Here is a 72089-nt window from a genome sequence, read left to right on the forward strand (position 1 = left end):
CATACAGCATAGTCATATTTGTGCAGACTGTGTAATGTGCAGGCCTGCCGGATACTGAGCTAAGACATCTCTAAATATATATCCACATATCTGGAGCAAACTCCCTGAAAGCTGTAGGTCTGCTCCAACTCTCACCTCTTTTAAATCAAAGATTAAGACTTTTTTATTTGCCACTGCCTTCCTACCTTAGCTTATTTTAACTCACTTTAAATGCAAATTTTAATTAATATTATTTTTTAATATATTTATAATTCTCCTTTTCTTTTCTATGTTTTATTATATTTGTAATTTTAATTGTGCTCTTTATGGTTGTCTGAATGTTACCAATGCTTTTAATCTTTTAATGTAAAGCACATTAAGTTGCCTTTGTGTATGAAATGCGCTATACAAATAAAGCTGCCTTGCCTTGCCTAAATAGTGGTCAAATTCTATTATACAGACTTTGATGCAGATGTTTATTCATGTTTCTAAAAGGTTTAAGCATCAACCTTTAACACAGTTAGTCTCAGTTCTTCATCACAGACAGCAGCCTGATAACAACATCTGATACAATATGGTGCCAAGGAAATGTAGTGTGTTGTGTAAAATGCAGACCGCGTCCTTACAGTGGTCTCAAAACGGATGAGGACCTTCTCTGCTATAAAGTCTATGGTTAATGACGCCTGTGAAGCTCGTGTGGTAGCCGTGCCGCACCGAATTCCCGTTCCCAGGGGTAAACGTAATCACGTGGGCAGTCATTAAGGTCCAGGCTCTGTTGTGATCAAAACTGTGGCGTACACACAAAAAGCTCCCCCTACTCTTATAAAGCATATTTAGACCATTAGATAAGCCACAACTCACAATTAAGCTGTTGGCTGGCTCTCCCACACTCATTTTCCTGAGCCTGGTTCAAATCTCAAACACACTCTTTGCACGGATTGAGCCGGGGGCCGCCTGATCAAACTTCAGTTCTTTAATAGCTGTGAAACTGTGATTCTGTGTAGAACCATGAAAGTCATTAATCCTTCAACATCCTGAATTGTGCAACTGTTAATACGTTTCTTTATGAGCTGTGATTCGTGTGTGTAGTTCATCTTATCTCAGGCAGATGTTTCCAGGTTGAGCCCATATTAGTTCATGTGACTTAAAGGGTGTTAAGTAAAGGAAATTACATCAGCTGTCTCCAGTTCCACAGACAGACTACTGTCATGTGAAGGCTTTTCTCACATCCAGTCCGATAAACAGGAAATAGTCAACAAATCATTTGAATTAGCTCCACGAGCTGCAGAAACTAAACTTAAGGTTATTCTTCTATTACTACGTAACTCACTGGATGAGAGGAACTATTTGATCAAGTTCTTTCCAAAGAAAATCACTGCAAATATGTTTCTGTGTTTGTGCTTTCATTCGTGCATCTGTGATTTCTGTTACTTGTTGAGATCTTTCATGGCTTTGAGACATTAGATGGCATTTTCCCAGAATTCTCCTCTCCTGGAAGCTGCAGTTCACCTGGTGTCCAGTAGCCACCTGCCATTCGCCACAGAGCAGCAAAACATCTGGGACCTGCAGAGACCTGGCAGCAGAGTGTAAGCCTAGTGAGCAGACACCAAATCATAGAGAGGAGGGAGAAAAATATGGAGAAGTAAAGAGGCTTTTACAGATGCTGCACTGCAGATGAATGCAAAAAATCCGAGAGCAGGGACAAGAAAGAAATGTGCCCGGTGAGCCAGATGTGTGCAGGAAGCGATTCCCGGGGGGAGACTCCTGTCTCCTCCAGACAGAGAGGAATAATTTATCCTCACATGAATGCTGCAGACGCTGCTTGTGTTGCTAAAGGGCCAAAGGGTCGCTGCAGATACACCTAACTTCACATTTATTCAGCCACTGACACCCTATCAAAATTGATAGAGAGGAAACTGTCTTTCCACCGTTTTCCTTTTTTTATTTCTCTCCCACAAAAAGGATGTAAAAGTTTGAACAATGGTTTTAACTACTACATTCCTGCTGTAATGTAGCCTTAGCTAAAAGCGCTTGCATGCCTTGCTGAGTGGTTTACATCAGCAAACAAATCGTACGTCCATGAGTGAAGATGTCATTTGTTTCTAACTTTGCTTTTGGGGGTAAAAGATATTTACAAGAATAATGCAACATACTCTCTGTCCAGTGTCTTCTTCATGGATCCTCAGCTGGTGAGGATGCAAACTTTTTGTAAGAGACATGTCGCCCCAGCTTCTGTTTATAAAATATTAATCAGCCTTAACATATTTCTAACTGGAGCCAGACTCTGGGTAGAGATAAATACTTACAGGTAATGTTTGATAATGTTTTATATTCCTTTCCAGTTATATGTTTTTTCCAGTGATACAACTGTGATATAGTCGATGGTTTATAAGGTTGTGTCAGTTATTGTACCACAGGACAAAATCTCCGGGACATCCATGAGATCAGGTGCTGAGGATATAAGGACTTCTTGGTAAAAATGCAAAAATAATGCCTGAGAAGTGACTTTTGTTTTCCTTTAAATTTCAAAGCCAATATTGACATGTGTATTATTTATCTGCTGTCACGGGCTCTTCTAGATGTTCGGTTTAAGTTGGTCTTCCTTATTTAAGGTTACTTTGCTGTGTATGCAGCCGTTGTTTATGCTAGGATGGCATCCTTTCCTGCTAGGACCTCTGCCTTTTTATTGGACCTTCACCATCTGAGAGGGTGTGAATGTGTGTCTTACTTAACCGTAAGACAGCCAATGGGAACACTCTCTTTCTGAAATGAGACATGATTGGTTGAAAGTGTACATCCCCGTCTACAATTTCAAAGCCTGGATACAGAGCAAAGAGGAGGTGCAGAAGCCTGATGTTCTTCCAGACAAGTCCATTTATAATATTATAAAAGTTTATTATGGAATAATGCCTGGTGACTGCTAAAATAAACTGCACACCTCAGCTTTAAGTCTTGGTTTTCAGCTTTGTTCAATAATTTGGTTGACCTTCAGTGAGGAAATTAATCTGATTTAAGATGAGGAGTTAAGTTGGAAGCAGCTAACTCATCTCAGCATTACTCTGATTTGTTTTGTTCACTAGCACGTGGCCCAAAGTGCTTCAAAAGCAAAAACCAGTTGAGATTTTTCCTTTATATTTTCTTCCAAATGGATTCGCTTGATGGAGACCATTGAGGCCAACTGGGAGATGCAATTCTTGTCTTTCCATCCAGCCAGTTATGCTTGGTATATCTTCAAAAAAGGAGTGGCATCATTCTACATTTCAAGTGATCTAACATTTCTGAACAGGTGAGACGGTGATCACCATTCAAAAGCTTAATGAAGGGCCAGGGAGGAGCAGGGCTCATGTTCCAGCACAAACAGAGCTGTTTATTGATCTTTTAAATGTGATCATTATACAGGGGCAGTGAAGCCATTGCTTGTTCTTGCTTGCTCAGAGAAACCTCTGCCGGATTACAGATGGCACAGAGTGTATTTTCTGTTGCTGCCTGAGTTGTGTTCATTGGCACTGGAGAGGAGCCGTGGTAACACACTCTTGAGGCAGGAAAGGTTTGTATTGGAGTAGACCCAGCAGAGAGGGTTGCGCAATATTAGGCTGAGCTCACCCTGAGTAATATCGGGGATGGGGAGGGACAAGGGTAGCGGACAAACCACAGGACTGAAACGCAAAGAGCGATCAAACGGAAAAAAAACGCTGGGCTGTCCAAAAGAATGACTGGACCAAATCCTCCTACAATAAAAGGTGATGAGTGGAGTGTAACTCAGGCTTTGTCATGCAGACTTTGTCACAGTGTGCTGAAACTAGGTCTCACAGTATGTGTACATGTGTCAGTGTGTGGGAGAGGAAAGGAGAGATTGTCAGGAGCCTTAAAGATAAGCTCATTCTTAGCTTTGTGAAGACAAATTCTGACATAAAACACATAACATCATATTTCTGTCAGAGGTTGAGGAGCTGAGGTCAGTGCTGTCTTACTATTCAACTATGTCATCACAACAAAATTCAGGTGTGCACTCACACGCGGGCACAGGACCAGTTCTTTGTAGTTGCACACATGCCTTCCAGATGCACATATAGCACTCTTTAGGACGTACATCTGTGCTTGCATGCATACATTGAGCCAACCACTTTAAACACAATATGCAATAAGAGGCAAAAGCCATTGAATATTATACAACGGCTGGAGTATATTCATGCACTCAGTAAATGTAAAGGCAAACACTACTTTATGACACAATTTGCTCCAGGCTATTCAGGTATATTTTTCTTGTAGTTCAGATTACCATTCCATAGGAAGGCAGCCCAGCAGAGACACATGGACAATTTGCTCATCTGCAGTACCCTCTAGTGGACAAACAATGGTATTAGATCCTACAAGTCAGACACAGTAGATCAACCTCTGATAGTGCTAATTACAGATAGCATCACAAGAATAAGTGAATGAAATATAGGTGTGTGTGTTTTTTTGCTTCTTCATGCTAAAAAAGAAATGCAAGAGTAGAGGACAATCAAGATTATAACAACATGACACACTTTTAACAAAAAGAGACCACTTTAGTTCAGATGTGTCTAAGTTTTATTGCTTCATATGCATTAGAATATATTTGTGAATATACATGTTCATGGGTGGTAGATACATAATTTTGGTAATATGTATGTTTCATGGACAGGAGCTCAGTTTGACAAGGAGTTATATGGTGTGGTTACCTCATCTAAAATTTAATACAATTACTTATTATCAGCTCTCAAATGTCACCACTCACTTGCAAGATTTTTGAGATTTTTTAAATGATTTTATTACAATAGTCTCAATTATTTTCATCTTGACTCGGCACATAACTTCAGTGCTTACATCAACCCTCTATTTCTTTCACCACAGCTGGTGTTTGCATGAAAAAGACAGAAAGAAGGGAGCTTCAAACAACTTAAACCTACTTAATCAAAAATGGACGGGCAGATACGGGACATTTAATCTCCTATCCACGATTTAAAACTGCTATGAAGCAATTATTCTTTCAATGTGTTTGTATTTTTTGAGTTAGAGCACACAGTGTACTGAGGCCTCTCTGACTGAAATGTAAAAGAAATATGGTGCAGTAAAGTGTGAGATGCATCTGAACTTGCCTGAACCCCTCCAGCGCGAACAGACACTTCTGCAGTAGGAGGGATGAGCGTGTGGAGGAGTGCAGACTGCGACCCCGAGCCAGAGTCTGCATTCCACAGCAGCACAGTACAGTCCACATAACTGTAGCACATCTAATACAGCAGCTGATGTACAGGAAGCTGCTTGGCTTGTTGCACTTGCTTACGTTGCCAAAGTGTGGAGAAAAACTGTCCGAGGCCTCAGAGCAAAAGAGTACATCGTATGCTGCCACGCTCTGAATCAAAACAAGTTGAACTCCTCCATAATAGTCTGATATATAATAGAATTAATCTGTGATATTGAAATTGACATGGAGCCGCCAGTTAGATGCCAACAAATATATCCAACTGGGATGGGATTTCACAGAAAAAATTACGACCATGAACAAGTGGCAGCGTACTGTCATTGTGAGATCAGAGAGCAAAGAGACTCATTCCTCTGTGGACCTAACTTTCCAGGCGGAGGAATCATTAAAACAGCCCCTTCGCCTGATTTCCCCCATGGCAATGCAGCCCTTATACCCAACTGTTTCTCAATTAGAGTGAAAAGTGTGGCAGCATACAAGTGCAAGAGTCAGTAACACAACTGCATGAAAGCGGGAAGACTGTCAATCAATTATCCCATTAGTGAAAAACTTTATAGAAGGCCCCGCACAGACCCTGTTTGTCTTGTGTGATTATACTAACTAAAGCAGAATAGCATGTTCCAAAGGGCCACATTCAGAGACGGTCCTATCACGTCCATTTTAGGCGATAACAAGGCAGACAGGGGTCCCATCGTAACCCCACTGTTACCCAAACTAGCATCTGTTATCTGCACAAGCATTAACTTAACAACAGAGCCAGGGTCATCCACTATTCTCTTTATAGAGCAATCACAGGAGGCAGAAATTGGCTTATTGAAATAATGAGCATGCATCATACAACATCTGAGTCAGACTCCCAAGACTTCTTTGGGCTTTGAAGAGAACAAACACAGCGGTGAAACTTTAAGCATTCTCTTTATTTCTCTTCCTCAGATATGTTGTGAAGCGAAAACAAATATCTCTGCAGACTCCAAAGCGCTCCTCGTCTCCAGCGTACAAAACTAATCAGCCTGTGTTACTCGCCCAAGGTCTTCCCATTTTTCATTAGCAGTGTTCAGCCCCCACAGCGAGGCAACATGAAAGAGAAGCAGGGTGCTCAAAAGATGGCTTTTCGTCTTCACAATTTATGTCAATCTGGCTGCTTTAGCGTGTTTACAGAGAGATCAATTCCAAAACTCTGAGGGCCGACATTGTCAGAAATGAATTATTTAATAATGGTAACCTTAAACTTTCTGTTTTGCCATAATTGCCTCTGTAATATTTGTCCTCATTCTTTTTCTGTGGCAAATACAAATGAGTGAAATCAAAGCAGTGCTGCTTGTTTTTTACTTTATCATAGCAAAATATAATTTCTTAAATGACTTTGACCCTCAGCTGTTAACAGATGTAGAAAAGAGGAGTGCACGAATTTCACTCATAAAGGCTGGATATCTACTTGTCTATTCTGCTCTCCTAACCAGTGTTTTTATTAATGTTCTTTGCTTCATTTCCTTTTTTAAGTGAGGAGACTCTGTGTATGTTTGATGATTATATATGATTTGTACAGGTCTGTTTATCAACATGCAACACACACATAGGGGAAATACACATGCACAAACAGGATCTTATGGACAAGCATTTATAGAGAGATGTCAGAGTGAGGCGGCTGCATATGGACAGGCACCCCGAGCAGTTGGGTGTTCAGTAGCTTGCTGAAGAACAGATCTACACTGCCAAAGAAGAGAACCAGTGTCTCTCCAGCCACCAGCCAAGTTTTCAGCCCAGCAATAACAATAAGACAATAAATCAATAAAAGGATAGAGTTATTATGAGCCATCAGTATTGTGGGTGTAGACAGAAACAGCCATCAATGGAAAATGGTAATGATGATATGTTATCGTCATCAATAAATCATCATCATCATTCTCTTCCTCCACCTTCTTCCAGTCACCACCACAAAGTTTATAAATTGTATTATCTTCATCATATTATTATTTTTTTTATTATTATACTATGTTTTATTATATTAGATTGTATTATATTAGATAATGTTATGTTATATCATATCATTATTCTACATTATATAATTATAATCCATATCATTAATGTGTCATTATACCATTGTTGTCATTATCATCATCTTCAGTGTCTTTGATAATATTTGTAGCACTACAATAATAAACAACAGCTACATTTGCAGTTAGTGTAGTATTGGTTTGCTCATATTGAATGAGCTCTGAACGGTGCTTCATCCATCCTTCATTATATTTTGTAAACAAGTTTAACAGTACTACAATAATATATAAGAAATTAATTATTTTCAAAAATAATGCATGTAAAAACATGCACAACATTTTTTAATCCATATTTATACTGTTTATAAATATGTTTTACGAGAAACAGTGCAGTCTATACGTGCTGAGTTTAATGTTTTGAGATGACTTTGATCAGATTTGACTGTAAAGAGATTCTAACTGCTCAGTTTAAATGACCTTGTTAATTACCTTGATGTTTTTAGCATCTTTAATGAAGTTTAAGTTTTAGTTTAACTTGATTAGTTTCTTACTTTCCTCTCTCAGTGTGCAGCCCCAGCGAGGTTAGCCCCGCTGTGCTCTGTTATACCCACTCCACAGCTGAGAACTCTCTAAGACCCTGCTTAAGAACTAGGATGTGGATATCTGCACTCCACACAGCTCATCAATGAATTATAGCCCCGCTGCTTTCCAAAAGAAACCACAGATATGCTTAGCCGCTAAAAAATTACATCAACATCAAAGAAGTCCTCTTAAAAGAGCAAGTTTAGAAGAATTAATATTTGATAATGCTGAAGCCCTGCATAAGCACACAGGCAATGAGTGCCGGATAATCTCTTAAGAATATTAAAAGCCCTAATATGCCATATTTACTGATATTAAGGATTAAAACAGCATATAATATGCGTTTAAAAATCGTTTTGCATATCAAAATACAATTTGTGATTTAATGGTGGTTAATAAGACTCATTTCAAAAAGCAGACTAGAAATGGACACAGCAGGCCTCCTTCTGCCTCCTTGTGGTCGTTCTGAACTACTGCAGGGATAAAAGGGAGTTAAAAAATATTATATCAGCACTATTTAACTCCATGCATGATTGGAAGCATTTAACATCTTTTTTTTTTTGTTTAACTTTGAATCAATATGTGATTTTACAAGTTGTGCTGGTCCATAGTGGTTTACAGGGGGAAGCAAAGCCAATGAATACATGATGATTATAATGATGTGTATGATTAACTGTGGCTCTGGAGGAGCTGCTCCAACGTCAGGTTGTTCATTTTGGCCTGAACACTTCAGATACATGAGTCACATTCTGAGTGTTTGGAGTTGGATACATATCTTGCTCTGAACCTCACGCTGATAAAATGATTCACAAAAGTTTTCAAACTAAATATTGTTGAAGCAAAGTCTTTGGCTTGTGACACGTTACAGAGCCTGCACATTACTGTTGCTGCAATTCATCAGTACTTTCACTAGTGGGCTGCACTTTGATAAAACTTTGAGGACGTGGTACATTATTTTGTATGACTACTTCTGTTGTATACTAATACATATTTGGCTACAAGGGTATTTATTGTAGGTTTTAATGCTTGGTGTACTTTTTTTGCTTGTCATGCAAAACCCATGGACACAATATTCACTAGCAAGGACCGCGCCACACAAGGATATAAGTTTGAACATTGAATTATTTGTGCGTAGTGTGGCCCAGCAGAAGGAGACTCTGGAGCTCTTGGCGTTATCCTGCCAGAGTTGATCGTGACCCGGGTTGTACCTGGAAGTAGACAAGGGCATAGAAGAAGCAACACAAGTTGAGTAGAAGGGAATAAAGAAAAAGTGGAGTAGAGACAGGTGAGGGAGGGTGGGTTGAGGAATCACAGACAAACAGCTGGAGTAGGCTGGTTACGTTTAAGGAGGCTTGTCAGGTGATTGAGGTTGTGGTCAGTGTTTAATACAAAAACATTTAAGCTTAGTATTTAAATTTTAAGTGATGATGAATGAATGCACAACTTATGATTTCATGCATGAACTAATGATTTATTGTGATTTCTTTTGCTCAGTTGTAACTAAATTAAGTTAACTTAAATTCGGGACCAGGACCACGCCTAAACCACATCCTCAATCACCTGACAGGCCTCCTTAAACGTAGCCAGCCTACTCCAACCGTTTGTCTGTGATTCTTCAACCCACCCTCCCTCACCTTTCCCTCCTCCACTTAACCTTTTTCCCTTATTCCCTTCTACTCAACTTGTGCTCACTTCTTCTATGCCCTTGTCTACTTCCAGGTTCAACCCGGGTCAAGATCAGCTCTGGCAGGATAACGCTGAGACGGAACCCCCATCAAGAGTCTCCTTCTACTGGGCCACACTACACACAAATAATTCATTAAATGTTCAAACTTGTATCCTTGTGTGGCGTCGTCCTTGCTGTGAATAAGTTCTCAAAGGACTATACACATTTGCCAGATGTCGACACAACCAGACATGAGCTGCCTGTCAAGAATTCTACATTGAGGACGACAGAAAGGACTTTTTAGGTTGTTTTTAAGTGGTTTTCAAATACCATAGAGTAACATAATTACTTAATTAAACACTGAAAAAGCTTTTTTTTTAATCTGCATCATCAAAAATGATTGTAAATGTATTGATCAATCTCTGCCTGTGATGGATGATAACTTAGTAAATTCTACTAGGTGCTTGGTTATATCCAATGCCACCTTTCTGCGACACAGTACTGAACACTTCAGACCAGTATGATTAGCACAGACTCAACAAATACAGCCACTTCATGTCTAATAATGAATATATTTCTTACTTTAGCAGATGAATGTGTGCTGTGGGAAGTTACTGGAAGTAGTAAAAATGCTGTTAACAGGGACTTAACTGAAAGAATTGCATTTTTTAACAATGTGCACTAGATTTTGATCACTTGATCAGGTCCCATCAGTAATGTAATGTTCACAGTTACTCCACACAATAATTGATATGTTTAGAGCTAGCTGAAATTCACGATATGTAGTAATCTGTGTAGCTTACTATAGTGTTGTGTTTTTTTAATAAAGAGTTTGTATCTAAATATCTTTGTCTGATATCCAGGTCTGTTCTGCTTTGAAAGAGGCTGTGCAAATAGATGGTCCTGAAACCATATACTGTACATCAGACAACTCTGAACTGGAATCTAGCTCATTTGATCACTTACTTTGAAATATCATAGGGTATATAGATACATCTGATTAGATTATTGTTGTAAAGTGCTTCAGACAAAACTAAATTGATTCATATAATGTGCAAACAATACATGCACATGTAGAGAATTACTCATTCGCAACTGACCATGAGAATTTGAATTCTTAATTATGAATGAAGTAATATGATATTTATCAATACAACCGTGAAAGGGGTCACTGCAGCATTTCATACCTGATTGAGGGATAAAATAATTTGATCTCTGTTTGATTTATCTCTTTGTAGAGGGATATTTGCATTTAGGTGTTACTATTTAGACTTACTGAAAGATACTTTTCTGACTCTTGCAATTCATTAGTTAATTTTAATGAGGGACATAGTTTATATCTTATACAAGTTGTTGTTATCATACCTTTTTCTCAAATTTATTACAGTTGTAGAAACAATTGTAAGTTTTCACTAACTTAAGTGGCTTTAGGAAATACAATAGCAGCATTTTGGTTCTACAGTGACTTGTCACAGAAAGTTTAAATAATGTATAACCAAATGCCTAGGAATAAAAGGTTATCTCGTTGCTCAGATGAGGCAGACATGAGACTCACGTTTGGATCAAAGCTTCATTTATTATAGAAAAAAATGAATTAAAAATGTTGAAGAGTGGTCAGGTGCTGACCTTGAATTCACACTGAGGTCTGAACAGCCTTCATTAGTAAGCTCTTTCACCTGAGCTACTGGGGGGAGACAGGCTATGAATCCTTGTTTCTGAGTTGGTGAACTCAGTAATTCCTCGTACTGTCTTGTGCCCCGTGATTTAAACTGGTTCTCTGCCTCTCTTTGTTAACTAGCTGCAGTATAATGATGTAGTTTTCTGTGATGTTCCAACACCATGGCTGGAGGCAGGAGTTTAGTCAGCAGCGTGCAGGATCAAGAAAAAAAAGCGAGCCACTGAAAATGGAGAAAAATGGCTCACAGTACCCCAAGGTAGGAAATAAATTGCCGACGATAACTAGTGAAGCGAGGCACAAACAGCATAATAAATTGTTTGAGATTTTTGCTCTCATTTTGCAGAGCAAAATCAAACTTTGGAGTGCACGCTTGGCAGGCCATTAAAAGAATTACTTCATGCTCTGAAAACAGAGGGCTTGTGTCAATCCCTATATCTCACACAAAAAGACAACGCACTCCTCGGGATTGCTTTGTGTTTTCTGCTATCTAGGTAGGTACAGTGATAAGCTGAGATCAGTGAGGCAAGCACAAATACAGTAAGTGACTTGGAAATAGCTTTGAAAGAAACATATCTCCACTGAATAAGGAGCTAAACCTAGAGTTAATACACACTGGCATGGAGTAGATAAATATTTATGCACAAATATTTATGTCTTACAGTTTCTCAATATACCAATATCAATGATTAATGATCTGCATTCCACACATTTAATTATTTAACAAAGATAAATAAGTCATATTTTGCCCACTCTATAAATATTCAACACATTTGGAGGAATATTAGTTGTCTGCAGACTTCTGTGTGTTGATAATAGCAGGCACTGGAGCAATGTATATTCCAAGAGTTGTTAGTTGTTTGCTTAATCCAATTAATATTTCATATGTGTATGAATATGAGAATTACCACTCCAATCACACAGCGCAGACACCACACACAGGCTGTGTTTTCCTCTATGCACGGAACAAAAATACATGTTAAGTAGTAATAACAGGGTCCATACGAGCAGATAGAGGGAATGAAAGTAGAGTTAAAGTAGGGTCATGCTTGGAGTTTAGACTAACGTAATGGACCAGGTATTCAGTCTCTATTTAGTTACATGTAATAACAATTCATATGAACACAACCAGAACATGACTGATTCATTTTAATACTTTGAATGAGACACAAGGTCAAATTTGATGTTATTACTCTGGCAATCATACATGCAGTGTACCATGTCTAAAGCTTGGCAGTTTGACGATAATTGGTGTTAAGATACATGTCTGAAATAACACCTGTTTAAAAACACATTTATAATGAACTGATTTCCCCCCTGGCTCATGAGGTTTGAAACCCCCAAATGTTTTCCTGTGGATTCATGGAAATACAGCATGGACAAGAAAAACCAGAAGACAGTATTAATAATGCATCTTCAGCATGCATTCTGCATCATTATTCTACAATTTAAATGAGGGTTAAAGCTCACTGCTTTGCTTGTACAAGCACAATTTAACATTAAATATACAACAGTGGCCATATTTTCACCAGTGAAACTTTCATTACAGCCATTTTGAAATTCAGTTCATGGTCACAGAAGACAAATTTAACTCTTTCTGTCCTGTGCTGCTTGTAAGTTGTAGTTACCCCCCAACAGTCATACATAAATTATAAATGATGGATTGAAACCGTATTATTTTTGTGTTTCTTGGCTTTGGGCAGACTGTGTTGGTTGTCATACTGGTTAACAGTCAAAGCACTTGATACTACAGGTTGCTGTTCTATCATATTTATACTACATTTATGCATGATGTTATTGCCACTTAAAATTTCCCATTCTCCGTGGAACATGCAAAATAGTTTGATAGGGAAAAAGTCTGTTTATTGTGTGATTTCTGCGGCTCAGAGCACACTGCAGAAAAAACAAATCTTTCAAAGTGTATTTGTTTTATTGCTACATGATTAACATATCACATAACAGAGTGTCTTATCACACTGATCTGACAAGTCCAGATGTAAATCATACTTTAAGATATTACAATCTAAGTTACCAATTAAAAGATGTAATACTTTTTTCATGCAACTTCTCAGGAATATTTGCTTTTATTTTTTCTTTTTATTTATTCATATTCATTAGTGTCAATTAATCAAGTAGTTATTTTTGGTTTTTAACATCTTAAAAAAATATCTCTATTTGAACTTTTTGGGTCAGTGTGGTTAAGTTTCAGTGTAATGACATATTCTGTCTACTACAATTGAAAAGATTTGAATGTTTAGTAGTTGAATGTAATTGTATATAGATATATTTCATACTCTGAAACTTGTCCAAAACCAGTGAGTTAAAAAAATATTATTTGCATGTAAGCAAGTATTTTTTCCTGTGATCGTTTTTGTTCTAAAAAACTTCTTGGTGTTGAAAGGTACATTACCATGACAACACATTTAGATTTTTATCACTCAGATAAATGACACTGGCATCTAAGTTTAGGATCTAAACTGGTTTTGAAAAAGAAACTTAACTTACCACAACTGTAGCATGACTTGCTGAGATGCAGAAGAGTTGACTTCTTCAATTCACTTTTGGGGGGTGAATTTAACATTATAGTAGCTACTTCATTTATTCAATCAACTCACAAATACCTTAACGATAGCATTCTGGTTGTATCATGTGACGTGTGGTAGCCAGCTTAAGAATTTTTACACCTGTTCATTGATTTCTATGATGATCCATAGGCTAATTATAAAACTTGTGTAACCCGCTTAAAACCCCAAGACACAAGATTGATACAAGTGCTACACTTGGCTGAAATAAAAGCGGTAATGCTAACATGATAACTGTCTTAACTTTACATCTAAAACAGGGGATGATAATATAGTATAAAAAACAACCTATAGATTCTACTCAATAAAATTGAGGTAACAATTTGCACTCTATTTAATAGTGTAATTTTGACCTAGTTTTACCAGGTGAAGACTATATTTTACTGTGATGAAATACTAAAATGATTTAGGTAAAAGCTACTCATATTTGTCTAATACATTTCACAACTTAAAAATAAGTTTATGACTGCCTAAGCTGGGATCAAACTGCCAACCTTACCATTGATAGACAACCGATTCAACCCACTACCCTAAAGCCACCCTCGATTCACAGGTAGATTTACAGGCAGTACTTGATGAACAAACAAGCTAACAGCGAAGGCATTACGTTATTATAACAATGTCTTTCTTATGATTTACCACAACTGGTGCCCAACCCCACAAACCACAACCGGAGAGTCCCGCAAACCGGAACTGTCCTCAGCAAAGAAGAAGTGATGACACATGCACACCCTTCAGTGTATACCCAATATCTTTGGGTAGATATTATTTAGTTTATTTGTGTAGAAATTTTTACTGTTAAAAAATAGGTAAAGAAGGTCAAATGTGCCCATTATACTACAATAATTTAAACAATTTATATGGATTATATTTACTACCCACAAAAATCCTTTTTTATTGTGTAATTAAGCATTTTGTCACAATGGGCTAGATTTGAGGGTTCATACATTCATTTTACAATAACTAAGTAACAAAAGGATAACTCATTGTAACTCTAACAGCGAGGGCTTCTCTAATGTAAGATGTGCTTATGAATAGCAACCAAAGTCTAAATGGATCATCCATCCCTGGTCTCCCCTACACAGGTGATCTAATGAAAGTCAATGTACTAAGTTAGTTCTTCTCTGTGAGGAGAGGGGGGGTAGTTTTATTCTGGATCATATGACTTACAGTTTCACACGTACAAACTTAAGTTCTGTTATATCCTCTGATGTGTCGCCTTAGTTTTGTGTGGTTTAGATCATAAAGTAAGCAGGTCGTACTGTCATTAGGAGCTGGACTGGACAGGACACATGGGGGGGTTCGGTGTACAGCCAAGGTGACGCTTATAGCTCAACCTCCACCGTGAACATCCCTCTCCTCTGGACCAGAGTGCAACCTGCGTGTTTTTAAACCAAAATGGCGACACAGTGGACGAGAGGAGAAAAGAAGCCACCGTGTGAAGTGCAGGGAAAAACTTGAGGACATCCAGAGTCGTCGTCCTGAGGTAGGTGTCACATGCAGCAGCGTCCTGGTTACTTTGTTGTGCGGAGTGATACACTGCAGACAGAGAGCGTTATCAGTCAATGTCGTGAATGTATTCAAACACTGCAGTGACTAATACCTGTCTGCTGAATAGCTGTGTAAGTCCGTGAATGCAGCATGAAGTCTCTCTCCAGGACATTGCTGATAGAGTTTTCTTCTTGTGTCTCAACCTGTGCAGAGCAGAACAGTCAGCCATATGTCGCATTGGCTGTCAGGATAAAATAACAGAGGTAGCTCTTTGCTAGGTAGCAGAAATGATGCACTTTGAACGGACCACAGGCTGTATGGTACTTGAGGACAGGTGTTTTTCTAACAGCTATTAAAAGGGAATTCGAAAGACAGGTTAAAGTTAAGTGTCACATTTTATACAATGCTTCATGGATATAGAAAAAAACTTAGTTTGTTAAGTTTAAGCTCTCTCTTCCTTCCTCTCTGACTATAACTTGTCTTTAAATAGGCCTACAAACTGCAACATAAATGTAATGTGGGTTGTTGGAAAAGCTCATCTTGGTATGGAGGCTCTTAAATGCCAAAAGTATTGTTTGAAAGCTAAGTTCAATCAATCAATCAATCAATCTTTATGTGTATAGCACCAAATCACAACAGAAGTTATCTCAAGACACTTTTACAAACTTAGCAGGTCTAGACCACTCTATGTTAAATTATTAACAGAGACCCAACACCAAGACAGGATCCGATCCGGTCCCCTCTTACTCACAGGACTCCATCTTATCTAGGGTTGCCAACTTTCTCACTGCTAAATAAGGGACAGGTGCACAGTACCATGGTGGTGTGAGCATAATGTGTGAACTCAGCGTATATTCTGATTCTGATTCTACTTGAAATACAGAAAGTGTGTATATTCCCTTTAATCCTTACTGTATCATTATGTAACCTCATATGAATAAACCTCAAAGAAACAAATTTGGCTCTTTACATAAAAAAACAGGAAAAAGAAAAATTAAATGCAAAAGAGGAGTATGACTCACCAAATATACTTCTTCCATGGATATTTTTTTCTGCTCTTGACTGACTCAAGCAGTCTTTAGTCCTTTCAGCCAGAGAGAAGTCCTCACATGACAAGTCACAGTTTACAGATATTTGAAGTTAATTTCTCATCAGCTCTGTGTTGCAGTTGTTTCTTGAGTCTGACCATTTAATGGCCATCAGAGAGAAAATCCTCTCCACACTTTTTTGCAGGACTTGGAGCATTTGCGCTGTATACAACTGATGCGTGTGAGGGGGCCTGTGATTGGATGACAGGCGGTGTGATTGGCACATGATCTGCTGTTTTATCTGATCTAGGATCTGTAGAGTGCCAACATCAAGACAGGATAAGATCCAGTCCCCTCTCACTCACAGGACTCGACCTTATCTCATCCTAATCCACCATGAGCATTGCACCTTGCAGTATTTAGCAAGTTACAGCACCCAGGACAAACTTCCTTTAACAGGCAGAAACCTCCAGCAGAACCAGACTCATGTTAGACACACATCTGCTGAGACCGAGGAAAGCAAAACTACAAGCATCCACATTTTAGACATCATCTAATCTTGAACGAAACAAGCCAACATATTGACAAATGTAAGGGAAGATTTGAAGACAACATTGATTTAAAATCCAATAATATATGTTTATAAATATTTATAGGCTACAAATTGATCGGTAGATATGTTGATATGGGTTTATAGATCAATGAATAGGTGCCTCCCTTCATCACAAACCTACTGACACTTGTCTGAAGTTGGGCACTGCCTAAAAACTGTTGTTGAGAAATTGTAATGCCTACTTTACAGGTAAATTGTCTCCTTTGAAAAGCATCTTACTGTGTAAGTGTTAGAATATATGACCCATTCATCAGTTTAAGACCTCCATGATCAGATTGCATAATCCTTACCATCTTAAAACTGTTTGCATGCTCAAAGCAGGTTGAATATTGTTAGTTAGCTAAGAGGAACTGTTTTTTCTGGACTTGTAGGTTGAAAGATGTGGACTGAATGACTTGACCATTTTGCAGGGGCGATAACAGGTAAGCAAGCTCATTACAAATTATACATTGTGAATATGATAGGAACACTCCGTCCAGAAGATGTGCTTCATCTGTATTAGTGTGCAGATTAAAGGCACCAGATCTGGATTTCGAAACCCGTAGTTAAGCATTGGACTGTTTTTACGAAGAACTCGTACACTAAACTGTTTTCTATTGCACAACATTTTAAAAAAAGAATCTCACAGAAATATTAAGTGTTTGATTTTTCCAGCAAATCCATGCTATACCAGTGGTTAGCCAGATCCTTCGATGTCTCCTGACACTTGGCGACCCCCAGTATGATTACATGTCTCCCACAGTCTGTGAGCCCCAAATTCCCTTTTGTGTATTCAGTTATTTACTTAGAGGGATTTATTGGTCTTATACTGTGTTATTTTTTTCTGTTAAAATATTATTACCATTAAAGAAAACATTAAATACAATGTAAAGTTGAACATGGATTCATTAAAGCATTTTAATGAATTAAAGCATTGCACATTTTTTTTTGTCCTGGTTCAGTAGTTGAGCATAGAAGAAGCACAATCCACTGAATCCACATGATTTTATTAACACTGACATGTTATCAGCAGCTAACAGGAATGGAGGTTTTATAAAAATCAAAGTGTAGACCTAGATAAGTGTGTCCATCACTCCCTGCAGGTGTCTGAGGACAACCTTTCATGGCTACAGAAAGAAGTCAGTGAAAGCTTAACAGCCTTGTGTAGGTTTTACTGCATTAGACACCAACGAGAGTAAAGGAGTCAACAGCCCGGCTAAATAAATCAGATGGCTGAGGCATGTTATCCACAAATTGATTATATGTCACTTGACAAGGTCAAATATTTTAACCAAGATGCCTGGGATCTCTGAATGCTCAGCATAGCAAACAGTTATGTGTTCTCTGCTGGCCTGGCTGGCTGCTTACACAGCTTTAAATGAAGACACCTGGGACTACTTAAATGGGAGAACACTGGCCTGAATTAGCAGCTCAGCTGAGCAGCAGCTGCAGAGATGAGATATTTTAGTAATCAGGTGGCTCTAGCAAGAACATAGAGGTCTGAAGAAATATATCAGACACTGGGAAATAAGGACGGTGAGTTTGGTTTTTATTTTGGGTGTTAAGCTGTTCAGTTTTCAGTCTTCATACGTACAAATATGAATACTACTTCGAACTGGAAGTGCAAACAAAGATAGTTTTTAAGTTTTGATATGCTGAAACAATTATCTCACAACTTAAACCAGGAAATGTTTTCAATGGGAGCTCACTGAACCCCCTAGTGGCCGTAAGCTAAAATACATTGAGGTATCTGGATATAATACTTTGGATATTATTGATACAAATGGCAATCTTTTGTGTTTGGGATCATTTTCATTAAATACTGGTCAACTAGCTCAACAACGCTACCTTGTAAGACGACCTTTTTGACATGGTTAAAGGCTCTGTGAGGAGTTTTGAACTGGCTGAGAAACAGACTGAAAATGATACTGATGCCTCATTATGACCTTCAATAGCAAACAAGACCATCAGCGAAAACATTGACACCTTCTCTGTTGTCATTTTTAATGCCTGAAACCGCCCTGAGGGGGTAGGTGTCAGACCAGATGATGGATGTCTCTCTTCAGAAACAGCCTTTATTCAACTGTTTTATGGAAAATAATCACAAGGCCGGATAAAGTTGACTGTTAAAAGACAACAGGATGAGGTTTTTGTTGAAAACACTACTTTTGCATGTATAGGACAAGAGATAAGAGGTATCACTTTGTCCACAAGGGGGGCGCCAGAACCGATACAAAACAAAAAGTTCCTCACAGCAGCTTTAAATAATGGATATTTACTTTTTCTTTGCAAAATAAACAAACAAACAAACAAACAAACAAACAAACAAACGGAAACCATGAGAATTCGCCAATGATTTGTAATGGTTTGTTATTTGCCCTTATCACTAAGCTCTGGCGAGGACTGCAGACGTTGCTGGGAGTAGACCTGTAGGATATGTGAAAGAATACAATGCTGAAATATAATCTTAATAATTTTTGTTTTTTTGTGATCTTTTTGGTGAGTAACATTCAGCTTCATAAACACAGTTAAAGGACATTGTTCCGCCGTTTGTCTCTTTGTTACAGGTGTGTTTTCTTAGAGACGTGATGGATATAGTGCTTCTACGTAGACTGGCAAGTATACTTTGACTCATTTTGTTTAATCTTGTGAAACATTCTGTATAATGATTAAGATCCACTTTCTCAAATTTGCCAAACACAGGCGTGTTAGTGGAATAACTGTCTGGTATTATGAGTGACATTATGAGTTCACTGTTTAGAAATCAGACTGAATCACAACAAGCTGACCTCCTCCAGTGAGGTGACACAAGTGACTAATTTATTCGATTGGGTGAAGTGTTCTAATTGAAATTGAGAAGCAAGAAATCGGCGTTGTGTGGTGTCTATTTTTTCTTATCATTATTGTAATCACAATGGCAGAGCATAAACCTAAAATGTCACCATCTCTGAAGAGGTGTTATCATACAGAGGCACAGTTGTATGTCTCTTTACCGGCTTAACACCTGAAACTGTGGCTCAGATGTGTGAAATGCTCTGAAACTATAGATGGGTGTGATTACCAGTCAAATTAAATCTGAGATGTCAGTAACATGTGTCACTGCTCCCACTCCTACGCTTGGCAGGTTGCAGAGTGACAAGCTGGCTGTTGATTATTTTCCAGTGTGAAACCGAATCACTGACACACAACTTGTGTTTACCATCCTCCTGGCTTTGTTTAATTTTTTATACCTTAGCCTTTATTGTGAGATTTTATTCTGAAATAGTCACTACTTTGAAATCATACCGGCATGATACGATCATTAAACCAACAGTGTTGCTCAGAGGTCAAATGAGTTGCACACATTCCTCTGTAATTCTGATGAATGCCAACTTAATAGTGTTTAGATCATGTTGCTTTAAGCTATTATCATATATTCACGTGAGACATAGCACTGACCAAGCAAATCCAGATTTTGCTTGCTCTGGAAGATACTGTGCAGTAATATCATGTATGTCCACTGACAGGAATAATACAAGAAATTCCTTATCTGGATGTTTTTGGAGCTAAAACAGATTATGTCAGTTACCCTTCATGATTAATACTTAAAAAATAAGATTATTTTACATTTTTGATCATCAAAGTATCCCCGCCTGTCTCTTAAAAGCGGCAAACTCCGGCTACGAGAATTAAGGCCAATGCAGTACCGGAAACCACATATACACAAATTGAAAAAAGCCGATCTTTACAGCAGAAATAAACATGTTTAGAGTCTGGTACAAAAAACAAGTGTAGTCTGGATAGCTCATTTCTCCATCGGCACACACTGTACGGGGGATGACTATTTTCATAACACGGCAAATTAGAAGATATAAGATTACAAGTTTTCCATTATGAGAAGCACAGCTGACTTGATTGACAGGCAGGAAGACTGTAGCTGTTGGCGAGGAGGCTCAAAGCCCGCCTCTTTACATCACACTCGCTCGACAGAAGTTATATTGAGTTCAACATTTCCAATATGGCTCCCGCCGACGATTGTCTTCAACACTTTAAGAAACAGATGGGTGACGTCACGGATACTACCCCCATTATTTATACAGTCTATGGTTATCATATGTCTTAGAGAACTTCCTAGCTGAGGAAGATTATCAGTAACAGTGTTATAGACTTACAAAGGGCCAATAGAAAACTGCACTGATGACTGATTCGTGCAGACCTCTTTAATGTTTAGACTTTAAAGAAGGATCTTTTCAACAGTTCTGTCTGATACATGGAAGACATGCTTTAGATATACATACATTTCCAAGTAGTAAGAGTACATTTTGTATCTACAGGTGTTTAACTACTGTTTGGACCAAATCTCCTAAAGCACTCAGGTAAAGTGTGATGGGCACCTTTTCTGTTTTGTGACTCTTAACCATAGACTGTATAAATAATGGACGTAGTATCCGTGACGTCACCCATATGTTCCTGAGCGCTGTTTTGAAGCCAATTGTCGAGTGTGAGGTAAAGAGGCGGGCTTTGAGCCTCCTAACCAACAGCTACAGTGTTCCCGCCTGTCAGTCAAGTCAGTCATGTCCTTATTTGGGCAAAACTCGTACAGTTTGTGTCAATAGAGCAACGTAGAGTCAAGTCGTTTTTTGAACCAGGCTGTAAGCATGTTTATTTCTGCTGTAAAGATCGTCTTCTTTGAATGGGTGTGTATGTGGTTTCCGGTGTTTCTGCAGCCAGCCTCAAGTGGACCCTTGATGAACTGCAGTTTACAACACTTCCGGATGGGCTTCATATTTTGAGATCAAAAGTTGCCGCTTGCTCTTAATTGACCAAAACCCTGAATGTTTGATCAAGAACATAATCATCAGATCAATCAAATGTAGCTTCTCTGTTGTGCAGGATGCAGACGAAGATAGTCATGGCTTGACTTCCATTATGTCAAAACAGTAAAATAGACCATCATAGGACTGAGTATAGATTATTGCTACAAAGCTTCCATGCTTGTAGAATCCATATGTTGTACATGGCAGGATCAGGTTTCAGGAAGCATGTTGTTGTGTGTTTTTCTTACAACCATTGAAGGTCACCAGCAGAATTGGCACAGCTCAATTTCAGCTCAGGTTTGTTTGTGTTTTTGCAGCTTTCATGTAACTTTGAACATTCGTCACTGCTGCTGTTGGAGCAAACAGAATAGAAAAGACGAGGAAACTTTTGCTTCCTTAATTTGTGACAGCAGCTCAACTTTGAGGAATTTGCAGAAAACAAATTGGATGAGTTTCCAGGGATGAGGGTTCAATCTCGTGTTCTGACTCTGACAGATTCTGCACTTTGATTGTATAAAATCCTTTCAAAAAGCAGCTTTTGAAGCAAAACCATGCCACGATTCACATTGTCATAAACTTTTATTTAGATTAAGATGAAGTAGCACTCCTGTAAAGGTGTAAAGTGGAGGAAACTGTTTCAAATGACGTGTAAATTCCAGCAGCTTAAAATCTGAGGAACTGGCTCATGAGATTGTGTTTGTCCATCAAACACTGAACGAAGTCATGAGCTGCAGTTTCCTGCAACCCAGCTCCTCAGCCTCTGAAACCCTCCTGTTGTCTCATTTCAGCGAGGTTATGGCCCTCTTTCTCCACTAAGGGGCAGAATATGATCACTGATGCTCACAGTTCTCGCTCTAAGGGATGATACATTGAAAGAAGCTGTAGTTAATGTGACCTGTGTAATGACATTAAATGGAATAGATGATAATAAAAGGAAGATAGACTCATAGAAGGGTATTCATTAAAATCTTTATAAAAAAGGTTCCATTATATGAAACTTTTGGCTGAATAATGTACGTCTGTATGTCTCATATGAGACAAATAGATGTGCAGGAGATTGAGTGAACATTTTTCAGGAATTATAAAATGCAGTTCCATCATTTCTATATTAATATTCATGATACTACAGAACTACATGCAAACTAACAGACTACAACAAATGTTGTTTTTCATACATGTCCTGCCTGATCCAGATGAACCTATGTCAGACTGATGTCAAATTACTCTGGTCTTGTATTTATCCTCAGAACATTTCTCAAGTCCAAACAGCCTCTTTCTTTGAGGGTTTGGATTAGCGAGCCTCTATTGTACACGAGCGGCGAGGCGGCTAACCCTTTCTGTGATACCTACCTAAGCTCAGCACTTTCCTCATTAATTTCCCACTTATTCTCAGAGTTGGATGTGATATTTTAGAGATTTGAACATGCGGGGCACAGGTTAGGCACAATTATGCTGACAGAGGGCTTTTACAGCAATGCTCAATGAAATGTGGAGTATAGGATTATACATGTGGAAAGTTATATAGTGATTAACCTTCATTTCAGTCCCCTCCGTGATCTCTGGGAGGCAAATCCTCCTCCAATCAGCTGCTGTCAGGTGTATTTTTCCACCCTGATAAATGACCTTCAAAATGATAGATCGAGGCATTTTTCTTCTTTTTATGCTTTTGAAACATTTGTTTGCCCCTTCAGGTAGTTCAAACGCTTCCTTTAACTACATACCACCTTGATTTCCTTTCAGTTGAAATCTGTATCGATTCAGGGGAAACTTAAAGGGCCAGTGTGTAGTTTAACACCACTGGTGGCTCTATGGAGCAAGTTCTGTTGAATGGGTCCCCTGTTTTGTTTAATTTTAATATACAAATGTTTTTGTTTGTTTAAAAGAAACCTCCAAAGGTTATCTTTAGGGTATTTACTACCTTTAAAGGTGTTGTGTGTCATAATGGAACTATTTAGCGATATCTAGCAGTCGGATTCAAGATTGAAATGCTCCCTTGCTCACTCCCTCCCGTCAGTGATGCAACGGTAGCCTTTGAGGTCAAGAAGTTCCTGTGATGCGTGATAAGTATGATCATATGTCAAGTTTTTACTATCTTGAACGTCTAGTAATACAAATTATTTTTTGCATAACAACCCATTCATATTTTTCATCTTCAAATTTGTGCATATTGCGCAGCCTCTCACTAACTCTGTTACTAGTTAGTCCATTGTGGGCTACTGTAGAAACATGCAAGATGGAAGAGGACCAGCTCCTATGTAGATATTAAGGCTCATTCTAAGTTAATAAAACAAAATATTGTTATACTCAGGTGATTACTTGCTAAACATGTTTAGGAATATTATATTCCATTTCTACCAAGTCTGTTCAGCTGAACACTGCGAAATACTACACACTGCACCTTTAAGAGAAAGCTTCACTACATGGCTATAGGTGGCTAAAGTAAAGCCACCACAGGAAGTGAAAGGAACCATGTTTTACATGATTGTTTCTACATCATCGTTATGTTATACAATATATTTTAGACTTATATTGAGCATCAGACTCAACAGACTATAATACATGTGGAAAATCAACCCAGAGAAATAAGATTTTTACCTCCTGTTGGTGTTTGTTGGACATCAGAAAACTAGAAATGTGTTTCGGGACAGCTTAATCTCCATTTTAACTGATATGTGTTTTTTGATATTGAATAATATAAGATATACATATTTACCATAGGGACTCATGAAAGCAGTATATTGATTTTTGAGCCATTAAAATGCACCATGGCCATATTCTATAACTTCTTGGCCATTACTTCAGAGTCTACTTTTAATCACCTACTCATTACTGCCTATTGAAAATAACAGAGTTGTTGTTTATGCATTTGTAACATGATTTTTTAATTGCTGTGTTACTACTATGTAATTAGACAAACTAAGTGTAAGGTTCTTAATTAATAACTTATTAGCAATAGACACTAATTGGAAGTCAGTCCCTAAATTAGTCTCTAACAAGTGCTTTATAACGACTTGTAAAGTGCCAAAGTGTTTTAGTATGCATGCTAATAAGAAAATGGTAAATGGGGATTACATGTACCCCATTATAGTGCAACTCAGAATTTATCTTTGAGCAATTAGGTTATATGATAAGATTTGAATCACCTTTATTCTAAAAAAGGAATATCTGTTAGATCAGATGCCCTTTCATCAAAAATGACTCCCACTTACTGCTAGTTTCATTCAGGTTCTTATGGTTTCCAAGATTTCCTTTTGAACAAGTAGTTGTAAAAAATCCTGTTAATCTGCTAATGATAAAGATAAAATAAATGAAAGCTCAAATGTCACAGTTGTTAAGCACCATTTAATTAATTAAAAGTATTGATGCCATCATTTTCTCCTCATTATGGAAAGGTATTTGACACTATTATAGCTTTGGTTTTATCTCATTTCATGTCAAGACTTTATAATCATCAGTGATCCTCTTTTCTTCACACGCAGCATGATAGAGGAAGCTATTTCTATCCGCTGCTATCTTGTTCTTATCTTGCATTTGTACGCTGCAGAAAAAGCAGGCTTTTGACAACAATAGCTGCTCCCTCCCTCATCCCTCCAAAAGAAAGGACATATTTGAGCCCCTTTGATTTGGCCCGATTTGTTTTGATGTGAGGAGTGAGTGGTTTTTAAAATCTCCTTAACTCCCCAGGCCTGGCCCAGCCTCCCACAGGGCTAATGACCGTAGCCTGGCCTGTGTTGAATAATACAGACGCTCGCGAGGTGGAAAGTGGGGAGGAGGGCAAAGGGTTAGACACGGGCCCTCCTTCTACAGTACACCTCCATTGATAAGATTGTATTAATTGGTATGAATAGAGAGGGGTTTACTCCCTCTTCTTGTATACATTTACCATTATACTCATTAGCTTCCCGTTGCCTCCCAGCGAGTTTCTCCTTCACATCCCCCGGGGTCTCCTGGGAGGCAATTTGCATCTCTCCATGGTGTCTCTCTGGGGTTATTGAGGAAATATTAGCCCCTTTTCTTCTGTGGCCGACCCTTTGATTTATTTGGAGCTGGAGCTGATAGAGTGGCACTCACATGTTAATGACTGGCGTTGATACAGGCCTCTGGTGCAAGACGGCTCATTGATCTGGGTTGAAAAGGTACAATTGACAAGCAGTACTGAATAAGTGTCTAACATGCGTCCGTGTGTGTATGTGTGAGAGTGTGTGTGTGTGTGGACCTTGGGAAATGACAAGGGATTCCCACTGCTGTCAAGGCTACTGCACTCGAGCTGTCCACTCTCCCTCATGGAGTTAGATAAATAGGCTTTTGTTGGCCTCTGAATTCCTCGTGACTTTTTGACAGTCTCAGTTTTTGCTGTTTTCTCTTCAGAGAATCACTTCTTCTTTGTTCACTACCAGCTCCTCTGTTCATGTCACATCTTCAACCCCATAGTGGAGCTTATTATAGCCACTTCTAGGCCTAAAAACCCAATCACAGGCCCTAAACAAAGCCCTTGATCCAGTTTAGAGTTAAGAGTTGTTTGTCCTGGTCTAATTATATAACTCAAGGTGACTGCTGAGGCCTCACTTTGGCTGCCATTGAAGCCTATTTGAGGCCTCGACTCCCTGCCTTTCCCTCCTGATTCCTGCACTCGTATTATGTTTTAAAGGAAGATAATGAGAGACTTCATCCTAATATCTGCAGTGCTTGACATGCCTCAAAATTTAAGCTCACTGATGTCTGCTCAGCAATGTGGAGCCTGTCCTCAATTTGGAGAGCAGTTTGACACCGACTCCCTTTCATCTGAATGGTCACATGTCTGCAGAAAAGCAGCAGCAACAAAGTTTGATATCTTGTTATGTATTTATTTCATTTTTTTCCTTCTCAACTGCAGGAAAAAGCATGCCTTATCAGAGCAACAACTTGCTTGATATTTGTATGCTTTCAGTCGTATGGTAATAATAACATTTAATAAAAGTCAACATCCTAACTGCCGCTAAACAAAAATAACCACCGCAGCAATTGCTGCATCTCCTCTGCATACTTATAACAGATTAGAGGTTATGTATATCACTTGCACGCCTCATGCATATTGTTATGAAGAGGAAATGCAAGAAATGGAAATGTGCCATTTCAACGAGCCGGCACAGCTTGCCAAAAGCGGGCAAGTGGGTAGTGCTTGTGGTGATGGTCGGGTTTGTTTTCCTCTCAGTGTTGGGAGATGAGAAGTCATGTATCTAAACAGAGCAGATATGATGTTTATGAGAGCCATCTGCTTGGCAGCCCTCCTGTGCCCGCTGCCCTCCTCAACGTGAGAGCAGCCTCATTAAAACGGTCACATGCCTGAGAAATTTCTAACTGCTGTTTTTTTCCCCTCCTTCCCCTCTTTAAAAGGAGTAGAGTTTAAAACTAACAAAGCCTTGGGAAATCCCCATCAGACATCCCTCCCTTAATCCATTTAATTTTGAAAGGTATTGTTTAAAGCTTTAAAGTTTATATCGTTTAATCCCCCTCCAACACTACGGGCAGCAAATGAGGCCGTGTCAGCAGCTTGAACAGATATAATCTACTCCACACAACAGAAAATCCTCCTTCAAGACAAGGTTGCATGGGTTTTCTGTGAACTCGCTGTTTGATGTTTCTACCTGCTATTGAACATGACTTCTGCCTTAACCCAACTGTCACTCGCTCCCTGTCCCCTTTTATCACTCCCAATGTTCTCGCTTCACCTTTTTTCATTAGTAAATCTACCATCACAGCCATTTCACTTTTCCCCTCTTTCAGGAGAAGGGGGGAAGGAGAAGTTTGTCTTGGGCAGGTTGAGGGGCACTCTCTGAAAATATTCCTTTTCTTTTGTTTAAATGAGACAAATGAATTGGGTCAGCAGTGTTTCAGAAAGCCTTTTAGGCTTCCTGAAATCTGAGTATTGTTGAAGGTAGGGGTAAACAGTAATACACTTTTAACAAACACTTTTAGTTATTTTGAAGAGTACACTTATTTATCTTGTTGATATCACACTTATAATTATCTACTGAATATGAGGCTATTTACAGCTGCCAGTTGTTATCCTAGCTTAGCTTAAAGATTTGAAATCACCTAGTCGCACCAAAGTAAGACAATATGCCCACCACAGTTTGCTAGTTATGACAGGTTCAGTTTTTTGTTGACTGTACACAAATATGTAGCTCGAGAGAGACAGGAAATGGGGAGAGAGAGGGGGTTGATACTATCGTGACCAAGAATTGATCCTCTCACCAGTGCAACTAGGACATGAGCTAAACTGGTGCCCTGTCAATTGATAATGAATTACCTTTAAAGCCAATTTGTGTGTCAGAGCTGTGCTAGCTGTTTCTCAGTTGTCAGTCTATGAGTGAATGCACTGTAAACTAGCCTCTTTATAATTTGTTATTCAACATGTCCGTCAAAAGTATTCTCATAATTTAAACATATTTTTAGGCTCACCTCCACCATTAACAAAACAAACTACTGTCTTTGCAACTTTGTATGTCAAGAACGTCCTCATAACTTGGTTTATTACATATCCATATCCATAATAGCTTACTCACAAACATATTTATAAAGTATGGTAAAATCTGGAATATAAGTCACATCTATATTTGAGGTGCGGTTTGCTTTTTGGGGGGTCTTTCGGAGGGAAAAAGGTTCATGCTTTCTTCCTGTGTGACGATTCCCAAGTCCCATGCAGAAATGTGCAGATTCTGTGCAGCTGTGGAGCTCTTTCCATCACCATATTTTCCCCATGGGGAGTTCACAAACCTGCTAGCTAAGGGTGGGATGTAGGGATGTACATTTTAAGTATTTTCCTTGATTGATTTTTGGAAATGTTAACGATCAATTATCGATTAATTAATAAAAAAAAAGCATTATTATTCCTATGTCAAAAACAATGCCAAATAAGTCTTTTACCCCTAGATTATATTTTCCACAGCAACAAAATGCATACAACTGACGGTATTTATTACAGGTACATGTTTAACACTGATTATCAACGATCAGGCTCATAAAAATATTCTCCGTGGACATAGTCTTATAAAGTGAAGGCTCATAATACTAACAGAAAAGAACTTTAGACTCACAGTGTCCAGTTTTTTGTCTACTCGTTCTTATTGAGAAAAATAAACATGTATTTGATCAGGTGTCAGCTGGGAGCTCAACCGGGTCAGAATCAGTCCAGCTGCAGAAAAGCTCAGACGGCTCTGATGTTGCTGGTTTGCAAACATAGCATACTAGCAATTTGCACCGGTCTGTTGGCTTTGTATCTAAAGGTTAAAATGTCCTGTTTGAAATTGTCAACCTTCATGTCTGTGTCGTTGTTGGCAGCAGTTGCATATTTAATCTCTTTAAAAAGCGTACGTTGAGACTTGACACACAGCCGCAGCCGCCAGCTGAGCGTCTCCGCTGTGCGCAACACCTTTAACAGCTGATTTACATCCAAACATGCTTTAAACTGAAAACACCTCCCTGATAGCTGAGTGTAATATAAAACCACATGATGTTTGTTCCACGTGACGGAAAATTGAAAACAAAAATGCATGTTTCGAGTAATTTCTTAACAATCAATTAATCGATAATCGATTAATTGTTTACATCCCTAGTAGGATGGTTGAGCTCAGCCACCTGCAACTTTGATAGTTGTTAGGTAAGGACCAATTGTCCGTGACCAATTCGCCTGTACCACCCACCCAGCTCTGCTGGTCACTTTTTTCCATGAACTGAAGAATCTTTTTCAATCAAACCAACTCTCCACAAGATTTATTTATTTAACAGTAAATTGCTGTTAAAACAAATGACCTTATGAGGGAAAAAAACTGTTTAAAAAATGGCACTGCCAGCCTGATCTGCTCGCTATGCATCCCAGCATGCTTTGCGTAGTGAAGTGGCTGCTTGCTATTTGGGGTGCCATCTATATGTAAAAAATCCCAACATGATAAAGTACTGGCACTGTTAGATTTGTCACATAGGTATGGGACAAGCTTACTTTTTACAATGAAAAAAGGGATTAAAAGTGCATCTTGTGTACTGAATTTTACAGTAACTTTTTAATCTTTTTAATATATCTGCTGTCGAACACTTCTTGGCTTTGGTCATGTCTTTGTAGCTGCTATTTCAAATATATCTGCACCAGCTGCAGCCTCTTAAGTTTACTGTTGATGTTTGTAAAGCTGAAATGCTAGTCTGATTTTAGTCGCTGGCTTACATACAATTGTGAAATATTACAAGAGGAACCATACTAAATTGTTTTATTTAGGATACCTTTTTTTTCTATTTTCATAGTGTTTTTATTTTTGTTACATTTGTATGGTGGGTGACCTTGCGTGTTCTGAAAGACGCCCAGGAATAAAATATATTATTATTATTATTATTATTATTATTATTATTATTATTATTATTATTATTATTATTATTATTATTATTATTACCTTCCTTATGCAGACAAATGAGATTTACTTAGATGGACTTAAAGATATTTGCATAGTTACTAATGTGGACTGTATTGTTAATTAGGGTGTCTTACTTCTGGAGTACCTTTGAATTTGTGTTTAACTTTCTCTGTGATGTATAAGTTATACCTTCATTAGATTGTACACATTACTATGACAGCAATCAATTTTTGGAACACTTTTTTTATTTTCTCCTATCTCCATGATTCATGCAAAATCCATGCTAATTCTATGCTAATCCCTGCTTTAAGTCTAAGGCACTATGAGAGTTGAATTCTTATCATATTTATTGGCAAGAAAGCAAAAAGAGTTTATTTATTTCTAAAAATAGATATGTTTAAAAGTTATCTCCTCAGTAAATATGTATCTGTGCATGTTTTTTTTCTTATCCTGTTAAAGGAACAGTTTTTCTTGTTTTAGCATACATTAGCATGTAATTTGTTCTCACTATAAAGAACACAATCTTCTATGCAGCACACGACTTATGGTACTCGTATGTTTTCCTTTAGTGCATAATTCCAGTCATATAACTCTGGTATATATTTTCACTCAAGCAGTAAATTACATTGTTTAGTTATCAAAGGCTTTGTGTAATTACATTTGTGCAATTCAGGATGACAGGGCTGATAGTGTCTGCACAAGACGCTGGCATACATAATCACAGCCAAAATCCCATTAGGGAGAATAGAGACCATTATTATGGAAATGACCTTTGGGTGCCTAGAATTCAGAGGGATAAAAGAGTACGTAATCCAGACAAAGACATCGTGTGAAGCCTCTGTCTCTATTTTCTCTTGTGCAAATTTAAGAAATTTAGGGACTTTTTGAATTTTGTGTTGTCTTCTTCAGTTTCACCTTTGTCTGCGATATAAAAGAGTTTGTCACAATGAGAAAAGTGGCATTTGTTTCTTTTTTGGTGTTTTAATAATTTCTCCCATCTTTTCCTCTGTTTGATACTTTGGGTAGAATTGGAGGGCTAAAATACCAGAAGAAGAATGTAATAGTTTTTCCTCTGCTGTGAAACCTTGGCTGAGTGAAAATACTCACCTTGGGATTACAGGAGTGTCAAGCTGAATCTCTTGTTTGTTTAGAGCCACACTTTGATACTCTCACAGTTAAGAGGCTGCTTCATAAATTCGCATTGTGTCAAATAAATCAATAGACCCCATTAGCTGAGGAAGTTGGAGTAGTGTGGTGCTTGAGGGACCGTGGCTCAGCTTGTTCAGACATTTCTCTGTAAAAGAGATGGCAGAGAACGTAGGGTTGGCTGGTGATCCATTCAGACAGCTCCAGCAGCTGGAATGGTTTGGCTGACTGGTCCCAGTTGGTTTTTTAGTGTTGGCTCCACTGTGCTGCCAGACAGGGTCTTCAGCTGAACAACAAGAAGGAATTTGCTTAGACATTTACAGCCTTACAAGCCCTCGACACCAAACTCTTCCTCCTCTCTCTTGCTGTTGTTCTCATGATCCTTGAAGTTTTGGTGTTTCAGTTTTGTGCATTGAATAACTTCCTAAAACTGAAACTGTTCTTAAATATTTCAATGGAATGGCCTTTGTGCACAGCAGGATTGGTCTAACCCCGAAAGTCCACAGGATGCATGTGCGCCGTGTTACGTCTGCGACACGGCTTTGCTCTGTCCGAGGGCTTGCGCCCTGGTCCACAGGACGCATGTTGGGAGCGTAGCGCCAGCTCAGAGCAGGCAGGACCAGCTGGGTCCAGTATAGAGAGAACCACATACTAACAACAGGTTACAGAGCCTTTCTGTGGTTGAATTTCTGCTCATTTGGACAGTATTCCATTACTTCTGTGCTTTAATCATCACTGAGTATGCTGCAGGACTGTATAGTTTAGTTTTTACAGGTTTAGATGAGTTTAATAATACTAATAATAATTCAGCTCTACTTTGTTGTCCTGTTACCTTCTGACACAGTGATCATCTAAAAGTCCTGTTACCTTCTGACACAGTGATCATCTTAAAGTCCTGTTACCTTCTGACACAGTGATCATCTTAAAGTCCTGTTACCTTCTGACACAGTGATCATCTTAAAGTCCTGTTACCTTCTGACTCAGTGATCATCTTAAAGTCCTGTTACCTTCTGACACAGTGATCATCTAAAAGTCCTGTTACCTTCTGACACAGTGATCATCTAAAAGTCCTGTTACCTTCTGACACAGTGATCATCTTAAAGTCCTGTTACCTTCTGACACAGTGATCATCTTAAAGTCCTGTTACCTTCTGACACAGTGATCATCTTAAAGTCCTGTTACCTTCTGACACAGTGATCATCTTAAAGTCCTGTTACCTTCTGACTCAGTGATCATCTTAAAGTCCTGTTACCTTCTGACACAGTGATCATCTAAAAGTCCTGTTACCTTCTGACACAGTGATCATCTAAAAGTCCTGTTACCTTCTGACACAGTGATCATCTTAAAGTCCTGTTACCTTCTGACACAGTGATCATCTTAAAGTCCTGTTACCTTCTGACACAGTGATCATCTTAAAGTCCTGTTACCTTCTGACACAGTGATCATCTTAAAGTCCTGTTACCTTCTGACACAGTGATCATCTTAAAGTCCTGTTACCTTCTGACACAGTGATCATCTTAAAGTCCTGTTACCTTCCGACACAGTGATCATCTTAAAGTCCTGTTACCTTCTGACACAGTGATCATCTTAAAGTCCTGTTACCTTCCGACACAGTGATCATCTTAAAGTCCTGCTACCTTCTGACACAGTGATCATCTTAAAGTCCTGTTACCTTCTGACACAGTGATCATCTTAAAGTCCTGTTACCTTCTGACACAGTGATCATCTTAAAGTTATGTTACCTTCTGACACGGTGTTAATCTTAAAGTCCTGTTACCTTCTGACACAGTGATCATCTTAAAGTCCTGTTACCTTCTGACACAGTGATCATCTTAAAGTCCTGTTACCTTCTGACACAGTGATCCTCTTAAAGTCCTGTTACCTTCTGACACAGTGATCATCTTAAAGACCTGTTACCTTCTGACACAGTGATCATCTTAAAGTCCTGTTACCTTCTGACACAGTTATCATCTTAAAGTCCTGTTACCTTCTGACACAGTGATCCTCTTAAAGTCCTGTTACCTTCTGACACAGTGATCATCTTAAAGACCTGTTACCTTCTGACACAGTGATCATCTTAAAGTCCTGTTACCTTCTGACACAGTTATCATCTTAAAGTCCTGTTACCTTCTGACACAGTTATCATCTTAAAGTCCTGTTACCTTCTGACACAGTGATCATCTTAAAGTCCTGTTGTAGTCGACCTGGATCGCTGATATGTAGCTGTGTGTAGCTTACATCCATAATCCATGAGTACTTCTGATCTATACTATCTTTAAACGGTCGGGAGTCAGTGTATGATGTTTGATTTTGAGATTGGTGGATGTTGCATGCGATCCTCCTGCCTGACTTCCTGTCCAGGTCATTATTTTCTGTGCATTTTGACGCGTGCTGGGCGCAGGGTCTGTCGAAAAATAGACTTGAAGCGTAAGATTGCAACTAGAAATGTTCTAGTTGATATCGGATGCTACGATACAGTTAGCCCACAGTTCAATACCTACCCCCTTTTTTTTTATGTCACGGTTGTGGGTTTGCTTGGTTCAGTTCTGATGGCCCAAGTCATCAAGGTGTTTTTTTGGCATTCCATACTTAGGCAGCTTGTACAGGAACAGCAAAGGGAGGGAAAAAATATGTTCTTTTAAAATTCCCAAATCATTTATTTTTAAGTTAAAACACTTTTCCCAGTCATACACAGTCCTAGTGTATTGTTAGATATAAAATAAATAAACAAACATATGTAAACAAAATATTATCTGTGGTTACTGGAAGTGACATGTTTGGCCTTTCCAGCTTCCATGTATTCAATTCACCTGTCAAGGCCAAATGAGTGCTTGTATGACTTACATACAGGGGACAGGTTTGGAGTATTATGCTCTTAATTTCCCAATCCAACATACAGTGAACCGGCACAGGGGGGTCACTTTCTGTTACCTACAAGGTCCAACTACACAGTATTTTAAACTGTTTACTGTTGTAATCATGTCTGTATGATAAACAGCAACATGTATCAGCTGTAGATTAACATAACACGCTCTGAATCTCTGTGGGAAAGTAAACAGAGATCGTAGCGGGACCGGAAGCTATCAGAGAGACCGCACTGCCCTCAGGCGTTTCGGCTGAGAATTGCTGCACGACACGGACACACCGACGCACAAGTATGTGGGGCTCATGTCTGCGTCAGCCCCTGCTGCGTAGGGGAGACGCAGAAGTATAAATCAGCTTTTAAGCGGATCGGAGACGGACTGGACACGGATCAGGTGGAAGTCCCGTGTAAGCCCCCCACATATAGAGGCTATAGTCCTCGTCGCAGAGGTCGCCGGCTCGACTCCCGGCCACGACCATTTGCTGCATTTGCTCCACTCTCTACTCCCCACATTTCCTGTCTCTCTTCAGCTGTCCTATACATAAAGGCCAAAAAAGCCCAAAAATATAACTTTAAAAAAATGTTGTGTTGGCTTGCGGTACATTGTAAAAATTTGAACTCACATTTTTCCACATATTTTGTTCACTTATTATACCACAAATGCAACACATATTTCAAAGATTGGGATGCTTCCTCACATTGCTGCCTCATCCTACGGCATGCCATGTTAAAGTTATTGGATATTTACTTGCAGGAAGGAGTTTCAGTGCATGGACTCTCAGGTATTCATAAACAGAGCCAATTTGGAGAGAAATATAACGCATGGAATCTAGTTATACCCTAAACTGAAAATAGCCCAATTCATAAGCTTGATTGGCCCGTGGATATCATACCAAACGATTCGATTTATATGGAAAACAGGAAAAGGATAAAGAATTAGACATTAAGCACCCCCATAGTTTGAATGGAATAACCCATGTTTCATATGCAGATGTTAGACTGAGATTGGTAGTCGACTAAGGCTTTTTAGAACAAATTATTGAATCTTAATTGTTCAACTATTTGGGGTCACCCCTAAATATTATACAGAGTTGTGGCATCCCTAGTCAGGATGGCAGCAGAAGTTTCTCAAAAACCTGCATATATTGTTCAGTAGTAGTGATTCTCTCATGTGTAAACTACCCATGCCATGAGCACATGGTATTTCTGGCCTACAGTCAAAAAATATATATTAATAAGTATTTCAACCAAATAGTATTTCTGGTACTAACTAGTGAGGGTGACCATGTTTAGTTATTAAGTCAACTCAACACGATCATCACTAGTTGTCCCAACATTTTTTATATTCTAAAATCAGCTACAACTAGTTTTAATATTGTATTGTCTACAAAATGTCAGAATGTATGTAAATTTGTGGTGTTACAACCCAACAAAGAACTCATGATTTGACCTGGATATTGTCCTCATGCAATCAGTAATAGTAGTAAATGCTGTATTACAGATTTAAGAATAGAGACATAATTACGGCACCAGGTCATACAATAATGTTTGAACATTGCACTGAGTGTTATTGTTATTGAAGTGAATTGGGTCTTATCATTCATACCTGCACAAAACCTATAACTTGCATTGTTTCCTACTGTGGTGAAATGAAACATGTAATTCAAGGAGAGAAATCACAGCTGCATGTTACATAGAGGAATGCAGCATTTTCATGAAATGAGATTGTGCACGGAGGAGAATGACGGGGAGATGAAAGAGAACAGAGCCTGACATGAGCCGAGGTTTTGAGGCAAACTCAGAGACATACTGATGTGAGTACATGGCATGCTTCCCAGCCCACCAACCATCAGAGCACGCTGCAAGGGATCATTTTAACTCAGTAACTTATTTCACCTCTGCTTTGAGTACAATTTTAAACTTTTGTTTTATGTAGTTTGATAAACACAACCGTGCCATTTAGTGCAATTACCTCTACATTGTTAAAAGTGAATATAGCTCGTTGTGTCTTTTTAGGTGGAACAGGTGTTGATTCTGTGTTGAGCTGCATTTTTATGACAAAGGTTTACAATGTTTTGTCATTTACATATTGTACATGATCAAAAGACCACCACTCACTGAGCTTATTGTCTCTCCCCACTAGAGAGATCTCTCTAGCATTAATCCTCAATGCTGCAAAAAACACTGATTAGCCATAACATGACCACCTGTTCAACCCAACACACCACCTCTGTCATAAATTATACTTTTAGGAAGCTTTAAAATTTTCATTTTTTGTTGACATGGTCAGAAAGGGAATATTTGTACTTTATATTCATTATTGAAGTTGTATCGGCTGGTAGTGGTGTCCCCTCTTCCAAATTCATGAGGGTAACAACATATTTGAAACACCATTCAGGAATCCGATGCAGCACACCATCACTCACTATGATTCCAACAATAAAAAGAAAAGTACGATTGGAACCTTTCTGACCATGGGAACAAAACTGCAAATGTAAAAGCTTCTTTTTTATGGTAGATCAGTTGTGTTGGGTTTGCACTGGAGTGCAAAAGTGTGCTTGAGTTGACAGTTTGGAGCAATGGACAAGGCAAGGGAACACAGACCAGATTTTCAATCTCCTTGAAACCAAATGTAAATGCGTGTTTGTTGGTTATAATAATCATGAAGTCCTTTTTCCAAACATTATTTAGTTGTTTGGTGGCTAAACTTATACAAACTACACATTTTTCATAAGTTTGGATTTTGAAGCTTAACCTGTTGTTGCTGCAGCCCAGCACATGCAGTTTAGGCGTACCTAGACCATCATATTTTGTAGCTAAGAACAACGGACCAACCTGTTATATATGTTAAATCAGGGATGATAATGTGAGAAATTGAGAAAAGTTTGTAGTCAGCTGAAATCCTGATCTAAAGGCTGATTTATACATCTGCGTTGAATCAACGGCGTACCCTACGCCGGGGGTCCGCGTAGCTCCCGTACCTACGCCGAGGCCTACACACGTAGCTGACGTGCACCTCCTCCAAAATGTAACTCCCCGTAGAGCCGATGCGGACGGCAAGCTCTGTGATTAGTCCGCTCGGAGGCTTTGTCTTTCCCGCATTTACAGCACTTCCGGGATCCCGGACATCGGCCGCACATCGGCCGTGTATTTCATCTCCTCCTCTCTATTCTTCGTGTAATCATGTCTGTATGATAAACAGCAACATGTATCAGCTGTAGATTAACATAACATGCTCTGAAACTCTGTGGAAAAGTAAACAGAGATCGTAGCGGGACCGGAAGCAGGCGGCCGGCTATCAGAGAGACCGCACTGCCTTCAGGCGTTTTGGCTTAGAATTGCTGCGCGACACGGACACACCGACGCACAAGTATGTGGAGCTCATGTCTGCGTCAGCCCCTGCTGCGTAGGGGAGACGCAGAAGTATAAATCAGCTTTTAAGCGGATCGGAGACGGACTGGACACGGATCAGGTGGAAGTCCCGTGTAAGCCCCCCACATACAGAGGCTATAGTCCTCGTCGCAGAGGTCGCCGGCTCGACTCCCGGCTGCGACCATTTGCTGCATTTGCTCCACTCTCTACTCCCCACATTTCCTGTCTCTCTTCAGCTGTCCTATACATACAGGCCACAAAAGCCCAAAAATATAACTTTAAAAAAATGTTGTGTTGGCTTGCGGTACATTGTAAAAATTTGAACTCACATTTTTCCACATATTTTGTTCACTTATTATACCACAAATGATAGTACACAGCTTTTACCCAAACGGTTATTTGCAGAGCTGCTGTGTTGGATAACATTAGGTTTGTTAACTTCATAAACTATATTTATTGTGCCGCAAGTTTGTGGTATCTTGAGATCAATTTGCAAACAGAGAAAAGGAGCTGAAACAACTCCAGAGACTGTTCAATACGAATCTATGAGGCCTTTCTACTGTTAACAGTGAACAATGCTGATGATGCTTCTATTGAATCTCATTTACCAAAGTGAAAAGCAAGGTTAGCGTCTTGGGGAAAAAGTAGACAGGGTTAGTGAAAGCTCATAGCAGATTGATCTGTTCATACAGCTTAACTGTATTAAAGCTCATAATCCCTGTAAATATCTGCAGGCAAGGCAAAGTCAGCCTTTTAACATTGACTAAATGAAGTAAATAGAGGAAAATGAATTTTTAAATATTACATTTCTGTTAAGCTCCTGTTTGTAATATGTATGTATATATATAGAGAGGGAAGTGAATGGTGTGCGGTTAGCTGCTAATGAGCCTTACACGTTTTGAACAAAGATATTTTGATGGTTTTGCCACCCTGCCGTTTGGGGCTAACAGTGAAGTTGGCTTTAAATGTAGAGCGTCTGTTCCCCTTTCGAACCTCTAACACTACAACAGATGGGGGGAATATGGAGCTTGGAAGGTTTTACCTCTGAGGTGGTAACAGTGAAGCCACTCATTAACACTGAATTTACCACTTCATTAGCAACGCAGCTTCCTGTTGAAAACGACCAACGCTGGATGTCAAATCCTCTGAGCATACATTCTAAACTCTGGGAAAGAGCATAATCTGCTATAAGATGTAGAATACACATGTTTAATTTCAAGCTGATTAATAACTGAAGCCAGAATAAAAGAAGAATTCAAAAAAGATCATTTCTTCTGGCATAATTCCAACAATTCATTCTGAGTGTATGCACAGAGGCATATGTTTTCATTTTGTGGGTCGGTTTGTGTTTGCGTTACAGACAGATTGTGCGCCTGTCAATTTGTCAGGATTCAAGTAACAACAGTCTCATGCTGGGATCTGTGTTTGCACCATCACAGAGTGATAAGACGCAATGTGATCTCATTGGAGGGGTACTTTGTTCCCATGGAAATTGATCAATTTTAGCAGACGAGTGAGAACTTTAGGTGGAGAAGAGGGAAGGTTGTATCCCAGAGGTACGCTCACATAATTAAGCATCCTACCCAGGGTATTCAGGGCTAACAGCAGGGTTTGTTGTGAAGAGAGGTGGTGGAAGAGGGTGTTGGGAAATCATAATGCAGCAGAGAATAATACCACTTTCATTTTGAGGAAAAAACCTAAAAAAAAAATGACAATTTAAAAAACTAAGTAATCAGATTGTATTACACCTAGTATGAAGCAGTGGTTTATTTTGTATTTTATATCTGGTTGTTTTTTTAAGCCAACTTTATTTTTATTTTAGAGAAAAAAATATGACACAGAATGGAAGATATTGCCAGGAGAGTCAGAAATATAGGATGCAATTTAAAATGCTGTGGTGTTCTTTTATATTTCAGAAAGCATTGCTACTATGTCTGATCTGAAGCCAAATGCACAAAAGGACAAAGACGTGGAATCTGTGTCTGTCAGCCCAGGTCGTACTCAGGAGCCATTGCAGAGTCACACATTCTCCCTGAAGAACAATGCTGCAGGTCTGTCCTCAGATGAACACGAAAACCCTTTAAATGGAACCCAGCCGAATCCATTTGTATACAGCAGTGTCCCTGCTGTTCCCCATGCAGGCAATTCATTGCCTTCAGGAGCACTTGTTAATGGACCTGGTTCACACCCCACCTCAGAGGTACACTGTGTCCTGAACAAAGGCACTGTTTTATCCAACAATGTCCTGGATGCCGCGTGGCAAGCGGAGAAGGACACGAGCCCCGAGGTGTTACCACCACCTAGTGAGCTTCAATCAGACGCTTGGAAGAACACAGCGGGGCCCGTCGTAAAAACACCAGCCACACAGCCAGGTGTCAACACGCCACTGTCTCACTCGGAGGAGAATGAGTCTAAACTGGCCTATTCCACACTGTCAGGTGACGGTGCGGAGCAAATGCACATTAGCCAACCTTTGACAAAACAGACAATGAAAACAAGATCTCGGCGGGATGCAGAATGGTCAGAGAGCTCCTCGGATGATTATGATGATGCTGAAGTAATCAGATGGGATTCAGCAAGGGAGCGATTCTTGCACAATGACAGAAGGCTGGAGACCAAAGTGATGCACCAAAGAGACAGGAAGCACAATACACACGTAAAAAGCATGTCAGGCTCTGCGGAAAAGGTTAACAACAGCTTAAATCACACACACAGACATTTCTGTGTCTGCAGCAGTAATGATGTTGAAAATGTTGACTTTGCAGACAAAGATGATTCTTTGGGTACACAGTCTGATATTAAATATTCCATTGTTCCCCTGAAAGATCTTTCCAGGAACACAGCTTCAGACTCTGAGCACCTTATTTATAGCTCGGCACAGGAAAGCTGTAATGAGGAAAATGACCCTGAAGATGAAGACAGTTTTACTCCCAAAGTAGAACAGTTCACGACAGAACAAGTTGAACAAGATCCACCTTCCTTTTCATGCACAAAATGCAATGTTAATTACAAGGAAAAAAGACATTTCCATAGACATATGATGTATCATTTAGGCAAGAATAATCAGGTGAACTGTGAGAATGTTTCACAGCCCTTTATATGCAGAGAGTGTGGGCGTCTGTTCTGTGATAGCAGCTCTCTCATGAGGCACATCATTATTCACCAAGACAGACTGGAAAAACTTATGGAGGAAATCAAAGGTCTCAAAAACACAGAATCAGAAGACAGGGGCAGCACAGTGCATTGCCCTCAGTGTGTGCTTGGCTGTAATTGCCCTAAAATCTTAGTCCAGCATGCCAAAGCACACGATAATCTGAAGCATTACTACTTCTGTGAGGAGTGTAACTACATTACACTGACCCAGCAGGCACTTGAAGTCCATTTAAAGTCTGCACATCTGAACACTAACCAGCCAAGATTTAAAAGAATGTCTAAATCAAATGATGAATTCAAAGTAGACCATGTTCAGTTTAAGGGATTCTTCAAAAACAGAAACAAACGTGCATCTCATGGATGCTTTGAGGCTAAAAAGGTTGCCAAAAAACAAAATGCTGAGTCTAAACCAACCAAAATCATAGCAGCCCTTTTCTCTGGTTGTTCAAACCAGAAGAGGGATATTAACATTCAAAAGCTAAATGACAAAACCATTTCATCCTCTAAATTCAAGTCCTGCAGGAGCATGCTTCCCCCGTCTTTGTGGAGGGTTGACAGGGATGGGAAATTACTCCTACGATCTGCAGAAAAATTAGATGCAGCACCTGGTTTTACCTGTATGGATGCTGAAAACAATAACTGCAAGGCTTTTGGCAGCACAAAGCAGGAGAACTGTCCCGCAAATGCTGATTTTTCACTCTCAGCAAAAAGTCTTAAATTAGACCAGATGCTTTGTCCGGACAACAAGAATGACTGCTCAAGCGGGAGTTTGCAAGCGAAAGCAAAGCAAAGTTTTCTATTAACAAGAAAAACGTTGACACCCTCGTATAAAACTATTGACAGTGCGAATGTTGATTTATCACTACGGCTTAGCCAGAGGCACAAGAAACATACTGCAGATTGTGAGTTAGAGAAAGGCTGGGAGGGCAGCAGTAACTTCTGGGATGCTAACATAGGAACATGCAGCTTCTTGAAGAGCGGAGAGAAGGAAAAGAACCTGTGTGCTCAGAGGTACTTCAAAAAGAGGCGGAGGTTTCCAGTCCAAGACCAAACCCCCCGTGTGCGCAAGGATGAAGATGGTGAAGATGAAGACTGCAGCGACATAGAGCAGCTCCTCATCAAGGAGGAATGTACAGACACCACAGTGTGGGATGAGTCCGCCTGCATGTCTACAAGTGACAGCTCTGATGTTGTTCCCACACCAGGAGTACGACGCAAGCCCTGTCCGTACTGCCCCGCCATGTTTGACTCAGGAGTGGGTCTGTCCAATCATGTGCGAGGACACCTGCACAGAGTGGGCTTGAGCTACAACGCTCGACACATGGTGTCCCCAGAGCAGGTGGCAATGCAGGACCATCATCCAACAGTCCGCAGGAGGAACCCGTGTCGTACGGAGAAAATGAGAAAAGGTACGGTTCATTTAAGCAGCTAAACACAAACAACTCGGCACAAAAAGACATTAAAGCGAGAGAAATACGTAAGCAGACGTCAGATTGTGTTTCAGAAGACATATAAGATAATTTATGATTACACAAGAAACCTCTTGATCCAAATTAGAGACCCATGGAGCCAGGTGTACCAGCTGGGTGTATTCCTGGGGGTAAATGTTGCATCCAGCTGAAAGTTATGACAAAATGTAAGTTATGCCCTGTGCACCAGTAAGACTGAGGCTCTGTTTGTGTTGCACCTGGGTGTATCTTTTACCCCAAGGGTGTAGCAGGTGTAAGTTTAGAAAGTCTGACTGGTATCCAAGGTGAAATAAATGAATAAATAGTGAGAGCAGTTGATAAATGGATGGAAATGTATTGCTTTGCAACAGTTACCACTTTGCAAATATTCACATGGATGTGCACCATAAGATGAGGTGCAGCTACAACTGTTGCCAGTTATGCTTGGTGCACATGGTGTACATTCAAGCCAAGAAGCTTGTGGCCAAGTCCAGTGTGGGGAGAACAGATGAACTTTGGTGCACTGGGCTCCAGGATGTCAGGATGATCGGTCTGCAAATAATGTTAGCATTTGTTAGCCATATTACCAACCTGGCTCTCTAAATGGCAGTGTCAGTTAGCACACCGCTTTGATTCAGACAATCTCAGAAAGTGTTTAAAAGATGACCATTAACCAAGTTTGTAAAGATATGTATTGTCCCCAGAGGATGAATTCTTAGAACTTTAATGGCAATCTGTCTTTTCCCCAAGTGAAGTTAAAATGTGTTGATTTAACAGCTCTACAACTTAACATGTTCTCCATAAGATCAGGTACAGACTTAAGTGTTCTCATTAGGATGAGTTTTAATTACTTTTAAAGGTCCATATTTCAATTTTTCCAGTGACGTGTTTTTGACTAAGTTCTTTGTAAAATTAAGCAAACTCAGTCACATCAAGCTCTAATGTGTGAAAGTGCAAATTGGAAATCTAAGGATGCTAACATGTTAAACTAACTGCATGTACATGGTAAATATTAGACTATTGTCATTGTGACCATGAGTGCATGTTCACATTAGCTTTTTTTCTGGAAGCAGTGCTTTCCCTGGGCTCAGTGTCACAGAGTTAAAGCACTGCTATTATCTGTGACCTTTACCGTAACCTGGTCTTTATATTACAGTCATATACTGTGCTCTAATGATAGTCTATTTGAAATAACAGCAATTTTCCCTTTACCTCTACTATACTTCTGTTGGAGCACGTGCCAATACTAAACATCACCCAATGCTTTTGCAACTTTGTCACCCAGAACCAACATATGATTATATTCATTCATGTAACTATTTGAGTTACTCTTTCCAACTCCTTTTAAGGAATCAAACAACTCCTTGAGAGATAAACTGGATCCTTGGCTAGTTTATTATAATCACCAGCTTGCCTCTAACCATTTCTGTCTGACACTGGGTCTCAAGCTTGGGGTGTAGAGTGGGTTATTAGAGCTATTTTGCCAAAACAACTACCAGCTTATGGTGGAAAATTGGTTATGCAGGCAATGACATTGAACCAGTTGAGCTTCAAATAAAAACTACTTCAAATATTCACAAAAGCTCCTTAAAGCCAAGAAAAACTAAGGTTTGGGATAACATTCTCTGCAAGGCTTTTCATCTTGCACACACTGATGATATTTCCCACATTTTTATTTAATTTGCTTTAGAGACATTGTATCAATAATAGCCACCTTACTTTTACTGCAGTGAAACTACAGTGGTAGTTTGTGTGGTATAAAACTACCCCAAACCATACACCATCATATAAATACTGCTCAGGGCTTTTGTTCCTATTGTTATTTTCATTTTTGACCAACTCTGTTATTACAGCTGTGAAGGCAGAACCCCGAGGAGAGCACAAATGTCCCCTGTGCTGGGCTTGGTTTGATTCTAAGACCGGCCTCTCCAACCACGCGAGAGGACACCTGAAAAGAATAGGTAGAACTGAAACCAGCACCATGAAGTCTCCTCTGTCATTCTTAAATGATCTGCTGCAGGACAAACGGGAACATCCGAACATCCTCAACAAAAGACAGCTCTCGCCTGGATCTCAGACGTTAATCTACAGCAAAGGCCTGGACCTCATGCACAAGGGTGTTCCTGTAAAAATCCAACGTGAGATGAAGAGGCCACATCTCATGTCGGACAACTTTATACCAAAACAGGAGAACACCTACGCAGAAAAGAATACGCTTCAGGTGGAAGCACAAAGAGGCACAAAGGCCTCCCAAAGCACTTTAGTTAAACTACTCGAGAAGAGAGAGGAAAGAGTGGGAACCAACGAAGATACCTATGCAGCCAGAGAGCTCTGTGGTCTGACCAAAGATTACAAGGTGGAGACAGAGATGACCAGCGTTGGAACAAAGTGGCTTCATGGTACGTAGTCTTGTACACGAGGCTCGATTTTTGTATGATTCTTCCTTACAATTCAAAATCAGGCAGCTTTCTGGCTTAAGTGCTCTCTGATTCAGTGTATTATTATTATTTCTTCAGACACAGGAAGCTAGGGAGGGAATATTTGATATAAAAATACAATTTTAAGTAACCAGTAACACTAAATCTGAGAACATTTAAACAAAACACAACAAAGGCAAAAAAACTGCTGGATACTCTGTTGGTGCTGTGCATCATGGAGGAGTAACATTCATATAAGAAAGCATCTCATTGGATGGGAAATTAATGAATACTTAGAGCATAATCCCAAAGTGCACAATGAGTCATTCTTAATTTGTCTGCCTTTTTTTTTTTTTTTACAATTAAATCAGCTTTTTATGTGAATACATTTTGGACCACAGGAGACAGTTCTAACCTCTCTATAGAAACATGAAATAAAGAATAAAAGCAGGTTTATTGTGAAAGATTTTTTGGGATAACTCCTCAGCCGTCCCACCTCAACGTATTTGTTAACAGACACTGGTGCACAGCAGTGTCATCGCCAGCTTTCTGTCACAGGACTAACAGATTGAGTAGTTTATGGATCCTTTGTGATTCTCAGGAGGCGGTGCATGTGAGAATCTCCCCCTGAAGACACAGAATTGTGTTAAACTTCACCGGTAACACTTTTCAAACAAGAAAGTGCAAATCAGAAGCTACGTATGAAACCAGGTGGAAGAAGACTTTAGAGCGCACTGGGTGGTTTGACAGTTTTGCTTGATAATAAAATTACTGCATGAACTCAAACACTATCTTGCAATGCTTTATTCTCCTCAATGCTACAGTATCTAACCTCTGATTATCTCTATGCTTGTTTCAGACATTTCTATTATTGAGAGTAAAGATTCAGTTAATTAAAAGTGTGGTTACTGAATTGAAACAATAAAAGTGTGATTCCTATGTTTGATTCTGTGTTCGCTTTGTTTTTCTGTTTGCATTTCAGATGAATGTGATTCAAAACACATCTTCAGAAAATGTGACACCTTCCCGATGCTTCCTGATCATCTCACAGCCTTCGCACACAGACAGAGGACGAGCATGTTTGAAGGACTCGGTACATTTCAACAAGACTCTTTCTTACATTTTCAACCCAATCTGTGATTAAGACGTTTGAGATAATTTATCTACGCCTCTGTTTAGTGATGACCTCATTTATTTCCCTCAGATAAAGACGCGCACTGTTTTGTCTTTTAGGCTATGATTATAAACAGAGGAAGCTGAAATCAAGGCCCGGGCTAAAGAAGAAGATTTTCTCCTCCTTGAATGCTGAGATTTACACGCTCACCTGCAGGTATACATGAAGCAAGGTTATGTTTGTTATCATGGTTCTCTGAGTAAAGAGTGTGCTTAAAGAGCCCCCTTCTTGAGTACATATTTTAGATACATGTTTTATTTGTAGACCCTGATTGACAGATAAGACTCAAAACCAAACCTCGAAAAAAGTATTGTTAAAGAATAGTAACCACTTGTATTTGCAAACCAAAAGACAGCTTGTAATGACATGAGGATTGAGCCACTGTTTAATTGATAACAGGACTGAATAAGTGGTTGCATTGCACCTAGTTGCAGTAGCACACCATCATGCATGCAGACCTGAAGTGGTATTCTCACTTCTTCTGGGAGAACACTGGGTTCTGGGTTGGACCAGTGATGTAGAAGTTTAGTTATTTCTTAAACTGAATGTAAAGCCCAATTAGCTTAGCTCATTAGCTTTGGTTGTCTCCTCTCCAAAATCAAATGGACCTGATATTTAAAGCCATAAAACCCCTTCCTGATGAAAGATATATGTTCCTCCAGTGCTGCTTGATGGGGCTGCAAACCAACAACTACTAACTTCCATTTGCTTGCTGACTAAAACCTTTTAGCCCACTTAAGTGTGGGAATTTTTTAGGAACTAGTCTGGAGGGCTGTTTCTTTTATGAGTGCATCTGTGTTATAGACGAGGATATAGCTACAAGGGACAGTCACATGAGTTGAAACACTATGGAATTTGTCCTGGATATGCTAAATGTTGTGCCCTATTGCAAAGTTAATTGAAAACGTTGGTAAAGGTAGGGTAATAGTGTGAAGGAGAACTGAAAAAAGCAGATCAGATTGGTAAAGCTTCATATTCAACAGCCAAATTTGACTCAAATATCTGCCTCAGAAACTGTCAATATTTAGACAGTGTAGTCACTTGACAACAGCTCATTTTAATAGGTTATATTGTGTCAAACATATTAGTTGTAAATAAACTACTTGTCAGAGTTACACAAAAGTATCTCCTGTCAATTTGACATAATCCGAAAGTCTAGCTGACTCTTCAGAATCAAGAGAATTGAGAGCTCCCTTGAGTTAACTATAAATCCTGAACTGACTTAAAAGCTCTCCTGTTCCACAAACTTATATCTTTAAAGCTCAGAGTAAACCTGGGAAAACACCAACCAATCCCTGCCATCAGGAGCCAAATTATAAAACCAATCAAATCCTGTCCTGCCGTTCTGCCCGCCTCCTGCGCGTACATTTCATGTTTGCTTGTGTTTTTATCTCTGAGTGAGACATGAGATGACGTAGTGCAAAACACGAACGATGTGCTGAGGATCGGTATTGAATCAGTCACGATCATATGGTCGCCAATCAGCGGCGTTCGTGCATCCATCGTTTTGGAGGAGCTCCGAGGGGAGGGGTTAGACAGAGTCCTGAAGAAATGCTACATTCAAATTCATGCTAGTTTTCCGTGACTACCAACCCTAGCTTTAACTTCCTTCATACATTTGTACTTGTTGAATATGCCAACAATGCCAACAATAAAGCAAAGAACAGCTTTTATTTCACACTACAAAATGTTGGATGTGCGGTACTTCTTAAAACACTGACATGCTTTTCCTGCAGATTCTGTGACCTCGTCTTCCAGGGTCCTCTCTCCATCCAGGAGGATTGGATCAAGCATATACAGAGACACCTCCTGCACACCAGGGTACCCCACTCAGGGACAGGAATGGTAGAAGTGCTGGGTCTTCATCACAAAATATCAATAAGCATGTCTGGTGAGCACCCAGAGCGTGGCTAGAGTTTTATGCATTTAGACTCAGCTGCCTTAGAGTAGTCATGTTACTGTTCATACATAGAAATATATAACAGCAGAAATGCATAAGGACATGGTGTAGAATCATAGTATATATTGATAAATCTGTATATATTTGAAGAAGTTTGTTGTAGGATATTTTCACATGTTTTTGCCTTAACTCAGCTGATACAACTTTAAGGACCTTGTATGTATTTACAGTTAATTACAGTGAGACATACCAGTGCAGAACTGCAGATATTAGGGACAAATTATTCTGCAATGTAGGGCAAGATGAAAAAGTGCCTTGTTTATAATGACAAAGTATTGTTATAATGAGAACATTTCATTTTAAAAAGAAAATAAACTCCAAATCGCTCAATTTCTTAAAACCATCTCATTATGAAAAGAGACTCTCAGCACCGTACTCTGCTTCATGAAAAACTTTTGTAGGAACAAGAAAAGTTCAAAGGAGCATCAGCATTAATATACCAGCAAAATACAAAAGCCTAAGAATTGCAATTAAGTTCATGTCTCTCTTTCTTTCCGAGCCGACATAAAACGATGCTGTGCTCTTGTTAAGCAGCGTTCATGGGGCTGTCATTAGTTTGTAGATTCTTTGAAGGCGTTCACCTCTGTGCTTGTTATAGAGAGTATTGGCATGATATTTGACATGTGTTACCAAAGCAACAAAGTGTTATCTGAATCAAAGTGACATCCTGGGTGTTGCATTGTGTTGGGACGGTTTGTTCTGATGTCATCTTCTGCTTTGTCTCAACCATCAGTATAATTTATTCAATATCGCTTTCATTAGAGCCGCGATAGCAAGATTTGTTATAATGGAAAGAATGTTTTGTGGTTTCAAGAAAAGTTTTCAGTTAAATAGTACATTGTTAGAATTCTTTTCTTTTTGATTGAGAGTTGTTTATACAATATGTCCATTACTTTTTCAACTGTGTGATTATTTTGCAGAGAAAGTTGAGTATTTATACCTGGCAATTTACCACGCATTGAGCAAAGATGACAATAAGGAAAATTTAATTTTGTCCTATGCGCAAGACACTTTTATTTTTTTTAAATAATTTCCTTTGCCTTTTGGAGCCTTTATTTAGAGAACAGGATAGTGGATAGAGCAGCAAACTGGGAAGAAAAATATGTGGATGACATGCAACAAAGGGCCACAGAATGGAATTGAATCCTGGCCGCCTGCTTGGAGGATTAGAGCATCTGTACATGGGGTGTGCCATTTCACCACTGAGCTAAACCAGCACTCAAACTTACATTTATTAATTTAAATTCAGTATAAGAGAGAAACATCTCTGAAACACTATTTTATTCCTAGTTAATCACAAATAAAGTCTATTTGTTATTAGTAATACCTTTCCAATGACACTTCTTGTTAGATAAGCTTTAAGACTAATTGTATTTCAGGTTAATGTGCTATCTCAAAATGTTCCTAATTATCTATTTGTATTCTCTTAAAGTACAGTCTGTTTGAAACTCTGGAGATCTTACATATGTAGAGATGTAGAGTACCCTTACACACACACTTATTATTACAAGTTATTCAGTTATTAGAAATGTGTATTTTACTACCCCAGTCAGGCTCAATGATGTGAGGACTCAGTATTGAAAGTATTTTATTTCATATTTTTAGAAAAATATTTGAATAGAAATGTATGATATAATAATAAACTTGCATGTTCAGAAACTTCTTGTTGAATTGTCTATGTAAATTAATCTTAAAGCTTCTGTGAGAAGTTTTTTTGCTGGTTGTGAAACAGACTGACACAAACACTGATGCTCCTTTGTGACACCATCAGCATACAGAATTACTTTTTCTATATACACTACCAGTCACAAGTTTGGAAACACCTTCTCATTCAAGGGTTTGTATTTATTTTAATTATTGTAAACACTGTAGATTAATACTGAAGACATCAAAACTATGAAAGAAAATATATGGAATTATTGAATGAACAAAAAAGTGTTAAACAAAGCAGAATATGTTTTATATTTTAGATTCTGTAAAGTAGCCCCCTTTTTCCTTCATGACAGCTTTGCACACTCTTAGTGTTCTCTCAGTCTGCTTCATGAAGTGGTCTCCTGGAATGGTTTCTAATTAACATGATCCTTGTCAAGAGTTCATTTGTAGAATGACTTGCCTTCTTAATGTGTTTGAGACCATCAGTTGTGTTGTTCAGAGGTAGGGTTAGTACACAATGGATAGCCCTATTTGACTACTGTTGTAATCCAGATTATGGTAAAACCAGATTATTTCATAGAGTTGATGTCTTCAGTATTAATCTACAATGTTGAAAATAATTAAAATAAATAAAAACCATAGAGTGAGAAGGTCTGTCCAAACTTTTGACTGGTAGTGGAGTTACCAGGCACCTGCTGCAGCTGTAGAAATAGACAGTTTTGGGCGGGAAAGTTCTGGATCACTGATGCATCTGACTGTTAAGATGAGATATTTCATCTAAAGCACTACTTAGATAAGAAGTACTGCTTTGTCCACAGTGGGCGCCAAAATCAGCACAAATCAAACATTTACTACAGGAGCTTTAAACAGCCACTTACTTCTCAAGCATTTAATTACTAGTCTAGAATCATATGTAGGTTTTGAAGAATAGATTGTAACAACTTCACAACACCTTCCCTATGTAAAGAGGTCAGTATGGTGTTGGAAACAAATCTGAATAGTTGCATTCTTCTCTTATTCCCTGTTTGTTTTCAACATGAAGTTGCTCATTATATTGGTATATAACCTGTGATAGTGGGTGAAGTCGTAGGTAGTTTTCTGTTACTGGGTGTGATATAGTAGAATACTAAATCATAATGTCTATCCTCAAATCTTTTACTGGAAAAATGTTTATGACTTTGGTACAGTGTTGACGTTATTTCAGTGACATGATTTCATCCCTCTGCATACACCTCCTTACCTAAAGCAAGCTGGATATTTACAGTTGTGAGAGTCTATCATACACAGATAAACTCCTACAGTAAGGTGCACATGTTAACTGCAAGTTCCTGAAATTATCTCCACCTGACAGTCCTGAAATTATCTGGAAAAGGTCAGGAGTTCATGTGTGAAAGGGGCGGTACAGTTAAGTTTTGAGGGAAAACCTGATTTAGAAAGCACTCCATCATTTCGAGTAAAAGAGTAAGAGCAGTTTTTTAATAACCTCAGAGTTCCTACTTTTGTAATGAGCACAGAGACAACTTTAAGCAGTTGTTTCATGATGAACTATTCCCTGCCCACATCACAGGCAAGTTACATTTTTTGGCAGTTATTTGGGGTGAAACATGCAGCTCTCTTTGTCATTTTTTGCACCCTTATTCCCACCAGGAAGCAATTTCAGGGCTATGTGCTATTTTAAACTCTGTTTTTAGCGTTACAGGCTGACTATTTGATGTATCTCGTGCTGGATAGCCACTTCTGGGTTTTCTACTTACCAGTGGCAAAGGGGGCTAACCCTGCAGTTTATCCTGGGCAGTATTTAAAGCAGCGATCAAAGCTGTACAAACCAATTGTCATCATGCCTCTCCGGAGGGAATTTTGAAGTACATTAATGCTCCTTCTTTGGGAAATAATTGTGCCACTCTGTGACTTCATTAGGTCTCCTGGCTCTTTCAAAAGATGTTCTCTCTGGAGGTTGAAAGCCACATCGCTGGCAGACAGCATCCCAAGGGGCCGGATGAATAAAAAAGGAGAGATTATAATGAGATTGAGTTAGCCATGACCAGAATTGGGCTTTTCATTATTCCACTGGCTCAAGAGAGAAAGAGAGGGAGAGAGAGGGACAAGGCTGACATAAAGAAATGTGTTGTTTCAGGACCCTCACTCACCATCTGCCATGGGGTCCAGCGGTAGGCAGTCAATGCATGCTTATCATTGCCACGGGTATCAAAGGGGCCTCCTCTCTTGAGATTGCTCCATTAAAACTGCTAACCTCTGTACACACTGAACAGAGAAAACCTGCATTTTGTCCACATGTAACAATTACTGTTGATTAAGCAAATTAAAATGTATAGAAACAACAGAAAAACTTTAATTCTTTTGTTGTTTTTGCATTTTGTTATAAGTTAAGAGAGTGTAATTCTCTCTTTAATGTCATTCATTTAATGATTCAGTGTTTGCATGTATGTGGTGAGTGCCTGTATTCTTAGAAAGTGTGCCTTGGACTTCTTTTTGTTTGCTAATCTTGACTTTTTTGTCCGTTAGTCTTGTGTTTTTTCCCCATTTGGCATCTGTGGCAGCAGTGATCCAGAGATCAGGACCATTGATCATGACCCTGTCCTTTGGCCAGTTATTCAGACTGCCTGTGTGAAAAAAAGGAGAAAAATCAATAGGTTTCCATTATCTGGTTGGGCAGTGTCACTGGCCTGTCAATGATCCTGTTACAGCGGCGGTACAAGGGTGACACAGGCCCACACTCAATCGCTGCTGACAAGAGGAAAACATGCTGACAGGCACCAGGAACAAGTTGGAACACAGATTTGCACTTCAAGCAGCCGTCCGAGGAGGCATCGTGCAAGGCCACCACGCGGCGAGGGGCGAGCTCAGTTGGAGGGGTTGGTGGGGTTAGAGGTTGGGGGGGAGGGGGGCTCCAGCCAGCCTCCTTCTACTGTCTGACTGTCTAGCTCTCTACCACAAACGCTTTTATCCTCCCATAAATTATTCACCTCTGGATACACCAAAGGAAACTGGCTTGCACTGATTGTGGCTGAAGGGAAATTCATAAAAACCCCAGGCCCAGTCTGCATCCACTGCTCGGACACTCCTTCAAACTTATGCAAACACCAGCTACAATATGCTGTGTGGAGCTCGTCACTGCAAAATACATAAAACACTCTAAAAATCACTGACCCATTCTTTTGAATGATATCATGCAGGAAGTTTCACTTCTTAACTTCACTTTAAGGAAAATAAAAAAAATAGTTATTTATTATCAGCTATCATGGTCCTGACATATTTCACCTTTTAACCTGCAAAGAAAAGAAGAGTCTCCCCTCATCAGGCCGTCCAGATGGCCAGTCAGAAATTAAGGAAGACATCAACTGTCTCTTGAAAGAACAGGAATCAATATATTTTGACAAGGATCAAATGTGCTTCAGATGAACCTTTTGGCCCTCCCCAAAACAGTCTTTCTCCTCATGTCAAACCTCTTTACTTCTGTTTGTCTACATGTAATGATCACATATCCCCATGACTCAGGTTTTTTTTCATATCACTTTTAACAACAGGATTAAATACTTGAGTTTTGTTCAGAAACTATCCCTTTTTTTCCAATTACACCTACATATGTGTACATTTTTCTTTATATGTAAGCAATTCAGTCCATAATGACTTGGGAGTTCGGGTTAATATGTTGACAAGGTTTAACAACAGCGGGTCATGTTGCACAACACGCATGGCTGCCTCCGTTCACTGCAGCAGCTGACAGGTCCTAATCATGCGCTGCCCTAAAGGCACTGGGGCATGGAGGGCTTTTAATCACTGAATTATAGACCAGCGCCAGGCTTCAAATTGAGACGTAATTAAAGTCAAAGTTGCAATAATTGTTTCGGCTAATTGGGCAGACAAGTGCGTTATGGTGAGATGTTACATTATCTGCTGTAATTACCTCAGTCAGAGGGTTTATTTCTTTATGTCCGGAAGAAGAAGGGAGATGTTGTGTTTTAAATAAGGCACATTTATATTTTTGAATTTGCACGAAAGTATATTGCACAATAAAATATTTAAAAATATCTTAGTGAATGGGCTTATGGGTGTATATTAAATGGTGCGTTTTTACGCAAATACTTTCATTCTCCAAAGAGCCAAAGTTAACCACAATTCTCCACTGCTTTGCAAATTAATTCAGGTCGATCACATCCTGTAGAAAAATAACAGGTTGAGCATAATCCTCAGCATCAACGTGTCATGTACAGTATAGAGATTAATAATGCAGTCAACAATATGCCCCGTCTTGACGTCCTCGGTAGCAATGCCGCACCTTCGGCAACATCATTATTTCCTATTAATTACTCGCCAACCAAATGCCTTCAGAAACGGAGCTGCAGCCTGCAGTAGGTGTGACGGGAGAACCGGTCAGGGAGCAGCTGCCCTGCATCCCGCCGGGCTCAGACTGACCTCCTTTTTTTACATCACTAAACTGGAGGCTTGACAGGCCGTGTAAGAGCACAGTGAGGGTTTTGATTTGGATGAGGGGAGAAATGTAGAATATGAGCCAGAAATGACGAGTCAGGCAGGATTTTCGGTACAGCCAAAGAATAACTGACGAAAAAAAAAATCAGATCTTAACGTGTCTGTTTTTGTGCCCAAGTGTCTGTAGTGATCCATCATATTAAACTCGGACTACTGAAACCGCTTTCCGTTTTATAATGGCCTCCATCCACACTCATGCAGTCATATGTTGTCTATCTTTGCACCACACCTCCTTTCTTATTTCACACACAAAACAGAAAAAAACATGTGCATTAAATCACTCAATCATTCACACAAAAAGGTGAATATTTATGGTTGTGAATGCATCCAGTAATCACTTAGAGGGGTGTGAAACGGCTCTATGGGATTACAAAGTGTTTAGTAACCGCTGGGCCTAGGAGCTTTATGTGCTGCTGCTTGGTTGCAGTTTTCTTCTCAGACGGCAGGGGGCGCTGCTCATTTCGTTCTGAGAGGAGAGGAAATACACATCAATACAAAGTGGTTACACTGAAATAGATACCGACAATAATAATGAAATAAATGGACCAAAAATAGCATAATTGCAGGAAATTAAGAAGGTTCTATTACAAAATAAAAGTCCCGGACCACTGCATAATGTTGCTCATTTTTGTTTGGTAAACAGTTCCCAGAAATGAGACAAACCTGCTCAGTTTATTATGAATGTTTGATAATGTTACCGAAGCAAAATTCCTGGACTGATATCCGTTTAAAAACGCACTACAGCCTGGTTGGATTGCCCTGTTTTTGCAGGGCCGAAGGCTCTGAGCATGGAAGCAGACTTCCAGACCTCTTTAAAGGCCCTTTATTGCAGGCGATTCCTCCCTATTTTTGTCAATCTGCAGAGGCTACTGAAAACACACTCCCCCACATTGCTCTCAGGACGCACGAGTCTGCAGGAGCTGCATATTGTCTCAACATCACATCAAACACATCCTAGAACAAAAAAAATCTTTGCCTTTGCCGCATTTGAAGCAGAAATTTAATTACAACCTCGGGTGTACGCAGGCACAGGAAAAAATACCAGGCGACAAATGAATATACAGAGCAAATGACAAAACATGAGGGGGAATAACTGACAGATGAAAAGACGGAGGATGTGCAGCTAACAGGCAAAACGCGCCGGTACAAAGCCGCGCGCACCTTTGAGAGCAAGAGTTTGTTTTATTGCACTTCTCCCGGGTTGCATCTCCTGTCGATTTGCAGAGAAAGAAGGGGGGATAAGTGAACATGCCCTGTTTAAGAAACAAACATGCAGATTAGATGGGATCCTGACAACACACAGCTCAAGCTTCATGTCCCACAGCTCATCTCTCAACAATGAAATAACACAGGGTTGGAAAATCCACTCTGCGCAGTTGACAACACTTACCGTCATCCTGCAAAAAGTAAATGCAAATAATGAGGTGGCATGTGGAAATAAATAGAGGAAGTTAAGACAAACTGATATCAACTCTGGCCCGCTTAAGACCCAAAGGGTGGGACTGGAAATCTTTATTTAGACGTTTCGAGGGTATAGACACTCATAATAAAAATAAAACTCCATAGAGTGATAAACGTGACGGATTTGGTGCAGAGGTATTATATTTTTTATTTCTAAAATAGAAATTAAACCCTAGAAAAGTCTGTCTTGATGCACAGTGGCGCAGAGTGGATTTGGGCGTCGCCAGCAGGAAGCCTTTCTAAAGAAGAAAAAAACCCTCACAAGGCATGTGTAACATTTACTTCAAGTGCACGGAGTTGTCACCTGTTATGTGCTACCAGGCTACATGTCAGCAGCAGCCTCACAGCCTCCACTCACTCACTCAGTCACCTTTCAGGATGCTGATACACCGTGGGCTGCCACTACAGGCCCGCATACAGCAGCTACAAACCCAGGCTCACCTCTATGCACACCTTCACTCTGCAGCAGGACCTGCTTCTCAGGCCGAGAGGGACAACATATTTCCACCCAAGTCTCTGTGGAGATGTAATACATACAAAAATATATAAAAAACTATGACTGGTTCTTCTGAACTTATAAGATATACTGGAGATATTTGCTATAATTAATCCAAAGCTTGATCCATATTGCTGGATGCAAAGTATTTATGACGACAAACTCAAATAAATATTAAAAAAATATAAGTCCTGTGTACTGAAACAATTTTATACTGCTGTATTACATATTTTGAAAAAAAAAATGGAATTTGCAATAAGGCTTGTTTACGTTGGCGTTGTCATGCGCTCACGCAAAATAGCCTTGTTATCGTGTTATCAAATAAACGCTTAAGTTTAAATGAAATATCTAGAAAATAAAAAAATGCATAAATAAAATAGTGGGTAAATATACAATGAATACATTAAAAAAAACATTGGTCTGATTCATTCTCACAGGTTGAACAAAATCAGATATTGCAGTATTTAATCCTCAGCGTTATCATAGTCACGTGATGCTCAATTGGATACTGACGTCAGGTGAATCCCGGAAATGGTCTACAGGTAAAACGCACTGGCTCATAAAACAGGCGATACGCCTTTATATCACGATTACCGAACTGACCACTACTTCAGGTTGATAAAACCGATAATATCGCGATAGAACGTTTGCGCCAGGATGTTGGACGGTTTTTTTTCTACATTCATTGATGCAAAGTTGTCTCATGTTGGATTAAGTCACGTGGACGACGATCGGAGCTTCACAGACAGAAGACAAGAAGGTCAGAAGGTAAAGTGACTTTACTCTGTTGTTTCAGAAAACTGTGATGTAAACACTCAGTTTATGGGTTTACTGTTGTCATAATTTTTTTACTCTGAGTTATTTTGTGCAAGAACATCCCACAACGTGCAGGTGAGAGGCCCCACAGGTCTCACAGTATGTCACATGTTGATGTGAGGTGTGTATGTGCTGCACATTTTTGTTTTCCAAACACTGGATGGTTTGATTTCTTCAGACCTGAGCATGCTTAAAGCTCACTCTGAGAAGCCAAAATTCCTTCTACAGCCAAGCTGCCTACAGGTCACAGACATGATCAACTTCTCAAAGCAGGTCACAAAAAGACAATATTACTGTCTCCTCCACTCAGACATGTGTTATTATCATTGTTGCTACACTTTGTCACCTTTGCTGTGCAGAGAGATGTGTGTATGTGTCTGTGTGTTTGTGACTAGGAGGCTTTCGTCATGATTATTTGCTGAAGGCGGAAAGTTTCACTGAGCTAACCTCAAATCACAGTTCAAGACAAGCATGCTTCGACCGTGGTCCAGTACACATCTTTAAATAAGTTCAGTAAAGCTCCAAGGTCCCAGTGCAGATACACTGAGGAGGAGACATGTTGTGTCAATCAGTTAAACTTCTAAAAAGAAAAAAATACAGATTTTGGATATTTTTAACAAGTTAGCAGAATTTTCCTTCAAATCCTGTATTGATTAATTCTTGATGGCTGAACTGTATCAGAGAAACATGATCATCCAAAGTGTTTTCATGCCTTTGAACTTGCTTGAAAAGGATGTTAAAGACGGCATAGGCTGTAAAGGTTGAGAACCTCTGATGTAGACTGAATAAGCTTTAAAACATTGGAGAAACACAAGCACATCATCGCACATTTTCTCTAATAAGAATTTCTAAACCGAGTATATGGTTTTTCAAACTTCAGTTAACCACTAATGAAGCTCCCTGAACATTTGGAATTATTTCCTTATAACTGGTGGACCTGTGTGAAGTAATATTTAAACTACACTTTAAATTCCTTATCATTCTTTTAGCTCAATTTCCCCACTTTGTGAATAGTAACAGTTACACAGTGTCAGCGTCCCCCGCAGGCCCGAACATTACGTGCTGCTGGGCATCAAATCTCCCCGGCAGCCTCATTATTCCATTCTCCTCCACTATCCAAGGTTGATCTAATCACCAGATCAACAAGCGGGATGTGTGAGAGAACAAATAATGGAGACAAAATGAACAAATGATTAGTATGCTGTGAAAAGTACAATACGTTTCTTATTTAGCATTTAGATAACTATCTATCCTGAGGAGCAAGCTTCAAAGTTGAACTCAGTTTAGGCGAGGGGGATTAATTCTCTCTGCTGCATGCTTCATTGAATCTCTCATTACCAAACTTTGTCTGTATTGATGTTAGATTTGATTGAAGATTAGAGCATTTAGCAAATCTTGCTTTTCCGCATGTATCAGGCTTTTTCAAGCGCGGCGCAGCGCTCACTGGTCAATACCCTCACTTTTATCCAGTGTCTGCTTCATTTAAACTTAATCAACTCCATCAATGAACTGGAACAGCGAAACGTCCCCTGGAACAATAGCTTTTGTTGGATAATGCTTTGGTCTTATTCCCAACCGGGTGGCGATAAACCTAAAATTACACTATGATGAACTATTTCAATCAATATGATAATGGAAATTGGCTTGGGTGACTCTTTGCAGGGCTTAAGGAGGCAGGCTAAAGCCTATGTGACATTAATACATCTCCATGCTCTTTCCCTGCTGTTGCAACCCCCTACCTCACTTTATTGTCCCATCTTTTCAGTGACATTGACTGCACCATATTGCAAAGCGCCTGCTAGTTTAATGATCTATCTGCACCAGGGAATGCTTGTGCTGAAATGGATGCACAAGCCGGCAGTCTCATGCATTGTTTTCCAACTAAATTATAGGCTCTATACTTTGTTTCCTGTAGTGGCTCAGCGGGGTGTAGATCAATCATTGATGGCACTGCTGTAAAGTAGCTAGCAGCACAGCTTTTGCTGCTCATTTGGACATTTTGTCCTTGTGTGGGAGCCAGTGCCTGTTATTCAACACAGTTCATCATATTTATACTGCTACCAAAAGACCAATTTCACAAGCCTTAGCAAGGAAAACGCATGCTCCCCATCTGTTGCATACTAATAAATATGCCACCTTCTGGGACAATCCAGGAGCGATCATGATGATCAACTGCCAAGTGATATGACTTACCATAAACCTGTTTATTTGAAAAGTTTCCCCTCAGCCAATAATTGTCAAATTTATTTCAGCGTCTGTTTTCATCTTCTGAAGTGATTTATAAAAGAGACTGAGTTGTTTTTCCTGCACACCTTTCAGAGTCATTTCATTATCATTTCTGAGGCCGCAGTTGGCACACGGTACGAGACGGATGCCTTTGTGTTATTTCACAAAGAACTGAGCAGTTATTACTGAAGCTGAAAGTCACAGCTGTCCTTTAGCAGGGAGACGCTGATCAGCTCCTGTGAATGACATGCACTGATAGAAGTGTTGGTTATGTTTTCACAATCACAGGCCTTTAGTTGTGTTTGTATTGAAACAAACAGCTTCTAAAGAGTAGGGATACACCAATCTTTGGTAGAACCAGGAAAACATGCAGTCTGGTGAGTGCGTAATATATTAACTTTCAACAAATGGCTGTGTACATCGATTCAACTGTCTCGTGTCGACAGTACTGTAAAGTCTCCAGATCCCTTTTTTCATACTTTAACTTAAGAGAGAACTAAAACATGTCAGTCATAGTTTCCCTTTTTTTGCGTAAAATTTGCAACAAGAAGAAAAAAATACAAATTAACCAAACACTAAGACATCCTGAGGGGAGGTACTTGTACACCACACACCTCTGCGAAAGTTCAGCCCTCTTTGATATTCAAACCTGCAAGCACAGCCACACACCACTGCCTGTATCAGGATAATTCTGAAAGATAGGACCAACTTTATGTCATAATATACCTGTGCCTAGCCAAAACATCGCCATGTCAGCTGTGTAGCATTTATTTACTTTTACACTTAAAAGTCTATCATAAATATTTTATTTGCAAGTATTATTTCCTAAGACTTAAATTATTTCCTTTAAATTTGTTCAGAGTGTTTATTAAAAGTATTGTCGACTGATAATAAGTAAAGGACAGTTTTGTACCTCTTCTTTTGGCAGAGCAGGCAGCTTTTTTTCAGGGAAAGTGAAATCTACTGTACCTCACTTGTTCAGCAGCAAAAGACACATTGTTTGTACAATGTTGAGCATTTAGCAGCTGAGGCCCCAGATTTCCCTGGGGTGGTGTAGACCAAAAACAGTGTTATAAAGAGAGTGATTATTGGATTTATATTAGGTTAAACCTGCTGTTAATAATGTATGCAGGTTCATTAAACTACTCTGTAGATGTGATGCATGGATATATAAATATATATATAATATAATATATATAAAACCATGGATGGCCAACAAATATCCCAAGTGAAGCCAAAACTTTTAGAGCTCATGCTGGTGACTGGCTGCAGTGTAGGTCACAAAACCGGCCTCCATCATTATAACAAATGGAACATGTTAGTTGTTACCATGTTCAAGTTTTCTTTTACTTTGAAAAGTTCCCTTTTGATTGGTTGTTTCTTGTTAAAAAGATGATGGATCTTTATCAGATAAGCAGAGTAGAGGAGAAGTGAGAGAAAATGTAACACTAACCACAAGAGCCATTGAACTGAATCTGTTCTGCTGTGGACTGTACCCACCTGAGGGGTCTTTGACATTTTATGGGTGAGTTAAATGCTTGTTTTGGTTGGTGTAAGGGGTAGTAGGGATGGTCTAATTATTGGCCTAGCTAACCAGTGGGGCAGATATGTAGCATTTGGCCAATTATCTGTATTAGCTTTTAATTGTATTGATGGGCAATGAAATGTATTAAAAAGTGTGCTACGTCGGCTCCACTGCAGGTTTGTCTATTTTCACTTGCCTCTCTCTCGACTACTTTTACCTTGGTGTTTACCTTAGCAATTATACTACTGGTTATGAACTGCTAATAATCTGTATCAGTGTCAGCCCTAAAAAGCCAATATTGGTCAACTCTTGGTAAGGAGTGTAACGTCAGTCCCATCACATCTGTGCATCCCTTAGCTCCACTAGCACATGTCTGCGCCCATACAGCAGTACTTTGGTTTCACATCTCACAATGGTAGGAGCATGGAGGTGTGCTGTCCATATTAACACACAGTCACTAGATTAAAATAGAAGTACTGCATACCTACTGTCAGTTTATTTATTTGCAGCCATAATAGTAACAGCAGCTTATGTGGCCCACTGGCTTATTAGTGATGTAAGTTACTGTGGGGTTTATTTGTTCTAAAAATATCTTGTACATAATCTTGTGTTAAATCTTGTTGAGTAGAAAGTAGCGCTAACAGCCTGGAAAGCAGTTGGCAAAAAGCTGCTTATTCTCATGTTTGATAAGCTGCAGATGATAGTCAACATTTTACCTTTGAAATACATAAAATAATTCATCTGTTTTTTAAATTTGTGTTTATTTGTTTTCCTTGGAAACAACTTCTGTGAATCAGTCTTCGTCATTCTTTACGACATTTGAAGTCTTCATTTTAACCACAGTGTAATTACAGTCATTTGGAGGACAGAGTATCACAGAGATGGATTCTCCCTGCCTCTCTAACCTCTCTCCTCCTGCAGCAGCCAGTGTCAATTAGCCCGTCCTGCATCTCCTCTGACTGAAGCTGCTTCTATGTCACTATGTAATCCAGCTAACATGAAACACGAGATGTGTCGTTTGACACTTTCTGAATATGTTGTTTGCCTTTGTTTCCATGTTTTACTCCCAGTGCTGGAAATGATTTGAGAGGGCCGACATGCACAACAGATACAGCACCTTGAACATCAAAGGCCTGCACCGCAGCATGAGGAACAGTGTGTGTGTGTGTGTGTGCGTGTGCGTGTGCGTGTGTGTGTGTGTGTGTCTGTCTGCGTTTCTACTGCACACAAGTCTGTAGAGCTGCTGTGAGTTTGTGTGCACGTCTGCGAGCCTGCCATAGGAAAGCATCCTCGACAGCCAAGAATATAAAAATTTACAGGCCTCTTTCCTGCTTTGTCTGTCTCCTTTCCCATTCTCTTAGGTAAACGGGGCCTGAGTGATAGAGCCAGAACCTTTCATCTCACCCAGTGAGTTTAAACAGCTGTCATGTTTGATTGACGGCCTGACGTGCACATGCTATGCTCTGTGAGAGTGGAAGAGATTCAGGAGAACACAGTACATTACGGTTCTCCTGCCTCCAAATGAATAAGTAATTACACTAAAACCAACAGTGTTGTACTTTTCCTCACATGAGATTCCTCAGTCTTCATGCAGACACAATTTACATAATTTCCATGACGGCTTACACTGTACAAGATTGGATTCACATTATTGGATTTGAATGTTATCATAGTACCACAAATCTCCACATTTAATAGATACTGCACATAACAATGACGAAAACTCACTCTAAGTTTAACATATATCTTTAAATAACAGCCAATCTCTTCTTTCTTAGTGACTGTGAGTCTTAAAAAAGCCACTTTACTATTTTTCAGTTTTACTTATATTAGCCTGTAGAAACCCCGAAGCACAATTAAGATGAAGGTTACACAACATGATTGTAATCTTTGATTTGGAAATGTTAACCAAGGATGTTTACATTATGAAGCTGTGTTTTACTGCATTAAAAAAGGTTCTATAATAAATATGACCAGCGGTTCTATCAATAAACAGATGAGGTAGAACTACATGGAGACTGGGTCCTGCAATACTGAGTTAGGTACTGTAACCAGTTAGGAGGAAGCATTCAGTGGCTCAGTGGTTGAACTGAAGAGAAACAGTCACTTTTGTTTGTTTACAGTGACTCACTTTTTCTGACTCATTGTCTGAATCACTTTTGTGTATCTCGCATAGACTGTGTAAAATATGGACGTAGTATCCATGACGTCACCCATCTGTTCCTGAGAGCTGTTTTGAAGCAAATCGACGGCGGCAGCCATATTGGAAATGCGGAACTCAACTAGGCAGAGTGTGATGTAGTGTGAGCCTCTTAGCCAATGGCTGTGTGTTCCCAACAGGGAGTCACGTCAGTCATGTCCTTATTTGGGCAAAACTCGTAATCCTAATATCTTCTGAACCGTCATGTTAGAAAAAAATTCACCCCCCGCACAGTGTGTGCAGATAGAGAGATTTGCTTTGTAGGGCCAAGCCGTTTTTGAACCAGGCTGTAAACATGTTTATTAATGCTGCAAAGATCGTCTTTTTCCCATTCATGTCTATGTGGTTTCCAGTGTTTCTGCAGCCACACTCAAGCGGATTTTCGATGTATTGCAGTTTATAGAACTTTTGCATTGGCTTCATCGTTTGAGACCGGAGTTTGTCGCTTGGTATCTCGTCAACTTCTGGACTAAGAAGTCTTCAACCATCATCTGCATTGTACTGAGGGTCGGGCGTTGGGCTCTATTAAAGCTAGGGTTGGTAGTCACAGAAAAGTAGCATGAATTTGAATGTAGCATTTCCTCAGGACTCTGTCTACGCCAGGGAAATGTACGCGCAGGAGGCGGCAGAACAGCAGGACGGGATTGGTTGATGATGGCAGGGATTGGTTGGTGTTTTCCCAGGTTTTCTCCGGCTGTAGATAACGCTCTTTTTTAAGAACACATTATGTATTAATTGCCATCGGGACAGAAAGATCATTTTAACCAGTATAACAAAAAGTGGATCTAAATCTGACTACCAACCCCAGCTTGAAGGACCTGGTTCTGCAATTTAGCTCGGTTTACTATCCCGTAGGACCTCACAGGGGTCCATAACTTAAGCAGAACTTTAACTACCCGTCTGTTAATCTACTAAAGCAGAAGTAAAACATACTTTATTTGAGATGCACTTAAAGTACTGAATACGTACCTTAATGCATGGCATAACAAATAGTTGTAATATAACGTACAGCATTTATGTGTGAACTGATTTTGACTCTGCATCTATCTTGGTTGAAGTTTTGAATATTTTTGAAGCATCTTTTTTCAGTAATGCACTTTGTAGATGGTCCCTGCACACTCGAGTCATGGGAGAGGCATGGAAGCTTATTACAGGCATCATTACAAGCTGAAAATAAGGAATTCATTGATTGTACTCAGGAAAAATGGTTGCCAATGCAGCAAACAACATTTACCTGATTCTTTTCTAAAATAAAACTTTTAAATAATTTACCAAAAAATTCTGAACCTTTCATTTGTTTTGTAAGAAAATGTATGTTTTGACCTGCCGGGTATAATGATACTGTAAGTGTGATGACATATATTGACAGGAAACAAATCTACTTCGTAAGATTTGAATGTTTTGCAGTGCAGACATTATCAATCAACTGGCTGTCTGCAGCTGTTGGCGAACTTAAACATTTTCTGCATTTTTTTTGGATGCTTTGTAAAGGGTAGCAAGAGAGAGAGCTTGATGCGAGTGGGACAGAACTTATCACTCACACTTATCCAAGAATGGGCCTCAGAGTCAGTGAGTCTGTGAGAGCAGAGTTTGGGACTTATGCCAGCATGGCTTCAGAGCCTTTGTGAGCCTCGTTTAGTCCCTAAGTTCAGAGATGTAACATGTCCACAATGTTGTCCTATTTAGGTTTTTGGTTAAATATAATTCACAGTTGGCTGCAGCACACACAATTCAGAACACACTTGGTATCTTACTTGGTGATGCCCTCAAATTGCAGCCTGTAATACCCCACCTTTTTATGCTCCTTGGAAAGCTTAGTCTCCTAAATTCTTCAACCTGCATTGTCAGGGGAAGACTTTAACCAGGAAATAAAAGGACTTTTGATGAATCTGGAGTTTCTGGTTCTTTAGTGTTTGCCTCAGGGGGAGCGATTTTTATCACAACCATGGTGTAGTTCAGTCCCTTTTAAAAGGACGTTGATCAGGGTGAGTAGCTGGCTGAGGTTGGAGAGCAGTGTTAGAAGTAAATGTGTTGTTGTGTTGTTTGGTTCCCTTTATTTGTGGTCAGTTTACAGAGAATGAGCTGTGTGTGAATACTACTTTTTCCCTGAGGGTGGGTAGGAAGTGGAGCAGGGAGATATTTTTGCTGAAATTGACATATATTTCCGAACTTCACCTTTAAGAAGTGACACGTGATCATTTTTATTGAGTTCATGACGGAGGTGACCAGCCAAGAAGAACTCTTTGGTACTTTTTTATCCCTCTAAACTGGATCAAAGGTTCAAAAATGTGAGTGAGTCTAAAAGGGACACTGAGGGAACTTGACTACTCACCCAAAATGACTTAAAACACCTTCAAACACACTCCAGTCAACTTTGGAACTCTACATTTCAGTTTGACCCAATTTGCTTGATTATGACAGAAACACACCAAGTACCCAAGGACAGAACTCTGTATGCTGCAGAAGCTCACCCTTTTTTAATTTTAAAGACTAAATGCATTGTTTTAGTATACATTATTCAGTGAGCATTGTGACAGCTGCGTGGCATGACACATTTTCCTTTGTTTGGCCTCAGAATGGTAATGCTGATGTTTTTTACAATGGGCTTTGGCTTTGATTTAATACACAAAAAAGCAGATCACTCTCATCTGCACTCCAATGGGCTGGAGCTGGCGAGAGAGAAACAGTTTAACTAAAGAGAATATATGCATCAAATGAAAAGCAGATGAAAAAATATGCAATTATGTTCCTGATTGGGTTAAGTATTTCTCTGCCAGCACATGCCAGCTAACACTAGAACCTGTCCCAAATGGGCGGCTTCCAGGCCTGGGCGAGGCCCCAGAAAACGTCACATCAGAACGGTATCGTCTCCTGCTACATCTCCGTTTCCTCAGATCCACAGCCAGTTCGTCCCCCTTGTTCCCCTCTCCTCTTTGCTCTGCTCAGCCCCACTCTGCGTCCCAGATAATGGAGCTCAGCTTCAGTCTGCCAAAGGGTCCGTGGCTGCCCGGGAGTAATGACCTGAGGGGGTACTTTGTGACAACCAGGGTATAATAATGCCTCCAGCCACGGACAAAGCAGACCCTTGGGGTCAATTTTTAAATACTTTTATGTTTTTCACCGAGGGCAAGCATCATTTGTTTTTATTGTAGGTCATAGACTACATGTACACTGCAAAAACAACACATTTATTCCCAACAACAAGCGATCTAAAGAGTCCTTAATGTTGTTTATTTCATCAAAATGCACTTAAGTTTTGATAGATTCATGCAACTGCAGTCCTCTTGCTTTTGATGAAGGATCTCTCTCTTCGATCAGAATTTATCAGCTCGATGTCTGCAGGCTGTAGTCTGTAGGCCGATCAAAATAGTTTTATTGAGGCAGGCAAGGGAGTATGGAATCACCTGCGAATGAAAGGCTTCTTCTAATAGGTTAATTGTAACAAAAGCGCAGGGTCTTGCCCCATTGAACAGAAGAGGATTGTGGAACACAGGCCTGTGGAAATGATGTAAGGCAACGTGCTGCCTGCTCTCCCCTGCAGGGCCAGAGTTTGTCTGTCAGCAGTTAAATGCTTTCCTCCTGCCCCTCCCCGAACACTCAACAATCAATTTACCTCCTCGGGGTCTATGAACCCAAAGATTTGACCTTGTAGACTTGAGCTTTGTTTCCCCCCTCATCTCTCACACCTCAACGAGTTCTTATTAGAACAGAAAGGAAAGGTATCTTTACATCATTTTAATACACGCAGAGCAGATATAGTCGCATGTTTCTGTTAACAGTTTTATTTCAATTTCTTGTTTTCATCCCTGGTCAAGAAATAGGTTAACTTATAAAGACATTATTAATGGGAATTGATATTTTTAGTGAGCTGAGAAAGTTGAAAGTTGATGCTTCTCTAAATGGCAGTTCAAAGCTTCAGGCAAAAGCTTGCAGCTTAAAGCTCCTGTGAGGAACTTGTGGTCTGTGTTGATTTTGGCACCACCTGTGGACAAAGCGGTACCTTTCATCTCTCTGCTGATTTCATCCAGTGCATCACTGAGGTGTGTTTTCACTAAAAATATATCCCACTCTGCTTTATTTAAACAATCAAATATATGTTGGCTGTCTTGTCTGCTTTTGTAGTTCATTAAAAGACGAGTCCGAACTTCAGTCTGTTTCATAATCGGCTAAAAAAAAAACTCCTCACAGGAGCTTTAAGACTGAAAACAGGGAGAAGCTTTTAGCTTACATAATAATACCACAATGTCATTTTAAACTTTAATTCTTCTAGGAAAAAAACAGAAGGAACTACCTAGGTATCATTGACAGGTTTTATCAGTCGACAATGGATCGATATAGACACATAAATTGGATATTAAAATTTGATAGTATTCCTCTATCTTCTCTGTCCAATCACATAAATGTAACACTAACAAATCTCAGCACACTCACATCTTTTAGTGAGTTGGATTTGACTGCTGAGTTCCTCTAGATAGCCTGCTAAGCATCTAAAGGAACAAAATATACAGAATGTTAGAATCATTGGACGACACGACATGATGTGTTATGATACGATGTGATGCAATACGATACCGTACTGTACACAGAATACGGGATAAAAGTTATCTGGGTATTTTGTTTAGAGTGCTTCACTTTTTCAGTGAGAACTCATATTTTACGCCTGCATATCAAATACAAAAGTATCCCAATAGTCAGGACTACGGTATACTCTCACACTGATACTTTGTCCAACCATGATATGCTATGGATAAACACAGCCAGTCGCTAACACATAACTTACTAATGTTAGTAAGGTGATGATGATGTTGTAGACAAAGTACTTTACACACATTATATGAGAAACAAAGCAGCTGCTTGTATAGCTTACTGTTGATTCACTTTTATGTAGATGGGTACACAGCCTGGGGATGCGTCTGTGTCAATCAAAGAGTTCAAATCCTAGAATTTATTCAGGCCCCCTCCCACTTCTACAGTAACCAATAGTGACGGTGCACGCCCAGCACGGTGCGAGCTAATTGGGCATACTGGGAATAAAAAACAGAGGAAAAGCAGCACCTTTTTCTCTTTGTGATGTTTATTGAAACTGCTGATGGTTCAGCACAAAGCTGTGTTCCGGTTTTTGAGAAGAGCTTTGTAGTGAGGCATTATCTGTTTTAAAGGTTATCTGTATGTTGTTTTTGACTTTCAGTTTATGGTGTAAGAGCTGATAGCAGAAGGGTTAACAAGAAGTGGTGTGAGAGAGGAGGAATGATAGACTGACCATTATAAGACCTTACTAACGTCATTGCTATATTATGCTTATTATTATCAGATGCTTTAATTTATTGTATCTCATCAACTACATGAAGGATTTTTTTTCATTTTTTAAAAAAACATTCATGATCCTCAGAGGATCAATCCTGAAGACCTGTTGGACCTTTTGACTTTAGGTCTTGTGCAGTTTGTGCGCCAACATTTTTGTCATCAAGTAAAATCACAACAATTCAATTAAATAATGCAAATGTCTGAAAAAAAATCACAGCTCATGTTGGATAAAAATATTACAACATAGGGATCACCAGAGTTTTCTTCTACTGGGGTTTAACAGATTTGTTTTAAGTAAAATTCCTGCCACTAAATTTTATGTCACAAACTATTGTACAGACAGATTAAAGTCGCCATTTAATTAATTGTGAGAACTTTGAATAACTCTCTGACTGGCCATATACATCCAACATCAGTTTACATTTTTAATTTGTCCAATTCTATGTTTCGTACGGAGGCCCCGAGAGGCTATTTGAAAAAAAATAACATGACTGGTAATCCATTGTCTGATTTAACTAAAAATGGTCTCTTCCCTGTGTTTTTAAAATAAGCCTGAGTGACTTTTTGCAAGTATAATTTAGTTCTTAGTTCCTCTTATTTTGTGTGGATGATGTGTGGGAAAAAAACGTTTTGCAAAGTGAAAACAAAATTGTTGTGTCTATGTTAGATTCTAATTCTGTAAAGATAATGTTAGACAAAAAACATGTTGGGCTCTGGTGGCCTAGCAGTCTCAGCGCCCCACGTATAGAGGCTATAGTCCTTTTCGCAGAGGTCGCCGGTTCAATTCCCTACCATTTGCTGCATGTCTTCCCCCACTCACTGCTCCCCACGTTTCCTGTTTCCCTTCAGCTGTCCTGTCAATTAAGGCAAAAAAGCCCCAAAAGTATACCTTTAAAAAAAGAAAAGAAAAGAAAAAAAACATTCCTTCATGTAAGGACTTTAAAATGAGTAAAATAACTGACATTACCCACATTAGCACCAGTTTATGACATACTTTACATGAAGGGTACTCTAAATGAGGAAATGTAGCATGCTAACCCATGAAACATTAGAATGATGTTAGCTGTCTGGAATTGGTGTTCAAAGCACTGTTCAACCTCACAGAGCTTGATTGTTTTTTTTCTGATAAAATTACACTTTTTACAAGTAAATCTTAATAATATCTAAAACAGGTATTATCCACATAACACGTTCACTGCTCCTGTACTGAAGTTTTTAACATTATATTAGAGAGAGTAATGAACAACAACTTCTGTTTTACATGTTAATGTGTGATAGAGCCGTGTGTTAGTCTTAAAACAGAATCTATTGAGATCATTCTCGGACATTTGTGTGCAGACTTGGCTTGTTTTTCTCTGCTGTGTGAACCATTGAGAGAAGACCGTATAGTTTGTGTTGGAGTTTTCAATTTGCTGAGGGGAAGACAGAGTGGTTGAGGATGTATACACGTGGGGGAAGAGCTGCAGTAACAGAACTCAGCTGGAGTGGGTTACTTGAGGGAACGCTGGAGGAGCGGGAACAGAGCCAAAAGAGCGAGGAAACATACTTCATTTTATTGATTTTGTCGATCGTCTTAAATGAGGGGCACTCCAGGCCAAAGGCTCACCTCTGCATTTTCTGTGTGTGTGCCTGAGCTGCTCGCTGGACAACGAGCAGTAGTTACAGGAAGAGAGGGATTATGGGTTTGGGTTTATGTGTGGGAAAGGTGTGTGTCCATCGCAGTGAAGTTTACATTCAGATTCTTAATGTCAGGAAGTGATGGGTTTCAACCTTTTGACACACAAATTTTAAAGTCAGCTGCCTGGGAGGTGCAACTTTTTCTGTCTTACAGTCAAAACAATGCAACATCTTTCTGGTTATAGTTTATATTTACTACACTGCAAAAAGGGATTTTAGGTTTTAGTCACCTCAGCTCACTTTCTTAAGTCAGTTCAACTTAACTTAACTTAACAGTTTTACTTGAAATATCAAGTAAAATAGTGTCCAACTAATCAGTCCAACCAGAGTAGTTCAGGTAACATACATTTCCTTATTGATACAACTAGATGTAAGTATGGCCCCTACACAAATGCACAGGAAACCCCTTATAGTCCCTGGAGTGACCAACCTTTACAATGCCATGTGCTGCAAGAGACACTCGGTTTGGATCAATGTTTTAAAGGTGACATATCATGCTTTTTTCATCAATATATATTGGTCTAAGAGGTCCCCAAAACATGTCTTTAAAGTTTATGCTCAAAAAAACACTTTGAAATCATATTTTGGCATGCCTGAAAATCCCTCTTCTTCAGTCCTCCTCAGAACACTCTGTTTTCTCTCTGACCACGCCCCCTCAGGAAGTGGATGTGCCTCGGCTGTCCAGTACGTTGAACTAATGTTTACATGTTGGCTGAATATACATGGCTGCTCACAGACCCGCGTTACTTCAACCCTCTGAATCTGATCCAGAATCTGATCCTGACGGAGAGGCGCCTGTAGCAGGACCTTTCTGAAGGATTGGTCACAGATTTAGTGTTTCTTGTTGTTTTATTTATCAGTATGTTGACGTGTGTCTTGGTACACAGCTACGAACATGTAGCTATGTGGCTATGCTAATTAGCTCTAGCACTTATCCATGACAAATAAAAATCATCCACTAGATCTTCAAATCTGCAGACGTGGGGAGTAAAACCGACCTCTGCCAGATATGTCACCTTTAATACTTTTCTGCATACAGTGCAGTAGCTAAGTGTTTACCAAGAGAGAAATGTTCAATGTGTGATATTTATAGACTTTTTTACTGCTTAGTTTCTGTTTTTATACCTACATAGTTCTTATATAGTGAGATCAGTCTTCTGTTATTCTGTAAGTGTTTACTTCTAGATAAATATTGAACATACGTCAGTTGCCATATTCATCCATTCTTTATGATAGCATTCTGATGCCAAGTCAAATTCATACAAAAAAGATATGGTCAGTTTTGACATTGAATCAAGTATTTTGAATGTTGTCCCATGTTGAGAAATCGTTTGTATGTAGTATTTTTAGAAAATTGAGGCTTAGGTTGTTTTAAGAAATGACAAGTAGTTGTTTTTTTAATGAACGTAATGTTACAAGTAAGATGAACAAGTCAGATAAAAAGTGACCTGGCTGCCTTAAAAAGATAAGTTGATTCAACAAAACACTTTGTCGAGCTAACATTTTAGACATGTTTGCAGAAGTATTAATTATAAATCCATCCAACAAGATGCTTAGATCAGGCAAGTTACATTTTCATGTTTTTACAAATTAATATACCTGTAGAAACTTGTTGATCTAATTTGTTTTTTTCATGTTGTTTCTACTAAGATTTAGGTTTGTAAAACTTAGAATTGCTTGTTGGTCTCACTAAAAAGGCTTGTGGATTAAACTTGAAGTATGAAGTTGATAGAACTAATTTCTCAGCACTGTCTTTGTCACCCCAACTAATAAAACTAAGTTTAAGAAACTAAGACAAAAGTGGAAACAGCTTAAATTTCTTGGCTTGCTGAACTTAATATTTTAAGGCAGCCAGGATACAAATTATTTTAAGTTGAACTAACTTATTTTTTTCTTACAGTGTAGGAGGAACTCAAAACTCCAGTAAAGAGCATACCATAATTTATTCTTCTGTGTTCTGTTTAAGAAATATTTAACTCCCTCCCTTGTTGTTTTTTTGTATAAATCTTGTGTCCACATCACCTCATATTCGTTTATGTGTCTATATTTTTTAATGTACCTTATAATTTATTTTATTTCAACTGGCTCTGAAACACTCACTTTATGAGTGATAACTACGAGTTTAAAGTAAAAAAAAAAGTAGTCAAACTTCCTTTGTGTCCATTCATTTTATTTGTGTAGTAGTTTGAGCAGTGGTAGAATTCATCTGGAGGCTCTGTCTCACTGTGTGTTTGTCAGATTTGCATCACAACATACAAACCACTCCAAAGTTTTCCTTAAATCAGCATTTCTCCAAGCAATTCTATTCCAGTGTGGAGTTTTAGTCATTAAGGGACTGATTTGGTGATCACCTGAGACACCATCACACGAAGCTGAGCTGCTCTAATCTCTGTCAAGAGTTGCATAATATCACCTAACAGCAACGTGAAAGAGAGATGGATTTCTTGCCAAGATGAAATTAGGGTCGTAAATAGTATTTCTGAACTCATCCAGATGTTGAAAATCTGAGAGATCTCACACATGATGTCAAATAATTACAAATTTAACAGTTTTGTTCATATTGTGTGTGGAATACAATGAGACGGCCAACACAGCACACCACACACAGACAGAGTCCATTCACCTGCATCAGAGTCTCAAAGTTAGAAACCTTGTGAAATCTCTTGTGGTTAAACGTGACTTTAGAGTAAACAAACATG

At 39.3% G+C, this 72089-nt stretch overlaps 1 protein-coding gene across 3 annotated transcripts; it reads left to right on the forward strand.

Moving 5' to 3' along the window:
• The first annotated feature begins 14700 nt into the window (after positions 1 to 14700).
• Positions 14701 to 49182, forward strand: znf644b (zinc finger protein 644b). 3 transcript variants are annotated; one of them, XM_034678019.1, is made up of 8 exons: positions 14702 to 15188; positions 17206 to 17256; positions 19381 to 19428; positions 39288 to 41933; positions 43826 to 44371; positions 45372 to 45482; positions 45623 to 45719; positions 47300 to 49182. In XM_034678019.1, the coding sequence occupies exons 4-8, from the start codon at positions 39302 to 39304 to the stop codon at positions 47475 to 47477; spliced, it is 3564 nt and encodes a 1187-aa protein (XP_034533910.1). In that variant the 5' UTR covers positions 14702 to 15188; positions 17206 to 17256; positions 19381 to 19428; positions 39288 to 39301; the 3' UTR covers positions 47478 to 49182. The 3 variants fall into 3 exon arrangements, with proteins under 3 accessions (XP_034533925.1, XP_034533910.1, XP_034533915.1); XM_034678024.1 differs by lacking the exon at positions 14702 to 15188 and adding an exon at positions 15302 to 15324; XM_034678034.1 differs by lacking the exon at positions 19381 to 19428 and having other exon boundaries at positions 14701 to 15188.
• Positions 49183 to 72089: the final 22907 nt, after the last annotated feature.

The sequence above is a fragment of the Notolabrus celidotus genome, chromosome 2 (genome assembly GCF_009762535.1).
Source record: "Notolabrus celidotus isolate fNotCel1 chromosome 2, fNotCel1.pri, whole genome shotgun sequence".
NCBI classification, from domain to species: domain Eukaryota; kingdom Metazoa; phylum Chordata; class Actinopteri; order Labriformes; family Labridae; genus Notolabrus; species Notolabrus celidotus.

What these genes read in the sequence shown, in the direction of transcription:
- znf644b (XM_034678034.1), top strand. Translation starts at nt 39,302, where the DNA reads ATGTCTGATCTGAAGCCAAATGCACAAAAGGACAAAGACGTGGAATCT. An exon ending in TGGAACAAAGTGGCTTCATG is followed by an intron (nt 44,372 to 45,371) that starts GTACGTAGTCTT and finishes TTTGCATTTCAG; the next exon opens with ATGAATGTGATTCAAAACAC. An exon ending in ATTTACACGCTCACCTGCAG is followed by an intron (nt 45,720 to 47,299) that starts GTATACATGAAG and finishes CTTTTCCTGCAG; the next exon opens with ATTCTGTGACCTCGTCTTCC.